The sequence below is a fragment of the Nicotiana attenuata genome, unplaced genomic scaffold (genome assembly GCF_001879085.1).
Source record: "Nicotiana attenuata strain UT unplaced genomic scaffold, NIATTr2, whole genome shotgun sequence".
NCBI lineage: Eukaryota > Viridiplantae > Streptophyta > Magnoliopsida > Solanales > Solanaceae > Nicotiana > Nicotiana attenuata.
The window spans coordinates 163,535-235,623 of record NW_017671671.1 but is presented as its reverse complement, the minus strand read 5'-3'; the positions used below and the strand labels follow the sequence as shown (position 1 = coordinate 235,623).

Below are 72,089 nucleotides of genomic sequence, written 5' to 3'. Positions count from 1 at the left end.
TTGGGGGCGGATTATTCAATTTTCTTAACGGATAATCCGTTAACCCGTTAAGAATATATATATATATATATATATATATATATATATATATCTCATATCGTTAATTCGTTGTTGCTGATGTCAGTATTGTAATGCTTATTCACTAGTAGAGCGTCTTAACTTCTTTCTTGAGGAATATTAGTGATGAAAGTTAAAAATAAAAAAAAATAAAAAAAAAAAGGCATATATATTATATGTGATTGTGAGGTGTAATCAAGATGATGATAGAGTAACTGAATTATCCTGAGCTGAGAGTTTGGAGAATTCATATTGACGGCTATTTTAATACTTAAAATTGGAAAGCTGCTACTCTAATTTCTCCTTTTTCTTTTCTCAATTTTCTATTTTGAGTCACCGGTCAGCAAACAATTAATGCACGCAATATAGATTGAATTAGGCCGATAAATCTCCTGATAACCGCCCGATAAGAGCTAAACCGATACCAATCCGCCCGATATCTTATCGGGTGGCTAGCGGATTAATACATTTAAAAGCCGATAACCGATAAGCCAAACCGTTAAGAGTAAATAACCACCCAATTCGCCCGATAAGCAGCCCTAATGCCTGGAGAGTTTGGTCTTAAGCTCCAATTAAATCCTTGAAGTAGCCTAGCAAGTAACATGGTATATATACTAAATTGCTGATTAGGTTTGAATGCGAGCTCACCAAGTGATCTAGTCCTCAACACCAATGGAAAGGGGAACAAAACTGAAGAGGAATCCAAATGAAATAATCCTTCGATCTCTTTTTTACAGTATGTTTTTTACACTTAACTACAAAATAAAATCTGTTCATGAACCACACTGAATCAAAAGCACCATAAGGTTTAAGGGGCTCAGATTAATTAATTGACAAAAGGTACTAAGTATCAAAACAAAGTTAATTTCTCTATACAATTGACTATTAAATTAGTGTATATCTATGATGATAAAAATGACAAAATTCCATGAAGCATAAGTTTCTTCAAAGCTTCAACAGCCAATTAAAATTGTTGGAGTCCTCCCATCAAATTGAGAAAAGAAAAACAAGTAGTATATTCCTCTCGTTAATTGTCCTCTACAAAAACTTTGAATATATAATCGCGAAATCGCCTGGAGTATGCCATTGGATCAACTGCTGAGATTGAGTTTGGGTCACATTGGATAGACTTATATGCATGTTCAAGCTTTTTGGTAATGTCATAGTCTTGAAGTATGTCTATTATTCCAAAATATAATGTCACTTCATATAACTCTCCTGTTGGTTCTCCTATTAGCTGAAAGTCCAAATCATTTTTCCTGTTTGTCCTTTCAACTCTTGCAGGCATGTTTACTCCCAAACTTGTGCTTGTCAACCTGCATAAAATATGATATCCACTCAACTAGAAAAAACTATTCAAATCTTAATGCGACGATACAATTATTAGATGGTGTACTGTTGGGTGTCGACTTCATATTGGTAGCTAAAAAGAGACCTTCTTGCTTGGCGAAAGCGGATAATATCACACTATTAAGAGTATATTTGGACTGGTTGAGAAAGAATTCAACTTATATACATTAATGGTGTAAATAATTATACGCCATTATTGTATTTTAACATGTTATGGCAGATGAAAAACTTACCCTGCAGCATTAAGAAGTAATAGATCCACATCTGATCGAGAAAACCGATGAACTGGTTCAATTTCTGAGCTGCCATTTTCTGCAACATGAAAAAGTTCATACTTTCTTGTTTTTTACAACAATGTTTGAGCCTTAATTATGAGGAAAGTTAACAGTTAACAGGTAAAAGAAATGAGTTGCCCAAAAGTGAAGAAGATTTACTAAAAGCTAGAAGATAATTTCTGCCATGATTGATAAATGTAAATGCTAGTGTTGTGAGATTAGCACCTACCAATAGGTGTTTTACAACCAGAAGGAGTTTGATATCCAGTACCAGTAGCATTTCCTTCTCTAAAATGAACACCAACTAAAAGACTGTAGTCCATCACTCTTTCCTGTTCCAACAGCTCACAATCCCTATCAACTTGCCTGCAAATTCAAAGTAATATTATAGCCATAGACGGATTCAGGATTTAAACTTAATTCTGTGAAATTATTGTATATGCCAAAAAGCGACGGTTCAATGAACACATAATCAGAATTATAAGCCCACCCCTGATAAGAGTTCTTTCTCGCAACACCAAAATAATATTTATAGTTAAAAGACCAGATATTGGTATTGATATCAAAGTTGAATAGTAGAGAGTTAACCTGAGGAAACAAATTTTACCTCCTGAATTCTTCAAACCATGATTTTTGTAGCCTGAATATGAAGTTCAGATCAAGATCTTTAAGAGTAGTTGTTGTATCAATTTCTGATTCTGGTTTATCTGTTATTCTGCCAAAAGTTGATCCTTTCAAGTCGAACCGTCTATGAATAGTGTAATTGGTGCAGAAAAGATTGCCAATGATCACGAACCGGACCTAAACCAGTGAACAGATTGGAAGTTTTTAGTGGTGAATAATTTCTAGCAACTAAATATAGTGTACTTTTCAATGTATTATTATGCGAGTACCTTCTTTTGAGCTGGTCCATTTAGCTTCAGGCAATGCAGGCCATAGTACTTAGTCACAAGGGTGTTCTCAAAAGAACGAAAATGATTGTAATAAGCGTTGAGCATCCTTATAAGTACCTAATGAGCACTCGTTGACAGGAAAAATCAGAAGAGCAATCACGTGGTTTTCATAATCAAGAAATACTGATTCTCGGATCATGTGTATGAGAGAAGAAAATAGCCACATATATAAACAGCAGAACCAACTAACTCTAAATTCTAAATTCGCTACTGATGGCAAGTACCTCAACTTTGAACCTTATTTCATTGCAATTAAGCGCATATATTATGGAGGATGTTAGAGATCTCACCTTTACTTCTGCCTTTTTCATTGTCTTGATCATGTATCTATCGTCATTTGTCAAGTAAAAAAAGCTTCCACTTTTTCCTGGAGAGCTTAGCTCTCTGAGAGGGCCACAAATGGACAGCATATACTCCGTTGCATCCACCTTAAATAACATCCTTAAAGCCCTGGACAATATATTGGTCGAAAATGCTTATTGTCTCTTTGCAGATAAAAGTCTCCTAACTCTGGTTCAATCACAGTATACAAAGAAATGAAGTTGTCAATATTGCATGCTGAGGAAGTATTACCTGAAAACTTTTGGGCAATAATCTTTCCATCTGAAATCACAAGACTGATGACGCGGCGTATGCTTGGATCCTTCAGGCGGAAATCTTGTCCAGTACTTCTCTTTTGGATCAAAAGCTGATGGCTCCAGATCAAGTGTTGGAACAGGACCAAGCTTTTGTATTGTATGCCTATATGGTTATTCACATTACAAGGTATCATACACAAACAAAACATACTCTTCTCAGCCTAAATGCGCAAGATGACAGACACTTATTACAGGTTTTCAGAAAGGATTTAATTTATATACACGGACAAGTATAGAACATTGTAATTTGGCCTATTATAGCATGTCTCTTACCATTTATTCCAAGCTACTGATAAATGTTTATCATATAGAGTTAACTGCAAGTGCCGTTTAAGTGATCTAATTGTGCAAATATGTCTTACATCGTTAGTGCATAGAACCAAAACTATAGGCAAAAGGTACTAAAAGGGTTCATGTCTTGTAATATTTGCAAGTTAATACCTTGAAATAACTGCTAAATTGACATAGTAAAAGGGTAGCCCGGTGCACGAAGCTCCCGCTATGCGCGGGGTTCGGGGAAGTGCCAGACCACAATGATTTATTGTACGCAGCCTTACCCTGCATTTCTGCAAGAGGCTGTTTCCACAGCTTGAACCTGTGACGTCCTGGTCACACTGCAGCAACTTTACCAGTTACGCCAAGGCTCCCTTTCATGTATAAATTGACATAGTAAACTGTCTTTGTTTACATCAGTTTCTCTAGGCTTTTCATCTATAAAAGATAGGAGTTCAAGGAATGAAAATGTAGCAGGAATTAGAACTCCATATGAAGTAAATTTAGCTACCTGATTCCCAACTGCAAATTGAGCATAAGTTCATAATTTTTATGCCCTTTAGAAATGGTGACTCCTTGCCTTTTAACAACCTTAGGAATTCTAATAGGACTACCTCCTTTATATCCTTCAGCTTCTTGCAAACTAACCATGGCTTCAATATCTGAACAAGAATTACTTGTAGTAGTAGTTGTTCCTATTCCATCTGATAACTCCATTCTACCAAATTCCTTATCTACTGCTGCATCTATCGACATCCTCCTCGCCCTACTACCGTTGTTGTCCCCAGGCTTCGATGATATCCTAACCGCGAGTTTTTTCTGTGAAGGCAATATTGAAACCTTCTCATTTGGAGAAATTGTACATCCCATCAAATCAACATTGAAAACTTGTTGAGGATCCCATTCAAAATTCCCTCTTTCTAATAAAGATTCAGATGGATAAAATGTACCATTTAATTCATCTGGATCTCTACTCCAATTACCAACATAATAACTCCCATCACCCCATCTAAATGTCCCTTTCCCCTTAGGCAATCCATCTTCCCAATTTCCTTCATATAAATTCCCATTACTCCAATACAATTTCCCATTCCCACAAATTGTACCATTTTCCCATTCACCAATATAATAATTCCCATTTTTCCATGTATATTTCCCATTTCCTTGTTGTAATCCTCTACACCATTCCCCATCATAACAATCACCATTTGCATATTCTTTAACACCATGTCCATGTCTCAAATCCATTAACCAACAACCTCTAAATGTATCTCCATTTGGTGCTGTATATGTTCCATTTCCATCCATATAACCATTCTTGAAATTACCTTCATACATTGCACCAGATGGCCAACTAAATATACCTTTTCCCATCATTTTGCCTCTATACCACTCTCCTACGTACATACATCCATCTGTCCACCAATATTTTCCTTGTCCCTGAGGTACATTATCGAGCCAATATCCAGTATAATAATCTCCATTTGGAAGAAATTTTTCTGAATGATATAATTCTCCATTAGCATGTCCTTCGTTAGTATTTTCTTCTTCTTTTTCTTTATTATTGAGCTCTTCATCTACCTGAGTTGGTCCATACGTGCCGAAAATTGTGTGTGCTCGTTTTCTGGCTACCAATTGTGTTTTCCTTACGGTTGCTTCCAATGCCTTCATTATATAATTCTTCTTCTTCTTTCGGGATCAAAGTGATGAATATTTTCTCAACATGGATTTCATCATTGCTCAATATTTTTAATTGGATACTAGTGAAAAGGAGAGCAGATTTTGTCTTTTTTTGTCGAAATATATAATGAATCAAATTAAACTAGCTATGGTTCGAACATGCAGGGACATGCAGAGAGATAGAAATTAGATCACTCTGTTTTACTTTTCTTGATCCATTGTGTATCTCTGTCTCTCTCCTCCTTACGTGTGATGTAATGAAGGGGACAACCAACAGAAACCAAGAACATAATACGTATTACTTGTCCAATTTTTTCCAATATTTTAAAAAAAATACTACAATAATTTTTATTTTATTTTTGGTTTTGAAAAATGCGAAGGAAATAAACTGAAGTCCTCTCAAATATATACATACGGACGTAAATATGAGAAAGGGAAGCAAGCAATTATCGGATGAATTCTTTATTTTCATTTTTTTCACAATTCGAAATTAAAGCATTATCCAACCATAACATTTTTCTGTATATTAATTTGGGTCAAGAAACTAAAAAGGGCAAGTCACCAATTGGCTGGTTGGCTAAAAATAATTACAAACGCTAGCCAAATATTCAAAAAATATGTTATATATATATATATATATATATATATATATATATATATATATATATATATATATATATATATATATATATATTATCCGATATTAGTTCTGGGAGTGCTATACTTTATAGTTTTCCCCAGTAAAAGAAGAAAAATTTTCATAAAGCACTATCTTTTAGTGGTAATTAGCGATCTATAGATACCATTTGCTGTATTACGGATTGTAGATACGTTTTTTGTTGTTATAAGATGTATTAGATGTATTTAAGCTACTGTATTCATGAATACAATAGTAAAAATAGGCGTGAATCGGTGAAGTCCAGCTAATCAGTTGTTGTATTCGAGTGTATTCGACTGTATTCATGGCGTGAAACATGGGATTAGAGCTGTACAGATTACTGTATTCGACTGTATTCACGGCGTGAAACAGGGGATTACATTATTTTTAAACGGGAAAGTGTATTTCAATTAACATAATAGACTCCTAATATAACTCAACAAACTCAATTATAACACACAAAATTTGTATTTTCGGTTATAAAAAAAAGTTCTCAACCGAAAAATACCCTAAAAATATAGCTATCTTCGGCGAAATTATATAATACATCTGAATACATAAATTATATTAATTAAAAAAAAATATGAAATTCATGGCATATAGCGAGACATTAAATAAAATAAAATACATAGAATACAGCGGGATACATTGAAATACAATGAAAAAAAAGATAGTGAATACAATGAAATACATGAAAATCATTGAAATATATTAACAGAAAATCAAGTTGCTCAGCCCCAAACTCTGTCGCCTTTGTTCAAGAACAAACCCTAATTCCGCCTTGTAGCCAATTAGTCCTTCCATCTTCAAAGATCTTGCACGCTCAAGCCTGGAGGAAGTGACTGCTTCAACTTGTCGGCCTTCTCAAAGTCGGACACACAGAGTGTGTAGAGGTACTTGGAGCAGTGAACCTTGAATTTGACCATATCCTTATTCTTCTTGATCTTGACAGATCGTGCATCTTTCCTTCTTGCTGTGAGAAGGAAATCCTTGATTTCGTGGATTTGCTTCGACATGATTGAGTCTTCGGGTTAGGGTTTGTTGTTGCTGTGTTGCTGGTCGCTGGATTTTGAAGGATTGATTAAAGTGAATCAAACAGAAGATGCCGTTAGAAGGAGTAGGAGAGCAGAAATTTTAATGGGACGGGGGAAGAGAATGGCATGTAACAAAGTAGAGAGAGAAAGAAAATAGTGTAGCTAAATAGCGTATTTAGTGGCTTAGGGGTAGGAGGTAACCAAAATTAGATATTTTGCTATCAACATTAAAAGGTATCTATAGAATATAATTTTTTAAATGGTATTTATTTAAAATAATTAAGGTGTTAACCTTTGCCATAAGAGGTAAAAATTCCGTAAAAGAATCCTGGCCCATTTTGTTTCCTTTGGGTGGTTGAAAGGGTCCCCGTTTGTACGCCGCCCGCTATTTAATGCCAAAATTTCACGGTATAGCCAGTTTTCGGACTGGTCAATCAAAAATAGCTAGAGTTTACCAAGTCAATGAAAAATAGCAACCGTTCTGCTGCAATAGAGACCGGTCCAGCATAATATACTGGAGTTTCGGTGCACTTGTGTATGAACTCCAGCATATTATGCTGGACCGGTATACTTTGCTGGCTCCAGTATAATATACTGGAGACTGGAGCACTGGTGCTCCAAACTCCAGTATATTATGCTGGACCATTATACATGTTGGAACTCCAGTATATTATGCTGGAACTCCATCATATTATGCTGGAGTTCCAACATACTATTCTGGAACTCCAGTATAATATGCTGGAGTTCAAGTATACTTATGCTGGAACTCCAGCATAATATACTGGAGTATTTTCCGGGTTTTGAACAGTGTTTTCGCTCAGATTTATCTTCACATAAAAAGTGGCTAAATTTTGATTACTTTTGAAATTGGGCTATTTTTGAACGACCAGTTGTAAATCTGGCTATTTTTAAAAATCACCCCTAGTTAATCTATACCCAATTTTGGAATTTTTGACCAATATTGTCCCTTATCTTTGAGGGTAGGTTTATTTTGGTCCCTCAAATATAACTCTAAGCATATTAGTCCCTTAAGTATGCTAAAGTGGAGCACCTTTAATCTGACTGACTGAATGTGTTCAAAAACTAACGGTGTTAACCAACTTTGATTCATGAAGCAAATCTTCAGCTCTAAAGCAAAAAAGATTCCTCTCCTTTTATTGGATAACGCAAGTTATCACTTCTATTCCTCATTTTTAGATAATGTCTTCTAAAATTTTGACCTTGAAAATATCCCCTTCTGTGCAAGTTTTTAATGAGAAAATGACACTGTATAGCCGTTGTAAAAATAATAGCCGAAATAATGTATAAAAATTGTATATTATTTTGCATATATATACATTTTGTATGTTAATATACAAAATTATACAAATTTTATATGCTTTTTCGGCTACCAGATGTAAATAGTTTCTGGCGCAGGCTAAAAGTGATAATACAATCTGGTTATTCGTTTGCTTCAATAATATACCTATAAGTGATCTTGGCAACTCTGTTTTTTTTCACATTTTAACTATTCTTTTTGGAAAAATCAACCGAAATTTTTAAAAGTGAAAGTTTCAACGTTAAAATCTTAAATCAGCTATGTACTATTTGTGGGTGTTGGTTTATAAAATATTTTCGATAAGTAATTAAAAAGACGGTGAGTGCCGAAACCAACCACGTAATTGATCTTGGACAGATTCTGTCAGTGAGACTAAAGGTGCTCCACTTTAGCATACTTAAGGGACTAAATATACTCAGGGTTATATTTGAGGGACTAAAATAGACCTATCCTTAAAGATATGGGACAATATTGACCAAAAACTCACATTTTGCCAAAATATTTAATCTGTACCCAATATTAGAGAACTTTAGACAAAATTTTCACGCTTATTCTTCTACTTCTCCTCCTCCTCTTCTTCTTCCTCCATGTATACCAACTTTCAACAATTGTCTTCAAGTTTCATGTTATGCGTTGGTTTTTTCTTTTTTCTTTCTCTTTTATTCATTTTTGGGGCAGATCTGCTTCTCTCGATTCTGTCTTCCTTCTTTTTTCCCCATTTTGCTTTCTTCTTTCTTTTTTATTCCTTTTTTGGGCGAATCTGCTTCTCTCAATTCTGTCTTCCTTCTTTCTCTTTTTTCCCCATTTTGCACAGATCAATGTAAAGCTAGTTTTTTGATCTTTTAATTAGTGCAGAAATTATGGTTGTTGCATTTTTTATGAGAAATTTTAGATTATCAAAATTGAGTATCTGTTTGATTACAAATAGTAAATTCATCCACTAGAAAAACGAAAGGCAGCACGAATTGCAAATTTAGATTTGATGATTTAAATCATTTGATTGAAATCCTTGGACTGCATTCCTTCTTGAGTTCAAATTTATTATGTCTGAAGTTTGCATTACAAACCAAAGAACTTGCAATTTTATGCGGCTGAAAAATATAAGAAAAAGTGTGTAGACTTGCAATTTTTTTGTACAAAATGAGTATAAGTTTAACGGTGACCAAGGGTATAAATGCAAATGCCCCGTTGAAAGGAGCGTTGTTTAAACCGCAAAAACAGCTAATATTTGATTACATTTTATGCGGCTGAAAAATATAAGAAAAAGCATCTTGCCGCCCAAGTAATTATATTTGGGCTAAATTTGGATTATTAAAGTAAAAAATCTTGTAGGATTCTTTTATGGTAAGTAGGATTATATTTTTTGGTTGGGAAAAGGTTACTTGAATTATTTATTTCGTTATTTAATTTGGAATTCTTGTGTCGTCCACACACATATAATTTATAAACGATGAGGCGAAATTTGGAAGATCAATGGCAAGAAGTCTTTCCTGTTGGCAAAGTGGGATCATATAGACATGGTTTACCAATATAAGTGGAATTTCTCGAATCTCGAAGCTGCATTTGAACAAGGCGGAGAATTGCAGGGAAATAAAGTCTATCTTTTTTGGTTGTACTCAGGTTCAATCCGATTTGGTTGTACTCAGGTTCAAACCGAATCGGAGAACCGCACCAAACCGAAAAATCAAATCAAACCGATTAAAAAATTTGATTAGGTTTGGTATTGCGAAAAAAAAAATCTAACCAAACCGACATACAAATATATAATTTATATATATATTTTTAATACTTTATATAAATATATAGTTTTTATATTTTTTTAATACTTTATATTGAATTTTCTTTAAAGAATGTAGAAATATTTGGGATCCTCTCATGTGTTAGCCTTGAAAGCGTACATTAATGAAAAATTATTGTTAGACGGCTAAGAAAATAACTATCATGTAATACTAAAAAAAATCTCCCATTAGAATATTTAATAGATCATATGTTTGTCAATTTTTTCGATATTTACTAAACATATATTCACTTATCAAAACTTTATTTATAACTTTAACAAAGTAAGATTCCAATAATACTCATATAACAAAACTGATAACCCGAAAAACCCGACAAAACCGAACCAATCCGAAACGATATAGTTGGTTTGGCTTGGTTTGGTTTTGATAAAAACTGAACCAACCCGGTCCATGTACACACCTAATTATACTGAACCACAGTGCACAATTGGTTTATTTTCAGGGCCAATCAAAAGTCACGTATATACCCGTTGTATCTCAAGTGAAGAGTACTATGGGAAGGCTCACAAAATTTTCTGAATGATATATGTATGGAGAAATATCATGGTATAGCCAGTTTTCACACTGGTCAATGAAAAATAGCCAGCGTTTATCAAGTCAATGAAAAATAGCCACTATTTTGCTACAACAGGGACCGGTCCAGTATAATATACGGGAGTTCTGGTGCATTTGTGTACGAACTCCAGCATATTATGCTGGACCGATATACTTTGCTAACTCCTGTAAAATTTGCGGGAGACTAGAGCACTTATACTGGACAATTATACTTGCTGGAACTCCCGTAAAATTTGCGGGAGTTCCAGCATAATTATGCTTGAACTCCCGTAAAATTTGCGGGAGTTCCAGCATAGTTATCCTGGAACTCCCGTAAAATTTACGGGAGTTCAAGCATACTTATGCTGGAACTCCCGTAAAATTTGCGGGCGTATTTTTTCGGATTTTGAACAGTGTTTTCGCTCAGATTTAAAGTGACTAAATTTCGATGACTTTTGAAACTTGGCTATTTTCAACGACCAGTGGTAAATCTGGCTATTTTTGAATTTCTCCCTATATGTACACTAGTGTAATAGCCCGCGCTTCGCGCGGTTAAAAGAAAAGAAATATAATTAAATATTAATGTCATAATTTATTTTAAAAAGCTTAATTTATACTAAACAAACTTTTTATGATTCTAGCTTTTTTTGTGATTTTACTAACATCCAAAATAGAAATTTAAGATTAAAAAATTGTTAGTAATAAATACTCATATATATACTAAATATTAAACAATTTATTTGTGCGCGCAAGCTGGCCCACAAACAGCTATCAAAAATATTTATGAAACAGTCCATTTAAATTAGTAAATGTGAACTTACTAACCAAAAAAAGAATAAAATAACAAAAATAGTGGAAAAACAAAACAAAAAAAGATTAAACCTGTCATTGTTGGGATAAAAATTCTGCACTTTCTTTTTTCCTCACATTAAATTCTAAGCTTACCAAATTAATTAATTTTTAGGAACTAAATTTGAAAAGAAGCCACGTGGAGAAGAAAATGCAAAACCTGGCAAAGAAAAACAAATAGGAAGTCAATCAGTAAAAAAATAAAAATAAAAATGCTCGACACTGATGTTTGGTTATCTTTACAAGATTATTGTATCCATTCAAAAAATAATAGCATTATTTTTCCAACTATTGAAGGTTAATGGGGTTGGAATTTGAATGCTTAATCATTTAGTTTCCAGCCATTTAAGGTAATTACAACTTATTAATATGTAATTAATGTAAAAGAAACATAGTATCAAATGTATTTACCTTTAATTTAAACAAAATGCAAAACTAAATATCAATAAATATAAAAAAGAGGAGGGAAATACATGATCAATGATGGGAAATGAAAAAAACAAATTAATCATAATAAAGAAGAAATCCGTCGTAGTACAAAGAGGAAAAAGTGAGAACATGAAAAGAGAGTGAGTTGGTTCAGGTGTTTAATAACATTAGAGAAAGTATAAAATACAATTACTATTTATATTTACAAAAAGAAAAGTATACAGAATGAGCTATACAAAAAAAATACAATATTAATGGTAGCATATCAAGAAACCTAATGAATCAAAGAATGATCTCTAAAACAACCACACCTCAATGTCTATAATTAACTGGAGTACCTCTATGAATTTTTTGTTCAAAATAACAGCCTTTGCAAGAAAAGAGATGAGAAACAAAGAAAAGGAAGAATCTTTTACCTTACCAACAGTCAACTCTAAACAATCGCGGCATATCTGCAATTAGTTTTTCCTAATTCAAATCTTTAGGCTGCTTAGACCAAAGTGTAAGCATTTCTCTTAAATTCGGTTATGAAAGACGAAAAGGTGTAAATTCTCTTCAAAATTTGAACAGAAGCAGACTAAAAAACTTTTCTTTAATTTGCTGTGAAGAGTCGGTAGCAATGAAACTGTTACATAGGTTTAAATTTTCTAATCCCATAACTGCGGCATATCATCAACGGATGTGTTGTAGGAAATGAAACGTCCCGAAATTGAAAGCATGCATGTGTTTTTTCATATTCAATTTTGTTGAATGTATTCCCCTTTAATTGAAATTTAAGGCCTAGCATAACTGTTTTCTTAATGAGAAAGAAGAGGAGAGGACGTGACTTTTGATTTTGAACAAAGTGACTTATGGATACTTAAAATAGAAAATAAATAGGGTAAAAAAGGATTAAATCCAAAAAATTGACAAAACAGATAATTAAGTTTCTTGGCCGTATAGAAATGCTACATCACCTTGCCAAGTCTCAGCTTTATATATTTATATAGATAAAGATATAGATTTATATTATATGGTGGCCAGGAAATAACATGTAACGCCAAGCAACCTATTATATTCCCGTGAAAGGATTCTTTATTGTTCATTATTTCTACAAGTTCAAAGGGAAATAGCGGGGTGAGGGAGTATATTATTTGCCATTTTCAGAGATCAAGTTACTTGGAAAAACCTAATGGTATCTTAAGTATTCACACCTTCCTCTATTAAAGATTAATAAAATGGCAAAGGGCCAAGTATATCCATGTACTGTGAAAAAAGGTTTAAATATATCCTTCGTTATACTTTCGGTCCAAATACACCCATGCTGTATTATATATTATTGATTTAAATATACCCCTTTTCTGTTAAGTTTGTCCAAGGTTACTAACATTTGATGAGGTGGATGCCACATGGCATGCCACCTCAGTGCCCATATTCCGTTAAATAGAAGGGATGGGTAAAATGGGTTAGGAGCGTTGAGGTGGCATGCAATATGGCATCCACCTCATCAAATGTCAGTATCATGTAGGATTGGATGTCCACATTGGACAAACTTAATGAAATAGGGTATATTTGAACCAATATATTACAGCATCAGTATAGTTAGACTGAAAGTATAACGAGAGATATATTTAAACATTTTCTCATAGTATAGACGTATTTTGCCCTTTGCCGTTAATAAAATTGTTCCGGCAGGGGCATGTGGTGGAGGGGGGAGGAACTTAAGATTCACTAATGCAGGGTATGCTACTTACTTCTTTTTGTGGTAAATAAACACTTTTATTACCAAACTTGAGAAATTACATGCAACATAATTAAACTAAATCATAATTTATTCTATATTAAAAGTACGAAGGCTTTTAGCATTGGTCTTTTTTGTTCTTTAAAAGTAGATTTTATAATGGACAAAATCGTAATTAAGTTATTTTCCTAATATTTAGACTTTTAAATCAACTAAAAATTTCTTATTAAATTTACCTTATTTGAACTAATATGTAGGACTTTAAATAAACTTTATCATATACTAATCCTTTTCTTATTTGAACAAATATCTAAATTCAACAATAAATACAATACGTACATATTTGATGGCCCGTAAAACTACAATGAAACAACGAAGCACGCATGTAGCAATGGATGACATGGTCCGCGTGAATATTGTTACTTTTCTTTTTGGGACTCCAAAAGAGGTGAACAAGAGTGTACTACATAGAGATCACTATGTAAACTCTAATAAAATTTACTTTACATTATTAATTCATTGCCCAATCTGTAGAGGTAGGCTATGCCGGTATGTAAAAGACTTAAAAGATCTCTTCTCATGTTCTATCGTATTATTCTCCCTTTATAATATATTTTTTTCTTATTAGATGGGTAATTATATACATTAAATATTTATAACCATAAATTAGTCTTTATTTATTTAATGTCAATATTATCAGCGTATTTTTTAGATTTGTTTACACACGGTTTGTTTTAGCAATCACATGTTAAAAGTGCAATTAGAACAAATCTTGAAAAGACTTTGCAAGGACATGAAAATGTAACGACCTGGCCGGTCGTTTCATGAGTTACCGCCTCGTTTTTCCCATTTCTTCTTCTTTATGCTTTGTTCATCTGTGTAATATGGTATCGGGTTGGTCGGTTCGAATTCGAAATGATTTTTGGAAAGGTTTGAGACACTTAGTCTCTTAAGTTGGTCCTTTAGTTGGAGAAGTCAACCGGAAGTTGACTTGTGAGAATACGATCTCGAAATTTGGTTTTTATGATTCGGATCGCTTCGGGAGGTGATTTGGACTTAGGAGCGTGATCGGAATATGTTTTGGAGGTCCGGAGTAGATTTAGGCTTGAATTGGCGAAAATGGATTTTTGGCGTTTTCCGGTTGATAGTGGAAATTTTGATATCGGGGTCGGAATGGAATTCCGGGAGTTGCAGTAGGTCTGTTGTGTCATGTGGGATGTGTGTGCAAAATTTCAGGTCATTCGGACGAGGTTTGATAAACTTTTTGATCGAAAGCGGAATTCGAAAGTTTTTGGGGTTCTTAGGCTTGAATGCGTGGTTGATTCGATGTTTCAATGTTGTTTTAGGTGTTTCAGAGATTGGTATAAGTTTGGAAGGTGGTATATGACTTGCTCGTACTTTTGGTTGAGGTCCCGGGGGCCTCAGGGTGATTTCGGGTGGTTGACGGGAGGTTTGGAGTTGGAATTAGGAGCTGAAGTGCTGAAGCTCCTGTCATAACCGCACTTGCGGCTTGGGGACCGCAGGTGCGGGGCCGCAGAAGCGAAAAAAAGGATCGTAGATGCGGCCAAGGGAAATAAATGATTGGAGCCGCAGATGCGGAATTTTAGGCACACCTGCGATGGCGCAGGTGCGGGATTTTGATCGCTGGTGCGGTCCTTGGGTGGACAAGTGGAATCCGCAGGTGCGCACCTAGGACCGCAGGTGCGTGTCCGCAGGTGCAAGATTTCGACCGTAGAAGCGGTTTAGCTGGGGCAGAACATATAAATTTGGCCCTTCGCGATTTTTGAGTGGTTTTTCACCATTTTCATTCGAGAAAGAGCTTGGGAGAGCAAATTGAAGAGGGAATTCAAGAAGGTTTCGTGGAGGTAAGGTTTTTGGACCCTAAACTTATTTTTATGGTGATTTTTAACTGATTAAACTTGAAATCTATGGAATTTAGTAGCAAAAATTGGGGGTTTAGGGCTTGGGAATTGGAGACCTAATTTAGGGATTTGAGGGGTCGTTTGTGGTTGGATTTTGGTATATTTGGTATGTACGAACTCGTGGGAGGATGAGGATTCTATTGATGTAATTTTTATCGGATTCCGAGATGTGGGCCTGGGGGTCGGATTTGGCCAATTTCGGGATTTGTGATGTAATTTGATTAATTTCGTATGGGTTTCACTCTTTTGGCGTATATTGATAGTTATAAAATTTCGGTTAGATTCGAGGCATTTGGAGGCCGAATCAAGAGGAAAGGGCGTCGCAGGCTAGAGTTTGGTTTGGCTTGAGGTAAGTGACGCTTCCAATCTTGGTTCTGAGGGTTCGACACCCCGAACTACGTGTTCTATGATTATTATAAAGGTGACGCAATGCCAAGTGACGGGCGCCTGGGCGTGCACCGTGAGAAAACGCGACCTGGATCATTCCAGATCACCGCTTAGTGGTTCTTTCTTATCTATATCTGTGTTGTAATTATGTGATTTAGTTGATGAGCTATGAATCATGCTGATTATCATGTTAAGGCTTCACGCCAATATTATTGAGACCCCAGAGGTCGTTTCTTACTATCATATCATTTGTTTTGTTAATATTCTGAACTCAGTCCTATTCATGCATATTATATCATGTCTCAGTCTCGGTTATTGCTATTTGACACCTCATATTATTGTTCGGGCTAGTATCATGACATTTTGAGGCCGTGTATGTAAGACTGGTGAGTTATGACTGAGTGAGGACGAGAGCCTGATATTGAGTGGCAGTATAGGGTCGGGCTGCACGCCGCAGCGAGATTTTGAACAAGCCTTTGTTGGCTTTGTTATTGCGCTTGGGCTAATGAGAGAAGCCCCTCCGGAGTCTTTACACCCCCAGTGAGCGCAGTTGATGATATTGAGGGATGGATCTTCCCTGGACATGGATCTTGTCCGAAGTATTATACCAGGAGATGGATCTTCTCCGTGAGGCTGGATTGGCATGTGTCCTCGGTACTAGATGACTATGGTAAGTGATATACATTTTGGGATGGATCTTCCCTGGGTCGGATGGCCATATACGGTACCGAGTGGTTGAGCACTTGTGAGTGGAGGTTCATGGAACATTGATCATGCTAGTTGTGCATTGGTATATATAAAAATCTCTGAGTTTTGAACTTCGTACTGTTCAGTTGCATTTAAATACTGTCGAGCTTTACTTGAACTGTAAGCATGTCTACTTTTCTATTCAGTTATATGTTATTACCTGCTGAGGTTTGGTTCGTCACTACCTGTTAGTCCATAGGTTGGACTTGCTACTTACTGAGTTGGTGTACTCACGTTACCCCCTGCACCTTGTGTGCAGATCCAGGCATTTTGGGTCACGGTAGCGGCTACTGATCATATCGTTGTGGATTGTTCCTTGGAGATTGCAAGGTAGCTGCTTGGCGACCGCAGTTCCGCCTTCTCCCTCCCTATCTTCCTCTTAGCATAATTATTAGATATCCTCACACTATGTATGTGAGCACCTAATTTTTGCCCTACATAAAAATAACTTCTAAAAATAGACCAAAAATAATTTTAACTAATTTTTAGGAGTTTTTCTTTATTTAGTCGCATTTCATGCATGATTAATGTTTTTAAAATCATAGAAAAATCATAAAATTTGTCACGTTTTAATTTCATGTCATCTTAGGTTCAATTTACATGTAGTAATTAATTTTATTAAGCAAAAAAATCACAAAAAATGATTATTTTTACATATTTAGATTTTAACCTTTAAAATTAGCATTTTTTTAGTTTTAAGTTAATTAGTTATTTTAATGTTAAAAATAGATAAAGAATTTTAATTTTTACAAAAATAGATTAATTTAGGATTTTAATTAATTAAAGAAAAGAAAAAGGAAAAAACAAAAAAAAGAAAAATAGGAAGAATATATTTTGGTCTTGTTACTTTTAAAATTGGGCCAATTCCTAAAATGGCCCAACTAATATTTAAGACCCAAATCCCTTCAAGCCCAAGATTGTCCAAAGCCCACCCACCTAAAACCCTCACTAAATAATCCATTCCCCTTTCATTTTTAGAGATAGACATTAGAAGACCTAAAAATCGGAGACCCTACCCTTAAAGAAAGAGAAAAAAAACGGCGCATCTGAGATTGGCTCTTCTTCTCCATTTTTTTCACTCTCAAACTGCATACACTTTCATTTTCTGCATTTTTAGGGAATGAACACTCATCCTCACTAATTTTTCACTCAACACACACTGATTCACCTATTCATTCACTCTCATCGACTCACTCATAGAACACAGTTCTGAATATTCTCTTACCCTGAAAACACTCTAAAAGTTCAAACATAGATCCAAAACCAAAGAAAAGAGCGAATGGAATTCTGGAGAAAACAAAAGCAAATCAAAGGTGTAGTTTATTTGATGATGGATTTTGAGGTGATCTCTGCCATTTTTCTGGGTTTCGAGCTACTATTCATCTAGTTTGGGGGCTGCTTCTGTTTGTTCATCACTGCTGAAATATATTCTCCTATTTTCTGACCTTTAGCTGGTCTTTTAATTGTTGTTTCTGCAATCAGGTATGTGAAACTCCCATGCAACTCTTCTTAGAATATAAAAATGAGAGTTTGAATCACTGCATATAGACCATGCTTAAATTCTATATCATGGTCTGTTGTTTCACTCATTTGGTGTTGCTCACGGCCAATCTGATGCACAAGGAAAGTCCAGTGGCTTTTCTCCTTGTAAATCACAGGGATTCATTGGAGAAATGGACAATGCACATCCAGGAGCATGTTGAATAAGGAATAGTGTTCGAACGGGAGTTGTAAGAAGCAATAACATACATATTTGGTTCATTAGTTATAGCTGAAATCAAAACTCATTAGCTGTAGTTAGTTAGCAATAGTGAATTTTGAAATGTTTGAAGTTTAAGTCTCAAGACAAAAGATGATTGGATTTTGGCATTTTATTTAATAACAAACTACTCCCTCCATTCCAGTTTACGTGAACTTATTTCCTTTTTGGTCCGTTCCAAAAAGAATGAACCCTTTCTAAATTTGGAAACAATTTAGCTTAAACTTACAATTCTACCCTTAATGAGAAGCTTTTATAACCACACAAACACTCTGGGCCCCTTTTTAACTTGTTTAGGACCACAAATTCTAAAAGTCTTTATTTTTTCTTAAACTTCGTTCCCAGTCAAACAGGTTCACATAAATTGGAACGGAGGGAGTAGTAAATTTAGAAATTAACATTGTTGTAATATTTGAGCTTGTTAATTCTGTTGAGGTCTATCCTGCAGAGGTACTCAAATTGGATCAGTGATCGATTTCTAGGTTTCGTCGTAAACCTAATTGGTTATTTCCAATTACGTAAATCAATAGTTAGATATAGGCATGTTTGATTTTGTAATGTTAAAGTGGTTACTCTTTGAGATTTTGGTTTCTACAAAACTTATTGGGCCTGGCAAACATTCAGGCCCATATCTGTATGGTTCAATTACATCGTGTCTTTGAGTTCCGATGGCAGAACTCATCTAACAGGCCGTGTTGGGCCCAAACCTTCATGGGCAGGGCCATTTCTAATTCATCCATTCCATAATTGTCTTTACAAACCTAGGCTAGCAGTACTGCTATAGGGACTTAATAAATTAGCAGCTCTAATAATGATAGGGAATTTGCATCAGAAAATATTTCCCCTCCCCCTAAATATTTGTTGAGCTTGTAGTTTCTCGTTAGTTAGTTAAAGTCACAATGATCATGGGCCGTTTGTGATTATCGTGAGGGTTCTGTGAATGAAATCGAGTGGTACTGATCACGCCAAACTATGCCTTGTAAAAGGACACGCGGACGTTGCAAATATAGTCTGGGTATTTAGGCCCAGAGTCGAACCCACAAGGAATTAACCTATCAATTACTTTCTTTGGATGTACTCAATTCTATGGAATCAACTTCCCCAAACTTTATAAATCACAGTTGATGGTATTACTAATAGTTAAGACTGAAAGTAAATAGACAGCTGAAAACCAAATATGCTTGATGTGTAAACAATTGGAATAAGATCTAAGGTAATGGTTTCCCCCGTTGTTGATTTCCTTGGTTGTATATGTCTTATAACTGTGACTTAGTTATCTCTATCAATCATGAACTCTCCAGCTACCATAAATCTTTCTCAAGCAATTATGATAATTTACTAGACGCACTCTCTCAAGCTACGCTAGCTAGATTCTCAATACAGTTCACTTAGATTGCACCCGAGGTATCGTTATCTCTAAAGCAACCTCTAAACCCTCGGTTATGACTCTCGTCTATACTCCGGGAGTGATGTTGTTCAAACAGCTACCTAAATATGCACTCTCTCTCAAGCAGATACATACTAAATAGGGACGGATAATTGAGGGCCCTTTCAATTAACCACAATCAAAACGTAAATGAACAAATAGAGATTAACACCAATGCACAACTATATTAATATAACAACCAAGTTATCCCCAACGGGTTTCACCAAAATCTTAGATTAAAGGATTTAGCTACCCATAACAACATACGATAAAACTACTAAATTATTCATAATGGAAGAATTGCAAGAAAAAGAGAAGAAATAAAGAACTATGATGGTTTGGGTGATCTCTCACACTTGTTCTTCTTCCCAAAGTAATCTCAAAACTAAGACTAAACTATTTTGGGCGAGTTTCTATAGCTTATAAGGGTTTTACAAAAGTTTCCCCGAATTGACACTTTGGCCCCCAATTTTCAGATACGTGAACAGTTCACCGCGGCCGCGGTGTGGGCCGCGGTGTGGACCGCGGTCGACCGCGGTGAACACTGCCTGGGCCTATTTTTGTGCTGTCTCCGCTGTCCACCGCGGTCGCGGTGGACTTGTGTCCAGTCATTTTTCTTTTGCTTTTGTGTTCGGGTACTTCTCGAGCGGGTGTTTTCTTCACATTATTGCCTCCAAATGCTTCATATTGCTTCCTCACCTATGCTATTCCCTGCGAACCAAATAACACTATTTAAAGCATTTTGTTGGCAATTTACCTTATAAAACAACAACAAATCATAAGCAATTAAGGTGTAAATATCAACTATATAGCCTACTATCAACACCCCACACTTAGATTATTGCTAGTCCTCGAGCAATTCACCACACTCCATCAAAATTCCTTCCCTAAGCTTTTCCCTCAACGACTCACACCATGAACATTTTACAAAAGTTACACTTAGTAGTGAGCAAACTTTACCTCAAGAATCAAATCTTTCGTACCCTGTAACATTTTCACTTACTCAAACCACTCTACACAAGAGTCAAGACGTACCTTTCCTCTGTGAATCACATGCCCTCACATCACATAAGAGAGTAGTTTCATATATAATGATAGTGATAACAATAAGGAACTAAAATAGACAGAATTCGCTCACTCTCAAAAAGAACATTCACATGCCACAAAGATGCACCATAGGCTTGCCCGTAGTGTAGTACTCGACTAATCGAGCCCTACCCAGTCTAAGATCAATAGGACTTTATTTGGTTGTAATGTAGGCTAAGGGACGGGTAGGATACATTTAGATATAAGAGTGACTACACCTCCCTAAGAACTTTAATACATATAATTTAACATTCAAACTCCATACTTCTGTCAAACCAAAATTCCACCTTCACATCAATGTAAATTACCCATTCTTCTTTAAGCACACTTACGTCAAGAGCCACCACTTATCAAGGAAATATTATATATATTATATATTATTTTTTTCAATTCAAGTGGCTCTTCCTTTTTCAAAACAGTGCACCTTTCTCCTTATTCAATTAATTCCACTCAAAAGCCAAACCAACCATCCCACACTTTAACTTTTACAAAGTTCATACAATTCAAGTGCTCATGAGAGGTGAAAAGGTTCAAATAGATGGTTAATTCAAACAAATGGGTAAGGCTTGTAATGTGGTTGCCAAAGAAAAAGGCTTATAGGCTCAAAGGGGTTAAATACGATACATAACAATTAGGTGGGTAGAATATACATATCTGGCTCAACAAAGAAATGCCTACATCACTTCTAAAACTGAATGAAGCTACTATTTCGCTTTGCAAACACACAGGGCAAGTTCTAGGCATCAATTGTACAACATGGAATACAGTAACACTCATACACACATGGCACGTGACTCACTCCGGATTAGTTTATCAAGACATTCTCTTTTGAGTGTTCAAGTTAGGTACAAACATACACTTTTTAAGGCACTTAAATAAGATTCATTCCTTGAAGCTAAGCGCTACACTCTAGCGTCTATCGTGTTCAGGTGTAAAAACGCTAAGGGTTTTTCTTCTTCGATTTTAAGCTCGTCGCCCATTAATCCTAACCTAAAAAAAACAAAAAAATCTACCTATACCCGGTTCAAGCTAAACCCTTGGAAAAGAACCGTGGCCCAAAGAAAAACCAAGGGGGAGTTACTACACTACCTAAAAAAAATAAAAAAAATCTTTTTGGTATTTTCTCTAGACTAACTTCCCTCAAGAAAATTTTCTAAAGGATCCGTCGTGAGGAAGAGTCTCTATATTCCATTTTTTTCTCGACTTAGTACCTCAAGAACCCCGTCGAAAGAGATCCATCATCGAGACAAGTCACTTACTATTTCTACTTACCTAATGAACTACTATTCTATATCAAAACAATCAAAGCAAACAGTTAATTGTTACAATTACAACATACAATGAAGTATCCCCCACCCCACACTTAAAATAAAGACATGTCCCCATGGCTTCAAAATGTAAAGAACAGTGAGGTAAGGAACTTCCCTGAGGCTCACTCTTGGTCAGAAACTGTGTCTGGGTTCACGTTGCACACACGACCCAGCGCTCGCAACCTGCCGAAGAATTTCTTTTCTGATTTCACTTGCCTGTCAGCCACTACCTCAACACGGGCACTCAAATCATTGACTGAAGTACTCAAATCATCGATTGAAGTACGCAACACAGCCATCTCCTGTGCTAAATCTGCCATGCTAGTGCTCCGGCGTGGCTGTGATGGTCCGGGCTCGTCCCTTCTCGGAGGAGCTGTGATCTCAGCAGCTGCCTTAGCATCATCATTAGACTCATCAGCAGAGTCATCACTATCTGGCACTGGCTCCCTTCCCTCAAGTCCAATTTTCTTTGCCCTGAATGGGGCCTTCAGAGGTAACTTCCCATCAACTCGAAGATTCTTAGGGACCTTAGCAAGGCGGCACAGTCGGGTGACTAGCGAAGGGAAGTAGTGGCCCTTGATCAGCTCAGGCGATCTAATGAACATTTCATCATGGAGGACGCGGGCGACATCAAACCCTTGGTGAGTCATAAAACAGTAGATCATAGCGGCCCGTGGCCCATTCACATCAGTGGTATTGCTGGATGGTAGCAGATGGGTGTTGATGATAGTGAGCCAACACTTTGCCTCCCAAGTAAGAGACTGTGAGTGTAGAGTCTTAAACTGAGCTACCCATTTGGGCATTCTGCCAGGTATACAGATTACCGCCTGAAGTCTGTCCCAGTCAACCGTCGGGTGATGAGACATGATGTAGTGATCGTCACCCATGAATGTGGGGAGGCGATACGCTCTGCGGATGGCCTCTATAGAAGCATTAACCGGGGTGTTGCGCACAGTCACAACCCCATCCTCGTTTTCTGGCAGATTTGCATAAAATTCTCGCACTAGTTGAATATTGGCCTCCTCGGGAACCTCAAAGAAGATGTCCAGCTGACACTTCCTTAGCTCATTAAACATAGTGGAGCACTCTTGGACCAATGTCGTCCGATCGATATGGACCTCATGGAGTAATTTCTTTGCAGCTTTCTGATTGTACCTTGTCTCCGCTGATTTAGAGACGAACCGAGTGCTATCGAACTTAGTTGCACTGGCTTGGCCCCTAGCTCGTGAGGAGCCTCCTGGACCACTAGCAGAGGGCCCGGTGTTTCTTCTCTTACGAGATGAACTCATAGTACCTGTCAAAACAGAGAAACGCTTATTAGGACGGTCCCAAAATGTGTGACAATGGGTGGTTACTCAGACTTCACCACAACCATGTCACTACATCACCTTATATCTCTATTGAGGCAATTTCCCAAACACATTGTGGGCAAGGCAATTATCTTCACATTCATGGCCCATGGGAATCAAGAAAACTTCCCCAAATCAATTATTTACTACACCAACACACCCCACACTTGCTCTAAACAATCACCCACCAACAACACCATTCCAAACATTCAATACACAGCCCCTTCACCAAACATATGCTAAAAAAAATGAAGTTACACTACAAAACAAGAAGAAAAGTTAACAAAACAAAATCCTAGCACTAATACTACATTATAACAACATTAAACTAGCCTACAATACCATAGATAGGAAGAAGAGAGAAGTGGGGTTCGGAATTCATACCTTTGCGGAAGAGGGATGGTGGGTCTTGTGAAGGGAGAGGGAGAAGATGAGAGAATGGAGGGGAAGAGTTGAAGATGGGGGAGAGTTAGGGTTGTAGAGAGAGAGGGAGATTAGGGAATTGAGGGGGAGGGTTCGGATGTTTTGTGGGTGAAAAGGTGGGGGGGGGGGGGTTAAAAAAACTGAAAGAAGAAGAAAAGAAAAAAAGGAAGAAAACGAAAAAAATATATAAAAAAAAATACTATACCTGGTACCCCCGCGGTCGACCGCGGTTCACCGCAGCCGTGGAGGTATTTAACCTGCGAGACAGTGTGTCCCGCGGTTAACCGCAGTCCGTGCCGCGGTGAACTGTATAACCCTCAAGTGATTTCCGCGGTAATCGCCGCGGTCGCGGGGGATTTTTCTCGTCGAGGCAGTGTCTCCCGCGGTTGACCGCGGTCCACGCTGCGGTCGCGGGACTGGCAGCATCCTTCACTTTTTTTTTTATAAGTTACAAGAACATACTTACAACATCATTCGTGGGTTGCCTCCCACACAGCGCCCGATTTAACGTCACGGCACGACGCGAGTAGTTGAGCTATCACTCTTCATTCGCGTATTGGGGTTCTTTCAAATTGATCTCCACTGTATCCCCTTTTTCTTCAGCTACTCCGAGGTAATGTTTCAACCTTTGCCCATTTACTGAGAACTTGTTTGTCCCATCTTCTGATTCGATCTCAACTGCTCCACTTGCGAACATTTGCACCACTCTAAATGGTCCTGACCATCGGGACTTTAACTTACCCGAAAACAATCTCAACGTCGAATTATACAGTAATACCTTGTCACCGGGTTTGAAGTCTCTGTCCACAATGTGTTTGTCATGCAGCTTCTTCATCCTTTCCTTGTATAGCCTCATGCTTTCAAAGGCTTGATATCTAAATTCTTCCAACTCATGTAACTCTGTAAGTCGATTTTGTCCAGCTGCATCAGGATCCATGTTCAATTGCTTTAGTGCCCACCACGCTCGATGTTCTAGCTCTACAGGCAGATGACAGGCCTTCCCAAATACCAACTTGTATGGTGACATACCTATTGGTGTTTTGAATGTGGTTCTATAGGCCCAGAGTGTGTCATCAAGCTTCTTTGCCCAATCAGTTCGTGTGGCATTCACAGTCTTGGTTAATACACTCTTTATCTCCCTGTTGGACACTTCAACCTGCCCACTGGTTTGCGGATGGTAAGGGGTGGCCACTTTGTGGCGTACATCATATTTTGCAAGTAGTTTCTCGAAGGCTGTATTGCAGAAGTGAGTGCCTCCGTCACTGATGATCGCTCTTGGTGTCCCAAACTGGGTGAATATGTTCTTTTTCAGAAATCCTACCACCACTCTTCAATCATTAGTGGGCAACGCTGCAGCCTCTACCCATTTAGACACGTAATCCACAGCAACAAGGATGTACTTATTGCGAAATGAGCTGACAAACGGACCCATAAAGTCAATCCCCCAAACATCAAACACCTCTACCTCTTGAATTGGGTTCATAGGCATCTCATGGCGACGGGAATTGTTCCCAGTCCGCTGGCATTCATTGCAGCCCTTTACCCAGAGGTGCGCATCTCTAAACACAGTCGGCCAAAAGAATCCGACTTCTAGCACTTTCGCAGCTGTCCTGACCCCTCCAAAATGTCCTCCATATGCTGATGCGTGACAAGCCTGCAAAACAGAAGATTGTTCTATCTCGGGGACACACCTCCGGATAATATTATCAACACATATTCTAAACAAATAAGGCTCGTCCCAATAATATATGCGGCAATCACGATAAAACTTTTTCTTTTGGACAGATGAAAGGTCGTAGGGGACTATACCGCAGGCCAGGTAGTTCGCAAAGTCTGCATACCATGGCGCTTCCTCAAGACTAGCTGCGAGCAGTTGCTCGTCTGGAAAGGTTTCCAGAATCTCTTCGACCTCGACTGATTTTTCAGATCCTTCAAGTCGTGATAGATTGTCACGACCCAAACCGAAGGGCCGCGACGGGCACCCGGTGCCTTACTCAACCGAGTACCAACGTAACATATCTTTCTTATCATACTATCATGGGTAAATGAGCTAGAAAACCCTTCATGAGATAACAAGAATAAAACATAAGGGAATACTCAACATATGATGACCGAACATGATATACAAACTTATACATGTGACATACGGGCCTATAAGGCCGACATGACCATTTGTAAACTCAAGACATAGGCCGACAAGGCCATACAAGTATCCATACACCTGACATCTGTCTACAAGCCTCTAAGAGTACATAAAATCATAAAGGTCGGGACAGGGCCCCGCTATACCAATCAATACATATCCAAAGCATACTGACCAAATAGGCAACTCCGGAGCAAGTGGAGTGCACCAACACCTTCACTGAGCTGATAGCCTACTAGGAGGAATATCAACCTGTCTATCGGGACCTGCGGGCATGAAACGCAGCGTCCCCAGGCAAAAGGGACGTCAGTACGAATAAAGTACCGTGTATGTAAGGCAGGAAAGCATAAACAAGATCAGTAACGTAAAGAGAGATAGAGGAGATACAACCTGTAACATCTGAGTGCCTCTGGGGGCTACTGACATGAAATGCATAATACATATATATACATAAGCTTTTAAAAACATACGCCTCTGTGGGCATCATCATCATCATATCATACCCGGCCTCAAAGAGGACTCGGTAAAAACATACCCGGCCATCATAAGGCTCGGTAGAATCGTACCCAGCCACGTGGAGCTCGGTAAACCCAACTGATCAGTGGTTGCACAATAGGTGCCATACCCGGCCGACTATAGCGCGGCTCGGTAGAGTAAAGTAGATACATATATAATGCATGCTGGACTCATGGAGTCACGTTCTAAACCTTTTGGAGTGACATAAGGTCATTGCACCATCGATTAACATTATGGACATCATACCATCAATATGAACTTCACTAGGACTCAAGGATCATATATACTTTCTTGGAATAACTTTGTAAGGAAAGAATAACATGGACAACCTTAGTTGCTAGGAGTAGATTCATTATGAAATAGCGTATCGTTTATGTCCGTTTCAGTTTAGATCATGCCAAAAGAATGAAGGAAGAGCCTTACCATACCTTGTATATACTGCCCCAATCTCAAGCTATGCAATTTTCACGACTCCTTAGTCTACAATAAGAGAAACGATACTGTAGTTATCATTCAAGCGTCATAACTATTATGTATCGACCACAACCTATTTTACGATGAAACGGACAGCACCTCCCCTATATATATGACTTCACACAATTCCAAACAATCACCAAACAGCCCAAAAAACATCAATAATAATCATATTGAGCCTCCCAAAACAGTCCACGCACAACCTAATCACTTCATACATACGACGGCCACCGTAGTCGTGTCAAACGATCCGGAAATGTTACGAAGAACTACCAGCCCACAACCCTACATCTATATGGTGTTTTTCCACATCCTTCCTCCTCCAAAACTCCACAAAACAGTAGTAGAAGATACAACCCAATACCAACACGAAACAGCCCAAAAACAACGCACAACAAGTCGAATAATTCGAACTCACGGCTTCCAATCACCGTCCCGTGAGTTCTAGCTATTAGGAAATGAATTTATCAACATTCGTTCATATTTAAAAGCTTAAATACAGAAATAAGGCATTTTCTTAACTATTAAATACCTTCCAAAACTCCAACTACAAAGAAAAAGAGAGGCAATATAGCGATACTCACGTCGTGGGGATCGTTCTAGTGTTATTGCTTCGTGATTTTGTGCCTCGGATGATAATCTTGTTGGATAACCTTGTGGACAGCTTAAGGGTGAGGTTAGGGGTCTTATTTGGTCGAGCTCTCTGGAATTATGAAGAAAGAGACGACATAGGAAGATAAATATCCATTTTGGTTGAAAAGTCAAAAGGTGCTACTTGGCACCATCTCATTGGCCCTTTTTCAAATACCTATATCTTTTTATCCGGATATCGTATGAACGAACGGTTAAGAGTGTTGGAAACTAGATTCCAAGACCTTCAATTTGATATATAATATGTCCCAAAAAGACCTCATATAACACACGAAATCTATTGCTCAAAAAGCTTTAGTGACACACCTACTTGCCAACTATACAGTCTGTGCAGTCTTGCAAAACTGCAAATATCTCTCTACCCCGATGTCGTATCGAAGAACGGTTTAATGCATTGGAAACTAGACTCGTAGATCTTCAATTTGATATGTAGATCATCCATTGATTCCAAGTATATTGGGAGAAAAATGCATCTATATTTGACCTAAATGTCAGCAAATTATAAATGGAACTTGTGATGACCTTTTCCAACTTTTGTTCCACAACTCGCTTGACTTCAAAACATAACACCAACTATCGTACGACTAAAATAACTCATAATATAATCTCGTTATAATGTTAATAACCCTAGTATCACCCCAAAAGTACATGGTAAAATATTCCAACTTGTCGACTTTCGACGAAACTTATTTTCTTCAATTCGTTTAGCTTCTAAGCCTTCAAACCCTCTTGCTACTTGGTACTAATGATCTTAAATATTTGTAACCTCCACATTAACATGATGAACTAACTTTGTAAACTTTTAAAAGATGATTCCCTTTCTGAGCTCACATTAATTGACTTATGACGTACTCTTACATACGATAACACGGGGTGTAACATAGATGATCAGTGACTTGATTTTCTGTGCCCTTACGGTCACGAATTTCGAGGTCAAATTCTTGCAACAGCAGCACCCAACGAATCAGGCGCGGCTTAGACTCCTTCTTCTCAATTAGGTACCTGAGAGCTTCTTGGTCAGTGTATACAATTACCTTGGAACCAATCAGATATGATCAGAACTTGTCAAAAGCAAACACCACCGCTAACTTCTCCTTCTCCATCACAGTGTAGTTGAGCTGTGCACCGCTTAGCGTTCTGCTTGCGTAGTAAATCGGGTGCATCAGCTTATCCTTTCGCTGCCCCAAGACTGCTCCTATGGCGAAGTCGCTTGCGTCACACATGAGCTCAAATGGTTGCTCCCAGTTGGGGGCAACAATGATGGGTGCAGTTACCAACCTTTTTTCCAGTTCCTGAAATGGCAACCTGCAATCATTAGAAAACACAAAGGGCTGATCCTTTTCAAGGAGTTTGCATAATGGGTTAGCAATTTTGGAAAAATCTTTTATGAAACGCCGGTAGAACCCGGCGTGTCCAAGAAAACTTCTCACTGCCTTGACTGAAGTGGGCGGTGGTAGCTTCTCAATCACGTCAACCTTAGCATGGTCAACCTCAATTCCTTTACTGGACACTCGATGTCCCAGGACTATCCCTTCTTGTACCATAAAATGGAACTTCTCCCAGTTTAGCACTAAGTTTGTCTCCACATATCTTTTGAGCACTCTGCTTAAGTTGTGAAGACATTCTTCGAATGAATCTCCCACCACGGAGAAATCATCTATAAAGACCTCCATAATATCCTCCACCATATCTGTGAAGATGGCTAACATGCACCGTTGAAAAGTCGCTGGTGCATTGCAAAGCCCAAAAGGCATTCCAAAAGGCAAAGATGCCATACGGATAGGTGAAGGATGTTTTCTCTCTATCCTCGGGGGCTATTGATATCTGATTGTACCCCGAGTATCCATCTAAGAAACAAAAATGTGATCTCCCGACCAGCCTGTCCAACATTTGGTCAATGAAAGGCAAGGGAAAGTGGTCCTTTCGGGTGGCGGTGTTCAATTTCCGATAATCCATGCAAATTCGCCACCCTGTGACTGTACGAGTTGAGATCAACTCATTGTTCTCATTTTTCACAACAGTCATTCCCCCCTTTTTAGGCACACATTGGACAGGGCTGACCCAATTGCTATCAGAGATGGGGAAGATGATTCCCGCATCTAACCATTTGATCACCTCCTTCTTTACTACCTCTTTCATGTTTGGGTTCAGCCTTTGTTGATGTTCTCTGGAAGGTTTGTGCCCTTCTTCCAAGAGAATCTTATGCATACAGAAGGCTGGGATGATACCCTTTATGTATGCCATGGTCCAGCCAATGGCAGTCTTACTTTCCCGCAGTACCTGTAAGAGCTGTTCTACCTGCACATCTAGAAAACCGGATGATATAATAACAGGCAAAGTAGAGTCAGGGCCTAAGAAAACATACCTGAGGTGAGCTGGGAGTGGCTTCAGCTCCAGCTTGGGTGGTTCCTCTATTGATGGCTTTGCTGGAGGTGTAGCCCTTTTTCTAACTCAAGGGACTCGAACTGAGGTTCCCTTTTCCAGAATCCTTGGCCTTCAAGTGCCATGAACCATTCAGCTAACCCTTCACCATCCATCTCTTCTAAATTTGTCAAACATGCCTCTAATGGATCTTTAACAGTCAGAGTCACATCATCTTCTTGCAGGATCACATCTACTGCCTCCACTAGAGAGCAATTAGCATATTCACTGGGTCTCCTCATAGATTGCTGAACATTGAATATGACTTCTTCATCATTCAGTCGCATTTTTAATTCCCTAGTCTCACAATCGATCAATGTCTTCCAGTGGCCAAAAATGGTGTACCCAAAATGAGAGGTATCTCCTCATCTACCTGACAATCCAGAATAACAAAGTCTGCAGGGAACACAAACTTCCCCACTTGCACCAATACATCATCAAGAATACTTGTTGGCCTTTTTACCGTGCGGTCAGCCAGCTGTAGCAACATTGAGGTCGGTCTAGCTCTGCCAATTCCCAACTTGGTGTACACTGCCAGCGGCATCAGATTTATGTTGGCTCCCAAATCACATAATGCCTTTACAAAGGCATAACTCCCAATTGTGCATGGGATGGTGAAGCTACCTGGATCAGACATCTTTTGAGCCATCGGTCTTGTTACTACTGCGCTGCAGGTCTGTGTCAAAGTCAAAGTGGACAGATCCTGAAAATAAAACTTCTGTGACATTAGATCTTTCATCATCTTGGCATAGCCGGCCATCTTCCTCAGAGCATCCATCAAAGGAATATTCAACTGAATTTGCCGCAGCATCTCCATGAATTTCTTGTATTGGTCTGTCTTCTTTTGTTTTACCAGTCTCTGAGGGAAAGGTGCAGGTATCGCCCTTTGTGCATTGCTTGCTGGCTTCTCTCTGTTGGAATTTTCTGGCACAAGAGGTACCACCTGTTCTGCATCTTGCTCATTCATCTTTTCTTTGCCTTTTTCCTCCTGACTCTGCTCAACCACCACCTCAGTAAGCTCTGTTGGATCCTCCACCTCTAATGGCGCTGGAGTGACTGTCGTATTCTCCTTACTGGCTTGTATAATCTCTTGTTCTCTGTCTAAATCTCTTCCATTTCGGAGACTTACTGCCATCAGCTAATTCGGGTTTTGCTCCTTGGGGTTTATGTTTGTGTCTGCAGGCAAAGTTCCTTGAGGGCGGTTGTTTAGAGCAATGGACAACTGCCCCAGCTGCGTTTCAATTTTCTTTATGGCTGAGTCATGCACTGACAACTTTTCCTGCACTTTGTTATTTGTCCCAATGAGTTGCTGAAGCATACCCCTGATTTCCATCATGTTGTTGTCTTGCTGCTGAGGAGGTGGTTGATATGTTAATTGTTGCTGATTTTGCTGTTGATAGCCCTGTGGTCTCTGATATGGTACTGGCACTAGTTGGTTTTGAGGGTGCATACCCCCAGGCTGTTGAGTGTTAGGCCTGTACTGCTGATTTTGCTGCGGTCTCCATTGCTGTGCTCCTTGCCTCTGACCCCCCATAGTTGTTGACATAATTCATATCTTCCCTTGCCCCTTGATTTTCACCCTCTCCGCTCCATGAACACACATAAGACTGATTAATACAAGGTGTACACAGTCCTCCATTTGTTGTATCAACAATGTGCACCTGTTTTGTGCCCATCTCATCAATCTTCTTTGTCAATATGCTCATCTGGGTCATGAGTGTGGCCCTATTCTCTGCATGTGAATTGTTTGGGTCAAGAGGAACTGAGTGCACTATGGGTGACAGTGTTGTAGCTCTAGTGATCCACCCCGAATTTTGTGACATCTTGTCAAGAATGATTTTGCACTCGGTGAATGTCTTACTCAATAATGCACCTCTAGCTGAAGCATCCACATTTGCTTTTAAATTGTCAGCTAGCCCCATGTAGAATCTCTGGCCGAGCATCTGGTTTGGAATGCCATAGTGAGGACACTTCACTAGCATCCCTTTAAATCTTTCCCAAGTTTCTTGCAAGGACTCAGTTGGCTGCTGCTTAAACTGCAATATTTCATCAATCTGTCTTGCAGTCTTGTTTGGTGGATAGAACTTGTTCAGGAACTGCTTGACTAATTCCTCCCGGGTGGCAATGGAATTGATAGGGAGCGAATTTAACCAAGTCTGAGCTTCCCGGTCACAGAGAATGGGAACAGTAGCAGCTTGATAGCTTCCGGGGTCACATTTGGCTGCCTTTGGGTCACACAAATTGATAGAAAAATTTTTAGGTGCTGCTGAGGGTCTTCAATGTGCGATCCGGAGAACAATCCTTTATTCTGCAGTAGATGCAACATGTTGTTGGTTATCTGGAAGGTCTCCGCTTGAATTGCGGGCACAACTATGGCAGTGGCTAAGTTATCAGCTGTGGGTTGTGCCTAGTCATAAAGTGCAGCTTCGGGCACAAGAGGTGCCACTACTCTTACATTGGGGTTCGCTGGCAGATCCCCAACGTTTCCAATGATGTTTTTTGCGTCACCCGTGTCAAATTCGAGCTGCTGTGATTGTTGTGATTGTTGGAGCCTCTTGTTAGCACGGTTCAATGCCCTGAATGTTTTCTCGGGGTCTGAAAGTCCTTCTAGTAGTTCTCCAGTCCTCGAGGAACTTCTAGGAATACACCTGATTTTCACAAGAGTTCAAACGTTAGAATTTCAATGAACAGATTGGGTATAGAGAAAACTGACTACACTAAGAATTTTTGTACTTCTTTCAATTGTAATTGATAACACCATTAAATTCCCCGGCAACGGCGCCAAAATTTGATCACGCCAAACTATGCCTTGTAAAAGGACACGCGGACGTTGCAAATATAGTCTGGGTATTTAGGCCCAGAGTCGAACCCATAGGGAATTAACCTACCAATTACTTTCTTTGGATGTACTCAATTCTATGGAATCAACTTTCCCAAACTTTATAAATCACAGTTGATGGTATTACTAATAGTTAAGACTGAAAGTAAATAGACAGCTGAAAACTAAATATGCTTGATGTGTAAACAATTGGAATAAGATCTAAGGTAATGGTTTCCCCCGTTGTTGATTTCCTTGGTTGTATATGTCTTATAACTGACTTAGTTATCTCTATCAATCATGAACTCTCCAGCTACCATAAATCTTTCTCAAGCAATTATGATAATTTACTAGACGCACTCTCTCAAGCTACGCTAGCTAGATTCTCAATACAGTTCACTTAGATTGCACCGGAGGTATCGTTATCTCTAAACCAACCTCTAAACCCTCGGTTATGACTCTCGTCTATACTCCGGGAGTGATGTTTCAAACAGCTACCTAAATATGCACTCTCTCTCAAGCAGATACATACTAAATAGGGACGGATAATTGAGGGCCTTTTTAATTAACCACAATCAAAACGTAGATGAACAAATAGAGATTAAAACCAATCCGCAACTATATTAATATAACAACCAAGTTATCCCCAACGGGTTTCACCAAACCCTAGATTAAAGGATTTAGCTACCCATAACAACATACGATAAAACTACTAAATTATTCATAATGGAAGAATTGCAAGAAAAAGAGAAGAAATAAAGAACTATGATGGTTTGGGTGATCTCTCACACTTGTTCTTCTTCCCAAAGTAATCTCAAAACTAAGACTAAACTATTTTGGGCGAGTTTCTAAAGCTTATAAGGGTTTTACAAAAGTTTCCCCGAATTGACACTTTGGCCCCCAATTTTCAGATACGTGAACAGTTCACCGCGGCCGCGGTGTGGGCCGCGGTGTGGACCGCGGTCGACCGCGGTGAACACTGCCTGGGCCTATTTTTGTGCTGTCTCCGCTGTCCACCGCGGTCGCGGTGGACTTGTGTCCAGTCATTTTTCTTTTGCTTTTGTGTTCGGGTACTTCTCGAGCGGGTGTTTTCTTCACATTATTGCCTCCAAATGCTTCATATTGCTTCCTCACCTATGCTATTCCCTGCGAAACCAAATAACACTATTTAAAGTATTTTGTTGGAAATTTACCTTATAAAACAACAACAAATCATAAGCAATTAAGGTGTAAATATCAACTATATAGCCTACTATCAGGTACCTTTCCTTGGCCAAGGAAAAGGAGACCAATTCTCCTGAATCTACCAAAAAACAGAAACATTTTAGCTTAATTGCTTTGTTTTCGAATAATGTACTGAGTGCCTTTCTCGCCAATTCATCTGGCTTCAATAACTCAAATGCGTTAGTTGCTTTAGGCGTGATTAATAAATAAATAAATCATCATGGCCATGGGTATGATTCCCGTGGCATGGTCACGATACGTAATCCCCAATTCGGGCGTGCATTTCATGCGACTCGACCATAACAACTTTGAACTTTAATAAAAATAAACATGTCGCAAATTGCGGGTGCATTTCATGTAGCGTGATTTGCGGTGTGTTCCAAAACGGCAAGTGTACGACAATCGTAACTTGTTCAAGAAATAATTCCATAAATCCTAAAAAGCGGTTAAAATAATTAAAAAGCGGTGATAAAGTTAAAAATGCACAATAGGTTTAAAATATGTAGTAGATCAGATAATTAGGCCAATATTATTAGTTAAAGCGATCGTGCTCGAACCACGGAATCCGGGAATGCCTAACACCTTCTCCCCGCTTAAAAGAATTCCTTATCTAGAATTTCTGGTCGCAGACTTTAAAATAAAGTCTATTTCCTCGATTTGGGATTAAAAAAAAATAAACCAGTGACTTGGAACACAAACTAAACTATTCCAAGTGGCGACTCTAAATAAATAAATTAATCTCATTTCGATTAATGTCACTTTAATTGGAAAAACTCCCTTATATCCCTTTCGGGTGGTAAAAAGGAGGTGTGACAGCTCTGGCGACTCTGCTGGGGAAAAGAACCCAGAACTTCTGGTTCAGGGTTCAGAATTCGAGCTTAGAATAACTGTTATACTTGGCTTTTATCTATTATCTGATTTTTGCGTGTTTGAGCCTAATGTGCTAAATGAGCTTTTTACCGCTTTGATATTGATTGAACTGTATATAAAAACTGTTACGAAACCCTTCTCCCTGAGTCTTCTAAATAATCTGGGAATTGTGCACTTCGTGTGACTTCTTTTCTGTTAGAGTCATATCCCAATTTTAGAACGAGGTTCGGACAAGTTGCAAAGCCTGTGAAACTTCTGTATTCCCGGTGCGCTGCTCCCCTCGGCTCGAGTTGTCCGCTCGGGTAAGCCAGGTTTAGAACAATACACCCAGGTTTTAAACCTAGAATAACCTAGCCTCATGCTGGATCCCTAGTAGGTACGTTTGTTTGCATCACGTGCATCCGACTTTGGGGACTCAACACAGGGGTTGGGTCCGCTAGGACAGGTGTACCCAAATTAAAAAGACCATCCTGATGCATCTACATGCTATTTGCGCATCTGTTTGTTTCGGCTTGCATGTTGACCGGCTACTAGAATAGGGAAAGAAAATTAAAAAAAATCAAAAAACAAGAGTGAGAGGTAGGTATTTGAAAAATTCCGAAACTTTGCCGAAATTCTGGGAAAAAAAGGGAAAAGGAAAAAGACAAGGTCATTTCAAAATGAGCCCAAAATCTTCAAGTGCCATGTTTCCCCGTTCCGTCAAAATTGACCGAAATTCTCACCGGATGTGAGATACGTAAGCAAACCTCATCGGTTCCGGCCCTACTTTAAAAAATCCAAAATATTTTCCTTTAATTCCTTCTTTAGAAGTATTTCCTTAGAAAATTCAAAAAAAAAAAGGAGATTTTTAAACTCAAAAAATAAATAGTTTCCTTTTCATACGGGAAAAAAGAAGTAAAAATAAAAATCAATCAAAAATCAAAATTCAAAATACGGGTTTCCTTCATTTTGAAGTATTTTTTCCAAAAAATCCAAAAAAAAAAATCAGAAACAAAAATCCAAAAATACTCTTTTTTTCTTTAGAAGTCTTTCTTTTGTAAATGTCCATAAAAAATTGAGAAATAAAAGTCCAAAAATATTTTTGCTTTCCTTTAAAAGTACTTTCGTAAATTAGAACAGAAAAAAAAGAAGAGAAACTCAAAAATCCGAAATATTTTCTTATAAGTCCTTGTTTAAAAGTCTTTCTTTCAAAAAAATAATAATATTTTGAAAAATTGAAGTCCAAAAATATTTTCGCTTTTTTTTTAGAAGTACTTTTGTAAATAAAATAAATAAATAAAAAAAACTCAGAAATCCCAAAAATTTTCTTAAAAGTCCCTCTTTCGAAACTTAAGAGGCAACATCCAAAATCCAAAAAAATATTTTTTTTTCTTCTTTAGAAAAAGAGAAAACAAATGAAAATTCAAACAAAAGCATTTTCCTTTTACTTTTGAAATGTTCAAATCAAAAGAAAAGGAATTCTTAGAAGTCTTTCTTTCAAAAAATAAAAGAAAAATCAAAATCAAAAATCCAAAAAATATTTCCTTTCTTCTTTGAAAGCATTTCTTTATAAAATTCCAAAAAAAAAAAAATTGTTTTACTTTTCTCAAAGCTTTCATGGTCTGAATTTTACAAAAAGTAAACAAACAAAAAAAAGAAGTGTTAGCTCATTTACCTTGTTCCTGATCTTCCCGAACATCGCAAGATCTGATTCATGCGGCGTCATGATACGTAGGCAATCCTCATCGGATTCGATCATAGCTATAAAATTAACTGAGTGAAAAAAAAATTGAATAAAGAAGAAAGAAAAAAAATTGAGTGAAAAAGAAAGAAAAGTGAAAAAAAAGAGCGACATAAAATAAAAGAGTGACAAAAACAAAACAAAAAAATAAAAAGAAAAATGAAAAAGAGAGTGCCAATATAGAAGAGCGACAGAAACAAAACAAAAATCAAGAGTGATTAGAGAGAAGCAAAAATGAAGAAAAGAGGTGCAGATTGAAAAAAAAAAGGGTTAATTAAGGCCGGGATGAAACACGCAACTCGTTGAAACACATAGTAGAAACGTTTAATTGTCTAGGTGCATTGCATCCCAATATGCGATTTCCTATCTGTTAAACGTCTCAAAACTAACAAGGTTGTTGGGTGTGCAAATTAGCCATGTTCTGTTCAGGTGGTTGGTTTTGTTGGTAATCTGCCTTCCCATCCTTACTTCACAAGATCCAAAGGAAAGATTTCTATGTCCCTATGGCCTCTGAAAGCCATCTCCAAATCACCGATCCTGAGGATAGCCCAGCACCGGCTATTCCACAACTAGAATCAGCAGCTGCTGAAGAGAATAGGATGTTGCGTCTCCGCATATTGAAAATGTGGGATGCCTGGTCTAATGGTAGGGAACCGCCAAGTGCAATCCCTGGGTTCCCTGAGTTGATCCCCAGGTCAGGTGAGGTTACCAATACCCCTGTGCCCAACCCGCTCATCCCATGCGGGCACCCTCCAATGCCGTTCAATGTTCCGGAATGCCTTCTGTGGTTCGCCCCCAGGCGTCAATTTCATGGGCACCTCCAATATTGTTCTCTACAGCACCAGTCTGCACCAGAGCACAACCAACTTTACCACGACCGTATGTTGAGAGTCCAATGTTCACCTTTCAGGATCCACATCTTCAGTCAGAAATAGCATATGTGACCCCATACTCTTTCACTCAACCTCCGCAATATGATCACTCGGTGGAGCAAGAAAAAGGTTGTTAAAAATCCTGAGCAAGAGGAAATGGCTCGGAAGATGAAGAGCCTGGAACAAATCCTGAAAAACATGCAAGGTCTGAGTGTCCAAAAGAGTGTCTCATACTTTGACCTCTGTATGTTTCCCCATGTCCACTTGCCGGCTGGCTTCAAGATGCCAAATTTTGAAAAGTACGACGGGTACGGAGACCCGGTCGCTCACCTGAAACGATACTGTAACCAGTTGAGAGGCGCTGGTGGAAAAGAGGAGCTACTAATGGCCTATTTTGGGGAAAGCCTCACCGGAGTCGCTTCTGAGTGGTATACGGATCAAGAAATTACCCATTGGCACGTGTGGGACAATATGGCCTGAGATTTTGTCAGCCAGTTCCAGTATAATGTGGACATCGCTCCCGACAGAAACTCTTTGTCCAATTTGAAAAAGAAAACCGCGGCAAGCTTCCGCGAATATGCTGTCAAATGGCGTGAGAAAGCTACCAGGGTAAAGCCTCCAATGGACGAAATTGAAATGGTCACGGTCTTTCTACAGGCCCAAGAGGCGGACTACTTCCAGAAAATGATGTCCGCTATGGGAAAGCCGTTTGCTGAGGGGAGATGGTAGAAAGTGGGCTAAAAACAGGTCGAATCTTGACTCATGCCGCTTTTAAAGCCACATAACCAGATGTTCAAAATGGTTCAGAGGGTTTGATAAATGGAAGCAGGAGAGCAGAAAGAGCCATGATGGCTTCCAGCTCGATGGGGGCCCGCAGGTCATTCAGCCAATCATATATGCTTCCTGAGGTCCCTCAACATTATTATCCCCTTCAAGATGCCGCTTATGCCGTGGCACCGCCTCCTTATGCGGTAATGAACGTGCAACCTTACACGCGACCACAATATTATCCACAAAATCGAGCTCCACCTCCCAGAAATTCCCATCCTTACCAAACTCCATATAATCCTCAACCAAATGATCCCTAATACAATCCTCGCCCAAGAGAGCCTTTCAGAAAGAATCAGTCCACCCCTATTGGTGAATCGTATTCAAGCTTGTTCCAAAAGCTAATCAGGCTAGATCTATTACAGCTAGTGGCCCCGAACCGGCCGAACCCCGAGTCCCCAATGCACCGAGCTAATGCTAGATGTGAATACCACTCTAGAGCAGTGGGACACAGTACAGAGGACTGTTGGACCCTCGAAAGGGCAGTTGAAGATTTGATTGAAGCTGAGAGAATTGTTTTTAAGGATGAAGAAGCTCTTGATGTGATGAACAATCTGTTGTCTGCCCACAACAACGGGCCAATAGTCGGAATGATTTGTGAAGATGAGGAATTTGATCCAGCACTGAAGGCCATTGCAGGCATTGCCGAGACAGAAGAAAAGCTGAAAGACGGTCGCCAAGCCTGAAAGTTCCCCATCAGACGGGAGTCTCGGTAGTCAATCTTGCTATCCTTTCTGCGTCCGGATTATCTTAGGGTGTGATCCGGATGTTTTAATTTATTGTCTTACTTTCCGATATAAAGCCTTCTATCTTCAAAAAATTGAAAAACAAAATTAAAAAATCAAAAAATCAAAAAATCAAATGAAATTAATATATTTCATTGTCCAGGAATGTCTCTTTTCTTAATCTTGTCATTTCTCTTATTCTCTTTTTAGTTCTGTTAAATGCAGATTTCAATGACATGACGTGCTTGAGGACTTCATGCCCAGATCCTAAAATACTGTTAGATTTCGAAATAATGAATCAAGAATTAGATTGCAATGAAGATAAGTTTAAGGAAATAAAACAAAGAGTTGGAACAGCTAAAGGAAAATTGGCTCCAGATTGGAAAGATCCATACATGGAAACAAGGGTACTGCCAAAGAGAGCGTTGTACCTAGAAAACATCGAGGGCAATGTCCGAAACAACTGCCAATGCAAATGCAGCCAAAAGGTACTACGTTGGATCCTCTATATAACATATATGTTCTCCGGTTGGGGTGAAGAAGGCTTTTATTCTCGCTACTCAAACACTATCAACCCTTTGCAAACCCTTTAAGCCGGTTACTTTTTTTTGATTACCCTCTTTGGAACCTGAAAGTGCTACTGAAAAGAAATTGAAAAAAATGAAATAAAAAAATGAAAAGAGAAGAAAAAGCAAAATACAAAAAAGGGGAAGAAAAACAAAGAAAATGAAATGAAAAAAAAGGAGAGGAAAAAGGAAAGGAAAAAGATAGAGAAAACAAAACAAAAGAAAAACAAAAACAAAAGTTTCCCTAAACTACGTTTGACTTGATTCCGAAAGGATACGTAGGCAGCCTCTCTATGGGGTTCAGTCACACCAAAACAAAAATCCACATTCCCCCAAAAGTGAAACTGGGGCAGATGTTATAATGGTTCGGCGATGATCTCGCCTGAATGGTTCCAAAATTGTAATTCAGTCCAAATTACTTTTATCCAAATCCTTTCAAGTCCTTCCGATCAATCGGTGAGAATGTTCAAGGATCGGAGAATACAATTACTTAGATCTGACACAACAAAATGAGAGAAATAAAATGAGAGAGTCTTATCGGTGAAAACCCACACGGGCACCGTGAGGCGACAGTAAGCAAAGAAACTAAAATGAGAGAGTCTTGTTAGTGAAAACTCGCAAAGGGCACTATAAGGCGATGGTGAGAAGAGAAATGAGAGTGGTCAGCTCGTGAAAACCCGCAAAGGGCACCACCTATGGAAAAAGAAGATCTTCAGTCACTGATATTGACACAGTCCTGGGCAAGGTTTCTCGGTTTCGGGGCAAAAGTTGTGATGAATTTCTGAGAGTCGGACGGTTTGGACGGATCAGGAATCCAGTCCAAAAGGTGTCATGTTCATTGAAGTCCGCATGTACTCCCGATAAGTCCTTCTTTCCTTTCCACGAAAGGGACACTTCTTGTTTTAAACTCATTCTCCATTTCGTTGTTTGTTTTCTTTGAATCCCTTTCGGTTTAACTCTATTTCGAAACTAAGACAAAGAAAGGATGGTAATACTGATTTACAGGGCTTTCGTCTGACACGAGTTAATGTGCAAAAAGACACCCAGCCTCGTCAGGGGCATCAAGTTGATCTCGACTAGCCATGGCGGCCGATGCTTCGAAATCAAAACTCTTGGAAGGAGAAAGTCAAATTGAAGTGCCTATAAAGGTAAATGAAGTTGAAAAGGTTAAGTCCCACGTGGCTAACCATCTTGGCAAAGATTTGAGAAGCCAAAGGATCCCAAATGCTCTAAAACTAAAGTTGGAAGAAAGAAGCCGGAAATGAAAGGCCTATGAAGGCGAAATAAAGTTGAAAAAGGTTAAGTCCTACGCGATTAGCCGTTGAAGCAAAGTTTGAGGATCCAAAAGTTCCCTAATGCTTTGAAGTTAAAAAAAAAGAAAAACAACAAGTCAGAAAAGAAAGGCCTACAGAGGCAAAATAAAGTCGAAAAGGGTGAGTCCCGCCGACCAATCGTCATGGCAAAGTCTAGAAAAGCCAGAGTTCCAGGATCAGAAATGCAATCGGTATTCAAGAAACAACCAGTTGCAGATGAAAGGGGCCGAGATCAAATGGTTGAAATAATCAAGGCCACAAAGCCAACCACCGTTTCAAACTGACAAATTGTTCTTTGTTTGAAAAACAGGAAAGAGGTGCAATCCAAAAGCAACCTTGCAAGAAGCAGGTGCAACCAAAAAGAAACTGCGCAAGGGCTAGAAACAACTTTGCAGCAACAACCCAAAAGGGAAGTCTCCTCCAAAATTCTTTCCCGCATTTACTCATTCTATGAAATTAAAAAAAAGAGAAAAAAATGATGATGAAAATGGAAAAAAAAAAAAGAAGAAGAAAAGTTCAAAATCATGGTAGTATAGGGTCTCCAATCCCTAGCTGCGTCTTTTCCAACATAGGGTCCCATTCCCTAGTCGATGCCAGCATAACCTGGTAATCTTTCCAACATAGGGTTCCACCCCCTAGTTGATCCTGGCATAACCCGAGGACCTTTCCGGCATAACCCGATGACTTTTCCGGCATAACCCGTTTTCGACATAACCCGATGACTTTCCCGGCATAACCCGAGGACCTTTCCGGCAAAACCCGAGGACATTCCCGGCATAACCCGAGGACCTTTCCAGCATAACCCGATAACTTTCCCAACATAACCCGAGGACATTTCCCATATACCTTGATGACTTTCCCGGCATAACCCGAGGACCTTTCCGGCATAACCCGATGACTTTCCCGGCATAATCCGAGGACCTTTCCGGCATAACCCGATGACTTCCCCGGCATAACTCGATGACCTTTTTGGCAAAACCCGATGGCTTCCCCGGCATAACCCGAGGACCTTTCCGGCATAACCCGATGACTTCCCTGGCATAACCCGAGGACCTTTCCGGCATAACCCCGATGTACGGCATACTCCGATGACTTCCCCGGCATAACCCGAGGACCTTTCCGGCATAACCCGATGACTTCCCCGGCATAACCCGAGGACCTTTCCGGCATAACTCGATGACTTCCCTGGCATAACCCGAAGACCTTTCCGACATAACCCGATGACTTCCCCGGCATAACTCAAGGACCTTTCCGGCATAACCCGAAGGCTTCCCTGGCATAACCTGAGGACCTTTCCGACATGACCCGATGACTTTCCCGGCATAACCCAAGGACCTTTCCGGCATAACCAATTGACTTTCCCAGCATAACCCGAGAACTTTTCCGGCATAACCCGATGATTTTTCCAGCATAACATGGGAATTTTTTCCAACATAGGGTCCCATTCCCTAGCTGATGCCAGCATAACCTGGTAATTTTTTCCAACATAGGGTCCTACTCCCTAGCTTTTCCAGCATAACCTGGTAATCTTTTCCGGTACAGGGTCCAATTCCTTAGTTGATACCAGCATAATCTGGTAATCTTTCCAACTTTATTACCTCCGATCCCATTTGATTTCCTTTTAGATATAGGGCTCCACTCCTTAATCTCTTTTCTCCCAAGGATACACAATCCTGATTTTATTGCTTTCAATAACGAAGTAGTTTAGATTTTGTTACAATAACTCACAAAATTTTCCTAGTGAAAACTGGGGCAGAAAATTTCGTTCGTTTGTTTGTTTTGGTGCCTGAGCAGGTTTTTACCATGAGGCATGTCACGATACGGATTTCCTACCCTCGAGGGTCGTGATGGCGCCTACTAATAGGAGCTAGGCAAGCCAACTTAATTAACAAATTCATTAAACACATGTTCCTTTTTAACAATTAACGACATTAAATAAAGGTGACGGAATTAAAATCATAGGCGAAAGACTTAAATGTAGATAGATGATCGATAATACAGAAGTTCCAACACATATATCTCTACCCCGGGACTGGAGTCACATACTCACGAATATCTAAGGAGTACTACATACAAAGTCTGAAATAAACATAATCTGTTTATCTCGGGTACAATGAGAGGACAGCCAAATATAAAGATAGAAGGGAGACGCCAGGCCTGCGGACGCCTGCAAGCTACCTCGGGTCTCTCTGGACTGAAGGTTCGCCCTCGAGCTAATGCTGCTGCTGCTGCTCAATACCTGGACCTGTGCAAAAATGCACAGAGTGTAGCATCAGCACAACCGACCCCATGTGCTGGTAAGTGCCTAGCCTAACCCCGGCGAAGTAGTGACGAGGCTAGACTGGACCTCACATAAACCTGTGCAATTAATAATATACAGCAGAAATCGAAGTACAAGGCAACTAACAGTATGGGAGGGGAAACATGTTGTGGGGAGATAACAATATTAATAGTAAATCCCATGTAATCAATCCAGGTGCAATTTATAATTTTCGACGATCAAGAAAACTAATACCAACACTAAGCACATTTGTATCACTAACTGTTGCGGCGCGCAACCCGGCCCTATTATATCTCAACACTGTTGCGGCGTGCAACCCGATCCACAATTATTATTGTTGCGGCGTGCAACCCGATCCACAATTATCACTGTTGCGGCGTGCAACCCGATCCACAATTATCACTGTTGCGGCGTGCAACCCGATCCTCATATAACATTGTTGCGGCGCGCAACCCGATCCGTAATGTATACCTTTCAATCTTGCCCAAGCAACAGTCACAAATAAAGGCAAGGGAGTAAACAAGTATTTGGAAGGAAATCCCAACAAGGGTACACAAACAACCAATAACAACCATGCAAGAGTAAATCGTTATTTCTCTTTTTCTTTCATTTTCATATCCTAGTTCTCATTAGCACTCGTGTCAAGCTCCAAGGCATTTCTCATTTCATATGCTCTCACCATTTGTATTTCAGACCGAGCCAATGCTCCACGAAGTTCCACAATCACAATATCTTTCACAAGGTGTTTACAACGCATAGAAGCCATCAATTAAGCATGGAAGGCATAACAATATCCAAACAATCCACATATAAGGACTCACGGTCATGCTAGACCCCAATGTATAGGAACTCGTCACCATGCCTATACATCGTACTCGATCATTTAGCAATTAGCAAACAAGACTCGGCTCCTATTCCCTCAAGCTAGGGTTAAACCAAACACTTACCTCAACTTCCACGGCCAATACAATCCTCCACAATCGCTTTCCCTCTCGAATTCGGCTCCAACTCAACCAAATCTATGCAACAAGGACTTCATGATATCAATATGTGCTAAACAAATCAAACCCAATGATTAACTATAACTTTTTCATCAGTTTACCCCGAAAGGTCAAAAATGCCCCCGGGCCCACATGGTCAAAACCCGAGGTTCGAACCAAAAACCCGATTGCCCATTCCCCCATGAACTCAAATATGTAAGTTATTTTGGAATCGGACCTCGAATTGAGGTCCAAAACCCCCAATTTTAGAAAACATAGGTTCTACCCTAAATTCCCAATTTCCCCATTAAAATCGTTTTTTTTTAAGTTGAAATTATGTTTAAGGATGTTAAGGAGTATAGAAAATCAGTTAGAAATCACTTACCAATCGTTTTGAAGAAGTAGAATCGTTTGGAAAATCGCCTCTTATGTTTTGGGTTTTGAAAAAGTGAAAAATGACTGAAAATCCCGACTTTATATACTGTACTGAAGACCCGGCGCGGACCGCACAAACATGCCCCGCGGCCGCGCCGAGGAAGAGTGGGGAAACCACTCTCTGAACATACCCAGCGCGGACAGCACTGTTTTGGAGCGCGACCGCGATGGAGGAATGAACCCAAATCCCACTCTCTGAATCTCCCAGCGCGGACCGCGCTGATTAGTCACGCGGCCGCGCTGGTCGACTTGAACCACTGGCCCTCTGAACCTAGCCACGCGGACCGCGCAAGAACGCACCGCGGCCGCGCGGCTTCCAGCGCGGACCGCGCTGAAATGATCGCGGCCGCGCTGGGGACCTGCAACACCTGAACCTGCAACCATCTGATATTTCTAGCCTAAGACCTCCCGGGACCTACTCAAACTCACCCGAGCCCTCGGGGCTCCAAACCGAACATACATATAAACTCAAAAACATCCTACGGACTCATCCGTGCGATCAAATCGCCCAAACAACATCATAATCATCAAATTAGGCCCCAAGACCCAGGATTTCCTTCCAATTTTCATAAACCATCAAGTTTAGAGTTTTTAGTCCAAAATACGTCAAACGACGTCCAAATTCAACCAAACTTTACAGAAAGTACTTAAGCCGTATATAAGACTTGTACCGGGCGTCGGAACCAAAATACGAGCCCGATACCATAGTCTTTTAATCAAATTTCATATCAAATTTCCTTAATTATTTCCAAAAAAACAATTTCACACAAAAATTCATTTCCCGGGCTTGGGACCTCGGAATTTGATTCCGGGCATACACCCAAGTCCCATATTTTTCTACGGACCCTCTGGGACCGTCAAATCACGGGTCCGGGTCCATTTGCCCAAAACGTTGACCGAAGTCAAACTTAATCAATTAAATACCAAGATTTAACCATTTTTCTCACAGATTTCATATTTAAACTTTTCCGGCTACGTGTACCGGACTGCGCACATAACTCGAGGCAACCCCAAATGATGTTTCCAGGGCCTCATAAGTACAGAGGGAGTAGGAATACAGGTGATGACTCTTTGGGTCGTCACAAGGCACAAGTTTCGAGGCGACCAAAAGAAGAAGTCTCGATTCAAATAAAATAAAAGAAAAACAAGAAAAGAAGTGAACTCTAAGTGTAGAAGCGGAGAAAAGATGAGGACTGCTCAAGATATGATTGAAGTCACAAACTTTGCATGTCCCGCCTTGATCCGAAAAGCTGAAGAAGAATGAACCAGCGGTTGCAGCTAACGAGCATCAAGATTCAAATCAGAGTCTACAAGAAGAACCAGCCAAGACTCAAGATCAAGCTTTAGAGGGTTTATAGATAGGAATCTTGTAACTCATAGTTGATAGGCTTAGCTAGTTTAGCTTTTCATCTTTCATTTTGGTGTAATAAGGAGCTCAGCAAGCAGAAACAGCAGCAACAGCAGTGAAATCACAGTTTCTCGGTAGCCCCAGCTACCAAAACTTCCAGAACTATACTGACCTGATTCCTTTATAGCCAAGGATATGTAGGCAACCTCCGAAGCAAGGTTCGGTTAGACTTTTTCAAAAAAATGCACCAAATGGAGTTTCAAGTGGGCAAAAGTTGCTCGTGGTTGCTCACTTTATCTTTGTCCGAAAACTCTTCATGTTTCCGAGCAAAGAGGGGCAGCTGTGAGCACCTAATTTTTGCCCTACATGAAAATAACTCCTAAAAATAGACCAAAAATAATTTTAATTGTTTTTTTGGAGTTTTTCTTTAACATGCATGATAAATGTTTTTAAAATCATAGAAAAATCATAAAATTTATCACGTTTTAATTTCATGCCATCTTAGGTTCAATTTTCATGTAGGAGTTAATTTTATTAAGCAAAATAAAATCACAAAAAATGGTTATTTTTACATATTTAGATTTTAGCCTTTAAAATTAGCATTTTTCTTTAGTTTTCAGTTAATTAGTTATTTTAATGTTAAAAATAGATAAAGAATTTTAATTTATACAAAAATAGATTGATTTAGGATTTTAATTAATTAAAGAAAAGAAAAAGGAAAAAAACAAAGAAAAGGAAAATAGGAAGAATATATTTTGGTCTTGTTTCTTTTAAAATTGGGCCAATTCCTAAAATGGCCCAATTAATTCTTAAGACCCAAATCCTTTCAAACCCAAGATTGTCCAAAGCCCACCCACCTAAAATCCTCACTAAATAATCCCTTCCCCTTTTATTTTTAGAGATAGACATTAGAAGACCTAAAAATTGGAGACCCTACCCTTAGAGAAAGAGAAAAAACGGCGCATCTGAGATTGGCTCTTCTTCTCCATTCTTTTTTCTTCTCCATTTTTTTAACTGTCAAACTGCATACACTTTCATTTTCTGCATTTTCAGGGAATGAACACTCATCCTCACTGATTTTTCACTCAACACACACTAATTCACCTGTTCATTCACTCTCATCGACTCACTCATAGAACGCAATTCTAAATCATTCTCTTACCTTGAAAACATTCTAAAAGTTCAAACATATATCCAAAACCAAAGAAAAGAGCGAGTGGAATTCTGGAGAAAAAACAAAAGCAAATAAAAGCTGTAGTTTATTGATGATGGATTTTGAGGTGATCTCTACCATTTTTCTGGGTTTCGAGCTACTATTCATCTAGTTTGGGGGCTGCTTCTGTTTGTTCATCACTGCTGAAACTCATTCTCCTATTTTCCGACCTTTAGCTGGTCTTTTAATTGTTGTTTCTACAATCAGGTATGTGAAACTCCCATGTAACTCTTCTTAGAATATAAAAATGAGAGTTTGAATCACTGAATATATGACCATGCTTAAATTCTATGTGTTCTTGGTGGTTTGATTACCATATCTGCTTACAGCTTCCTTCTATGTTCACTAGTGATCTTGTTTGTTCATCTTAGATTAAAAGTATAAACTAGGACTGATATGGTATCTATTGAGGAGTAATTTATATTTCAAAATTTGACAATCCATATTAAACAATGATTCTGTAGTAATAACTGATCATGGTCTGTTGTTTCACTCATTTGGTATTGCTCACGGCCAATCTGATGCACAAGGAAAGTCCAGTGGCTTTTCTCCTTGTAAATCATAGGGATTGATTGGATAAATGGACAATACACATCCCAGGAGCATGTTGAATAAGGATTAGTGTTCGAACGGGAGTTGTAAGAAGCAATAACATACATATTTGGTTCATTGGTTATAGCTGAAATCAAAACCCATTAGTTGTAGTTAGTTAGCAATAGTGGATTTTGAAATGTTTGAAGTTTAAGTCTCAAGACAAACGATGATTGGATTTCGGGTAATTTAGAAATTAACATTGTTGTAATATTTGAGCTTGTTATAGTTAGATATAGGCATATTTGATTTTGTAATATTAAAGTGGTTACTCATTGAGATTTGGTTTGTACAAAACTTATTGGGCCTGGCAAACATTTAGGACCATATCTGTAGGGTTCAATTACATCGAGCCTTTGAGTTCCGATGGCAGAACTCATCTAACAGGCCGTGTTGGGCCCAAGCCTTCATGGGCAGGGCCATTTCTAATTCATCCATTCCATAACTGTCTTTACAAACCTAGGCCAGCAGTAATGCTATAGGGACTTAATAAATTAGCAGCTCTAACAATGATAGGGAATTTGAATTAGAAAATTTTTCCCCTCCCCTTAAATATTTGTTGAGCTTGTAGTTTCTCGTTAGTTAGTTAAAGTCACAATGATCATGGGTCGTTTGTGATTATCGTGAGGGTTCTGTGAATGAAATCGAGTGGTACCTTTCCTTGGCCAAGAAAAAGGAGACCAATTCACCTGAATCTACCAAAAACAGAAACATTTTAGCTTAATTGCTTTGTTTTCGAATAATGTACTGAATGCCTTTCTCGCCAATTCATCTGGCTTCAATAACTCAAATTCATTAGTTGCTTTAGGCGAGATTAATAAATAAATAAATCATCGTGGCCATGGGTATGGTTCCCATGGCATGGTCACGATACGTAATCCCCAATTCGGGTGTGCATTTCATGCGACTCGACCATAACAACTTTGAACTTTAATAAAAATAAACATGTCGCAAAATGAGGGTGCATTTCATGTAGCGTGATTTGCGGTGTTTTCTAAAACGACAAGTGTACGTGTAACGACCCGGCCGGTCATTTTAAGAATTAATGCCCCGATCCCCCATTAACTACATTCCTCGTGTTTGTTTCTGCTTTTGTTTCTGCTATTGTGAGTTGTCGGGAAGATTTATTTGGAGTTTCCAAGAGTTTTGGGACACTTAGTCCCTAAGAGAGTTTAAGTTTTAAAATTTGGATCGTAGTCTGATCAGTGTGAAGACGACCTCGGAATGGAATTCTGTTGGTCCCGTTAGCTTTATTGGGTCATTTCAAGTTTAGGAGCGTGTCCGGATTGTGTTTTGGAGGTCCGTAGCTTATTTAGGCTTGAAATGCCGAAAGTCGAATTTTTGAAGTTTCCGGTTGATAGGTGAGATTTTGATATAGGGGTCAGAATGGAATTCCGTAAATTGCAGTAGGTTCGTTGGGTCATATGTGATGTGTGTGCAAACTTTCAGGTCATTCGGGCAAGGTTTGATAGACTTTCTGATCGAAAGCGGAATTTGGAAGTTTTTGGAATTCTTAGGCTTGAATTCAATGATGAATTGGTGTTTTGATGTTGTTTTGAGCGTTCCGAAGGTTGGAACAAGTTTGAATGATGTTTTAGGATTGGTTGGCATGTTTGGTTGAGGTCCTGGGGGCCTTGGGTGAGTTTCGGGTGCTTAACGGAAGTTGAATTTGACTTAGGAAAATTTGATGTTGACTGAACCTATCATAACCGCACCTGCGAAAATGGGGCCGCAGGTGCGGCACCGCAGAAGCGGGTTAGGGACGCAGAAGCGGAATTGGCTAGGCCCCAGGAAACCGCAGGTGCGGCTGGGTGACCGCAAATGCGGGACCGCAGATGCGGCTAAAAGATCGCAGATGCGGACCCAGCCAGTTAAGTAATTTACGCACCTGCGATGCCTTTTCCCTAGGTGCGGTCAGTGGATCGCAGATGCGGGAATAGCTGGGTAGAAATAGGAAATTTCAAGGGTTTGAAATCAAAACTTGGAAAAAAAGATTTGGAGCTCGGTTGAGGGCGATTTTGGGAGGATTTTGATGAGGAAATCAGTGGGTAACGGTTCCTAATCCCTTTCTAGTTGTATTCCTATAATCAAATCTTACTTTTATCATTTAATTTCGGATTTGGGATAAAAAATTGAGGAAAAGTGGAGAAAAGTTCTTAGGCCTAATTTTGGGGTTTTGATCTAGATTTTGATGTCGGATTGGAATAATTTTGGTATGAATAAACTCGCGAGAGTATGAGGATTCTGAATTTGTAAATTTTACCCGATCCCGAGACGTGGGCCGGGGAGGGGAGGGGGAGGGGGGAGGGGGGCATTTTGGTCATTTTTCCTATTTTGGCGTATTAGCTTAGAATTAATTAGTTAAATTAGTTACTTGAAGTGTTATTTATATTATGCAATCACTTTGAATAGATTTGGGCCATTTGGAGTCGGATACTCGTGGCAAGAACGTGGTATAGACTTGATTGAGCTAATTCGAGGTAAGTGGCTTATCTAACCTTGTGGAGGGGGGGGGGGGACATTCCCCCTTAGGATTTGGTATTGTTGATATATGAAATGCCTTGTACGTGAGGTGACGAGTGCGTACATGTGCTAATTGTTGAAAATCTGGTTTTCATTAAATAACTAAAATTGTGCATTTTTCCCCTGTTTATACTACTTGAAATTTAAGCCTACTGTTAGCTTAGGAAAGCATGTCTAAATGATTCAATTGTTTTACTTGCTCAAACTGTTTTATCTGAATTCTATGCAGCATGCTAGGTTATAAATACCTGTTTACCTTGGTATGAAATTGGATTGAATTGAATATTCTTCGTGTTGTTACTGTGTGTTTACTTTGGGACTGCGGCCGACTTCCCGGTAGATCCCCCTTGCCTGTTTATTTGGGACTACGGATTGATATTCCGATAGATCCCCCTGCACAGTTATATGGAACTACGGGACTGCACCCGATAGATTCCCCCAGTACTGGTATTTATATTTGGGACTACGGATCGGGATTTCCGGTAGATCCCCGCGCACTATGAGTTGGACTACGAGACGACACCCGGGAGATCCACTAGATATTTACATTTGGGGCTACAGGACGATATCCTGGTAGACCCCCGGTTGCTATCTCTGTGTTGAGCAGTATTCTTTCTGTGATATTTCCTCTGTTGTAATTGTTCGTATCCTCATCATTATACTGTGTTACTTCAAACTGTTTCGTTCTTGAATGAAATTGTGGATCCTTTCCTTGATATGGTTGTCTTTTTATTTTGGGACTACGGATGAGTATCCCGGGAGATCCTCTGCGTATATATTGATTTTGACTGTAGTGCGGGATACCAAGAGATCCCCAGCACATATATTGAGGATACCACGAGATCCCCAGCACATATATTGAGGATACCAAGAAATCCTCGGGATACCAAGAGAACCCTAGCACACATATTGAGGATACTGAGAGATCCCCGAGTATTTACGTTTGGGACTACGGGACGGGATCCCGGGAGATCCCCTATCGATGTTTCTGTGTACTGAGTGTATATTTGTCTCTGATTTCTTCTCATTTTCTGATATGTTTTGATTATACTGTTGCACCTTACACTGTCTTACCTTGCTATATATTTTTATAACCGGTAGGGCCCTGACCTTCCTCGTCACTACCCGATCGAGGTTAGGCTTGGCACTTACTAGGTACCGCTATGGTGTACTCATGCCCTTTCCTGCATATGTTTTTCGTGTGCAGATCCAGGTACATCGACTCAGCCATATCGTTAGCGAGGCGAGGCGATCTCTAGAGACTTTGATGTATATCGCCCACGTCCGCAGACCGAGGAGTCCCTATCTACTCTCTCTTTTTGTTATAGCGCTTCTGGATTTCTTCTTTTGTTTACACACTATGGAGTTAGGACACTTTGTAGTTATTCCATAGCTTGTGATTACATGAGATTCTGGGTTTTGGGAAATGTAGTTTCAGTTTGAGAGTTTGTATTGTATATGCCGAGCGGCATCTTAAATGTTTCATTATGTTATTCCGCAGCTTTTGACTAGTTTTATTCTGTTTTCTTTTTTTTGCAATTTGTTAGGCTTACCTAGTCGTAGAGACTAGGTGCCGTCACGATAGTTCACGGAGGGCGAACTTGTCACGACCGATTTTCCATAATAGGTCATGATGGCGCCTAACACCGTTGTCAGGCCAGCCGATGCGGAATGTGATTAAGTTCTCATTTTACTTTAGCCAAAGACAGTTATACTAGATTTTCGAATTTAAAGATAAGACCAGTAAAGATCATAAAGTGCTAAAATAGCGATACAACCCCAAAATAAATGTCTACTACTGTGTGTGCCAGAACCTGGTGTCACAAGCTACGGGCGACTAGTAGAATATACACAAAAGAATAATACGCTATCCTACTGTCTGAATTAGGATAGAAAGAAACAAAAAGTACAAGGAAGGACTTCTTGGCTGCGGATCGGCATGAAAGAGAAGCAGCTCACCGTAGAAGTCCCCAAGCGTGCTCACTGATGCGCACCAGGATGATGTCCAGATCCACCTGCCTCAAATCCTGTACATTTAAGTACAGAAACGTAGTATGAGTACATAAACCACATGTACTCCATAAGTATCCCGTCTAATCTCGAAGAAGTAGAGACGAGAGGTCGACTTGATACTTACTAAGGTCAAGATAATATAATAATAAAGTGAGATATACAACATGAAAAATTTCTAATAACACAAGTCTAAGAGAAGAGTCATATTCATGTTCTTGACATAACTAAACTACCAGTTTTCCCCTTTTCATATTAAACAAGTGATCATGTCATATCTAAATGTATGCATATAAATCATGCACAATCATGCCGAGGTCGACGGCCCGCTCCAACAGAAAGTAAATTGTGCACTGCCGAGGGTCGAGCGGCACGAACCATAGATGCATCTATTCTCACCGAGGCGATCGGCCCGGTCCATAATCATCAAGAAAATATCAGGAAAGCACATAAGGCTCAATTACATACAAGGGAATTCCTACCAAGGCTCAACAAACTCATAAGTTCACTTTTCATTTCCTCAAGTCTCTAGCAAATCATAAATGATCGTATTGGCAATTTAAAACAAGAAATATTCCCCAATTACACATGACGTGGGTCCTAAACTACCCGAACAATTATCATTATAGTAGCTACGCACGGACTCTCGTCACCTAGTACGTACGTAGCCCCCGCATTTAACAACAATTACTCATTTATAATCCTATGGGGACAATTCCCTCTTACAAGGTTAGAAAGGAGACTCACCTCACTCCAAAGTGCACTTCCAATGTCCAAGAACGAGCCCAAGTCCTTAATTCGAAGCCGAACAATCCCAAACTAATCAAATGAAGTAAGAACTAGTAAATAAAGGCTCACAAGGTCGAACTCTAACTATTTAGGCAATTTTCTAACCATTAACACAAGTTTCCTAAATTTCGACCCCGGGCCCACGTGCCCGGATTCCAAGATTTTTCGAAGAAAGTTGTTCTCTATCACCTAAGGATCACAAATATATGATTTCTAGTTCATTACATGGCAAATTTTTATGATAAATTCTTAGTTTTATTGAAACCCTAGGTCTAGCTCAAATTCTTGATTTTTTACTAAATTTTTGGTGTTTAATCTACCTAATATACATGTATTTAAGCTAAGGATGAAGGGAAATTACTTACCTTACCAAGTTATGTGGAAATCCTCTCTTGGAAGAACCCAAATCGCCTAAGTGTAGAGTGAAAAATGAGAGAAATGAGTTTGAGTTCGTATTAAATGAACCCTTCTGCCCCCAGTTATTTTCGCATTTGCGGAAGTATTTCCGCTTCTGCGGAATCCGCTTCTGCGGAATTTGGCCGCTTCTGCGGCTTTTGGGATTTGGGGCTCGACCGCTTCTGCGGTCCGGGGGCCGCATAGGCGGAACCCCTTCTGCGGTCCCTGGGCCGCTTTTGCGGTTTCCCCTGGCCTGCCCCTTCTCCGCTTCTGCGATCTAATGACCGCATCTGCGGTCCTTATGACAGAAGCAACAAGCTTCAGTCATTTTCCAAATTCTAACTTCACTCGAGCCTCGCTCGTTTGACGATCGGGGCTCCCGTGCCCCGCCCGAACATACCGACAAGTCTGAAATCACGAGGCGGACCTACTCGAACCCTCGAAACACTCAAAACAACGCTAAATCGAGGAATCAACTCCAAAACCAAATGAATCAAATCGTTGAACTTCAAGTTCTTAATTCTCCTCCAACGGGTCAAAACGCCCTTAAACTACTCGGATTGACACCAAATTTTACGGGTAAGTCTTAACTGATATGTCGGACTTGTACCAAGTTTCGGAATCAAAATCCGCACCCGATACCTAGGAAAACAATGATTTCTTAGTTTATTTAAACCTTTGAAACTTTAACTTAACAATTTCACATAAAAATTCATTACTCGGGCTAGGGACCTCGGAATTCGATTTCGGGCATACGCGTAGGTCCCATATTTTCCCACGAACCCTCAGAAATTGTCAAATCACAATTCCGGGTCCGTTTCCCCAAAATGTTGACCTAAGTCAAACTTGGCCTTTTTAAAGAAACTTAAAGAAGCAACTAGACTTATTCTTGCTCAAAACTCTTCTAACTTCCGAACCACCCGTCCCCGCAAGTCATAAATTAGCTAAAGCAAGTGCGGGAAGTCTTATTTAAGGGAACGGGGTTCACAAACGCAAAACGACCGGTCGGGTCGTTATATTCTCCACCTCTAAAACAAACGTTCGTCCTCGAACGGACATAGAAAATTACCTGGACAGCTGAATAAGTGGGGATATCTGCTCCGCATGTCCTCCTCGGACTCCCAGGTCGCCTCCTCGACCTGTTGGCCCCTCCACTGGACTCTTACCGCAGAAATCCTCTTGGACCTCAACTGGCAATCATGTCTATCAACAATGGCAACTGGCTCCTCCTCGTAGCCCAAGCTCTCATCTAACTGAATGGTACTGAAATCTAACACATGTGAATGGTCGGCATGATACTTCTGAAGCATCGATACATGGAAGACTGGATGAACTCCTGATAAACTGGGAGGTAAAGCAAGCTCATAGGCAACCTCTCCAACTCGCCTCAACACCTCAAAGGGGCCAATAAACCTTGGGCTTAGCTTGCCCTTCTTCCCAAACCTCATAATGCCCTTCATTGGCGAGACTTTCAAGAGAACCTTCTCGCCAATCGTGAATGATACATCACGTGCCTTCTGATCCGCGTAACTCTTCTGCCTGGACTGAGCTGTGCGGAGCCTCTCCTGAATCAACTTTACCTTATCCAAGGCATCCTGTACCAAATCTGTGCCAAGTAACTTAGCCTCACCGGGCTCAAACCACCCAATAGGAGAACGACAACGCCGACCATACAATGCCTCATACGGGGCCATCTCTATGCTGGACTGATAGCTATTATTGTATGCAAACTCCGCCAAGGGCAAGAACTGATCCCACTGCCCTCCAAAGTCGATCACACATGCTCTAAGCATATCCTCTAAAATCTGAACAGTCCGCTCCGACTGCCCGTCGGTCTGAGGATGGAATGCCGTGCTGAGCTCTACGCGGGTCCCCAACTCACTCTGAACAGCTCTCCAGAAATGGGAAGTGAACTGAGGGCCTCTGTCCGATATGATGGAAACCGGCACACCGTGCAACCTGACTATCTCCCGAATGTAAATCTGAGCATATCTCTCCGCCGTATAAGTAGTCGCCACCGGAATGAAGTGGGCCGACTTGGTCAACCTATCCACAATAACCCACACTGAATCAACCTTCCGCTGAGTCCGCGGCAACCCAACCACGAAATCCATGGTAATGCGCTCCCACTTCCATTCCGGAATGGGCATCTACTGAAGTAGGCCACCTGGCCTCTGGTGCTCATATTTGACCTGCTGGCAATTCAAACATCTAGCAACATACTCCACTATGTCCTTCTTCATCCTCCGCCACCAGTAGTGCTGTCTCAAGTCACGATACATCTTCGTGGCACCCGGATGGATGGAATACCTCGAACTGTGGGCCTCCTCTAGAATCCTCTCTCTCAAACCATCAACATTAGGAACACATACACGGCCCTGTAGCCGTAACACACCATCCTCGCCAATAGAAATCTCCTTGGCACCTCCCTGAAGTACCGTCTCTCTGAGGACCGCCAAATATGGATCATCGAACTGTCGGGCCTTAATCTGCCCCAATAACGAAGACTGAGCAACCACACATGCTAGAACTCGGCTGGGCTCCGAAATGTCCAACCTCACAAGTCTGTTAGCTAAAGACCGGATGTCCAAAGCTAATGGTCTCATCTCGGTAGGAATGAACGCCAAGCTACCCATACTCTCCGCCTTTTTGCTCAAGGCATCCGTGACCACATTGGCCTTACCTGGATGATAAAGAATGGTAATGTCATAATCCTTTAGTAACTCAAGCCACCTGCGCTGCCTCAAATTAAGATCCCTCTGCTTGAACAAATGCTGCAAGCTGCGATGGTCTGTATAAACCTCACATGACACTCCATATAAATAATGCCTCCATATCTTAAGAGCATGAACAATCGCCGCCAACTCTAGATCGTGCACAGGGTAATTCTTCTCATGAACCTTCAGCTGACGTGAAGCATATGCAATAACTCGCCCCTCCTGCATCAATACACATCCCAAGCCAATGCGAGAAGCGTCACAATACACTGTATACATCCCTGAACCGGAAGGCAATACAAGAACTGGTGCCGTAGTCAAAGCCGTCTTGAGCTTCTGGAAGCTCTCCTCACAATCATCGGACCAACAGAACGGGGCACCCTTTTGGGTCAATCTGGTCAGGGGTGATGCAATAGATGAAAAGCCCTGCACAAATCGCCGGTAATAACCTGCTAACCCCAAGAAACTCCTGATCTCGGTCACTGAAGTAGGACGTGGCCAACTCTGAACTGCCTCAATCTTCTTGGGATCCACCTTAATACCCTCCCCTGACACTACATGCCCCAAGAATGCTACTGACTCCAGCCAAAACTCACACTTAGAGAACTTAGCATAAAGCTGCTGCTCTCGCAAGGTCTGAAGCACTACTCTCAAATGCTGCTCGTGCTCCCCCAGGCTACGCGAGTATATCAGGATGAGGCCTGAACACCCTGTTCATCAGATCCATAAATGCTGCTGGAGCATTAGTCAAGCCAAAGGACATCACCAGAAACTCATAGCGGCCATATCTAGTCCTGAATGCGGTCTTCGGAACATCTGAATCCCGAATCTTCAACTGATGATACCGTGACCTCAGGTCGATCTTAGAGAACACCCTAGCACCCTGCAACTGGTCAAACAAATCATCAATACGGGGTAATGGATACTTGTTTTTTATGGTGACTTTGTTTAACTAGCGGTAATCAATGCACATCCGCATAGTCCCATCCTTCTTCTTCACAAATAGCACTGGTGCACCCCAAGGCGATACACTGGACCTAACAAACCCTTTAGCTAACAACTCCTCCAACTGCTCCTTCAGCTCCTTAGGAGCTATACGGTACGGCGGGATAGATATAGGCTGAGTGCCTGGAGCCAAATCAATACAGAAATCAATATCACGATCTGGTGGCATGCCTGGAAGATTGGAAGGAAAAACATCAGCAAACTCTCGGACTACTGGCACTGAATCAATCGTCGGGGAATCTGCGATGGTGTCTCGAACATAAGCTAAGTAGGCCAAACACCCCTTCTCAAACATGCGCTGATCCTTCAGGAAGGAAATGACCCTGCTAGGCGTATCAACTGTGGAACCCTTCCACTCTAATCTCGGCATCACTGGCATCCCTAGAGAAGTAGTCTTGGCATGGCAATCTAGAACGACGTGATGTGGGGATAACCAATCCATGCCCAGGATAACCTCAAAATCGATCATATCGAGCAACAAAAGATCTGCTCTAGTCTCAAGACCACAGAAAGTAACCACACAAGACCGGCAAATCCGGTTCACAACCACAGAATCACCCATAGGAGTGGACACATGAACAGGAACACCCAAAGGCTCCGGAGAAATAGCCAGGAAACGAGCAAACAGATATGATACATATGAATAAGTAGACCTTGGATAAAATAACACCGATGTATTTCTACCACTGACGGAAATAATACCTGTGATGACGGCATCTGAGGCCAATGCATCTGGCCTGGCTGGAAGAGCGTCAAATCTAGCTGGAGCACCGGCTGTCTGGCCCCCAACTGACTGAGTAGTAGCTCGCTGACCTCTCCCTGTCTGGCCTCTACCCCTGGAACGACCTCTACCAGTCTGCTCTCCACCTCTAGGCGGCTGGACCGCTGGTGCTGGAGTCATAGGCTGTTGCCCCTGCTATACTGCCTTGCCACTAAGCCTGGGGCAGTATCTCCTCATGTGGCCTGCGTACCCGCACTCAAAACAACGTGGTGCAGCGGCCTGCTATCCGGATGGCTGACCCTGAATACCAGAAGGCCCACTAGAAGAAGCCTGAGTAGCCGGCGGGCGGTAATAACTCTCCGGCATAGCACTGAAATAAGGNGCTAACCCCCAACGAAAACTACCTGATCTCGGTCACTGAAGTAGCACGTGGCCAACTCTGAACTGCCTCAATCTCTTGGGATCCACCTTAATACCCTCCCCTGACACTATATGCCCCAAGAATGCCACTGACTCCAGCCAAAACTCACACTTAGAGAACTTAGCATAAAGTACGTTTGCGTCTCGCAACGGTACGTCGAAGCACTACTCTCTAAATAGCTGCTCGTCGCTCCCCCACGGCTACGTCGAGTATATACAGGATGTCGTCAATGAAGACGATGACGAAAGAATCAATATATGGCCTGGACACCATTTTCATCAGATCCATAAATGCCGCTGGAGCATTAGTCAAGCCAAAGGACATCACCAGAAACTCATAGTGGCCATATCTAGTCCTGAATGCGGTCTTCGGAACATCTGAATCTCGAATCTTCAACTGATGATACCCTGACCTCAGGTCGATCTTAGAGAACACCCTAGCACCCTGCAGCTGGTCAAACAAATCATCAATACGGGGCAATGGATACTTGTTTTTGATGGTGACTTTGTTCAACTGGCGGTAATCAATGCACATCCGCATAGTCCCATCCTTCTTCTTCACAAATAGCAGTGGTGCACCCCAAGGCGATACACTGGGCCTAACAAACCCTTTAGCTAACAACTCCTCTAACTGCTCCTTCAGCTCCTTCAGCTCCTTAGGAGCCATACGGTACGGCGGGATAGATATAGGCTGAGTGCCTGGAGCCAAATCAATACAAAAATCAATATCACGATCTGGTGGCATGCCTGGAAGATCGAAAGGAAAAACATCGGCGAACTCTCGAACTACTGGCACTGAATCAATCGTCGGGGAATCTGCGACGGTGTCTCGAACATAAGCTAAGTAGGCCAAACACCCCTTCTCAACCATGCGCTGAGCCTTCAGGAAGGAAATGACCCTGCTAGGCGTATCAACTGTGGAACCCTTCCACTCCAATCTCGGTATCGAGCAACAGAAGATCTGCTCTAGTCTCAAGACCATAGAAAGTAACCACACAAGATCGGTAAATCCGGTTCACAACCACAGAATCACCCACAGGAGTGGAAACATGAACAGGAACACCCAAAGGCTCCGGAGAAATAGCCAGGAAACGAGCAAACAGAGATGATACATATGAATAAGTAGACCCTGGATCAAATAACACTGATGCATCTCTACCGCTGACGGAAATAATACCTGTGATGACGGCATCTGAGGCCAATGCATCTGGCCTGGCTGGAAGAGCGTAGAATCTAGCTGGAGCACCGGCTGTCTGGCCCCCAACTGACTGAGTAGTAGCTGGCTGACCTCTCCCCGTCTGGCCTCTACCCCTGGAACGGCCTCTACCAGTCTACTCTCCACCTCTAGGCGGCTGGGCTGCTGGTGCTGGAGTCATGGGCTGCTGCCCCTGCTATATTGCCTTGCCCCTAAGCCTGGGGTAGTATCTCCTCATGTGGCCTGCATCCCCGCACTCAAAACAACGTGGTGGGGCGGCCTGCTATCCGGATGGCTGACCCTGAATACCAGAAGGCCCACTAGAAGAAGCCTGAATAGCCGGCGGGCGATAAGAACTCTCTGGCATGGCGCAGAAATAGGAGCGCGCTGGAGCACCCCGAGCCGGTGGTGGTGCTGGAACTGGGGGCCTACTGGGCTAACCCCTCCCAAAGTGACCTCTGCCCCTAGCTGGGGCGCCTCTGAACTCTCCTGAGAATCTGGCCCTCTTATCCTGCTGCATCTGCTCTCTACCCCTCAAACGGTAACCCTCAATCCTGCGGGCAATCTCAAGTACTAGCTGATATCCAGTGCCCATCTCTACCTCACGAGCCATACCCGACCGGATAGTGGGATGTAATCCCGCAACAAACCTCCGTACTCTCTCTGCCTCTGTGGGGAGTATCATGAGTGCATGGCGATACAGCTCAGAGAACCTCGCCTCGTAGTCGGTCACTGACATATGACCCTGCTCCAGATACTCAAACTGATGACGCAACTCTTCCCTCTCAGAGGGTGGAATGTACCGATCAAGGAACAACTGAGTGAACTGACCCCAAGTGAGGGGAGGAGCGCCTGCTAGCCTGCTAAGTAAATAAGACTGCCACCAACTACGGGCCGTGCCCTCCAGCTCAAAAGTAGTGAAGTCGACTCCATGCGACTCCAATATCCTCATGTTGTGCAGTCTATACCTGCACCTGTCAATGAAATCCTGGGCATCCTCATGACGCTCGCCCCCGAAGACTGGAGGGTGCAACCTGGTCCATCTGTCTAACAACTTCTGCGGATCGCCGTCCATAGCTGGCCTGGGCTGGGGTGCCACTACAGCAACTGGCTGAACCCCCTCCGCGGGTAGTGCACCCGGAGTATGATAAACTGCGGCTGTATGACCTGGAGCTTGTGCGGTACGGGTCTGTGCTCCCCCTCCTGCCTGTGAGGTAGCTGGATCTGCTGGAAATAAACCAGCCTGAGTCATAGTGTCCATGAACCGAAGCATACGGCCCATGACCTCCTGAAATCGCGGCGCAGTCATGAAATCCACCGGAGTCGCCACAGCTGCGGGCGCCTTGCCCTGCTACTCAATAATGGGATCCCTCGCAGGGTCTGCTGGTGGTGCAACTGGAATAGCTCTGGGACGCCTTCATCCCCTACCACGGGCCGGTGCCCTCCCCCGGCCTCTACCTCGGCCTCTAGCAACTGGGGAAGCAGCTCCTCCCGGGTCCGGAACGTTGGCGGTACGAGTCCTCACCATCTGTGAGAGAATAGAAGAGGAAATTTAGTACACTGACCACTGCACGATGGAAAATGAATAAAGAGTAGTCTTTCCTAACACCCTATAGCCTCTCGAAGATGAATACAGACGTCTCCGTCCGATCTACAAGACTCTATTAGGTTTGCCCATAACTTGTGAGACCTACGTAAACCTAGTGCTCTGATACCATGTAGTCACGACCCATTTTTCATAATAGGTCATGATGGCGCCTAACACCGTTGACAGGCCAGCCGATGCGGAATGTGATTAAGTTCTCATTTTACTTTAGCCAAAGACAGTTATACTAGATTTTCGAATTTAAAGATAAGACCAGTAAAGATCATAAAGTGCTAAAATAGCGATACAACCCCAAAATAAATGTCTACTACTGTGTGTGCCAGAACCTGGTGTCACAAGCTACGGGCGACTAGTAGAATATACACAAAAGAATAATACACTATCCTACTGTCTGAATCAGAATAGACAGAAACAAAAAGTACTAGAAAGGACTTCTTCGGCTGCGGATCGGCATGAAAGAGAAGCAGCTCACCGTAGAAGTCCCCAAGCGTGCTCACTGATGCGCACCAGGATGATGTCCAGATCCAGCTGCCTCAAATCCTGTACATTTAAGTACAGAAACGTAGTATGAGTACATAAACCACATGTACTCAGTAAGTATCCCGTCTAATCTCGAAGAAGTAGAGACGAGAGGTCGACTTGATACTTACTAAGGTCAAGATAATATAATAATAAAGTGAGATATACAGCATGAAGAATTTCCAATAACACAAGTTTAAGAGAAGAGTCTTATTCACGTTCTTGACATAATTAAACTACCGGTTTTCCCTTTTTCATATTAAACAAGCAATCACGTCATATCTAACTGTAAGCATATAAATCATGCACAATCATGCCGAGGTCGACGGTCCGCTCCGACAGAAAAATAAATTGTGCACTGCCGAGGGTCGAGCGGCACGAACCATAGATACATCTATTATCACCGAGGCGATCGGCCCGATCCATAATCATCAAGAAAATATCAAGAAAAACACATAAGGCTCAATTACATACAAGGGAATTCCTACCAAGGCTCAACAAACTCATACGTCCACCTCTCATTTCCTCAAGTTTTTAGCAAATCAAAATGATCAATGGCAATTTAAAATAAGAGATATTTCCCAATTAGACATGACGTGGGTCCTAAACTACCCGAACAATTATCAATATAGTAGCTACGCACGGACTCTCGTCACCTAGTACGTACGTAGCCCCCGCATTTAACAACAATTACTCATTGATAATCCTATGGGGACAATTCCCTCTTACGAGGTTAGAAAGGAGACTCACCTCGCTCCAAAGTGCACTTCCAATGTCCAAGAACGAGCCCAAGTCCTTAATTCGAAGCCGGACAATCCCAAACTAATCAAACGAAGTAAGAACTAGTAAATAAAGGCTTACAAGGTTGAATTCTAGCTATTTAAGCAATTTCCTAACCATTTACACAAGTTTCCTAAATTCCGACCCCGGGCCCACGTGCCCGGACTCCGAGATTTTTCGAAGAAAGTTGTTCTCTATCACCTAAGGATCACAAATATATGATTTCTAGTTCAGTACATGGCAAATTATGTGATAAAAACTTAGTTTTCATTAAACCCTAGGTCTAGCTCAAATCCCTTGATTTTACCTAATTTTTAGTGTTAAATCTACCTAATGTTTATGTATTTGAACTAAAAATGAGTGGGGATTACTTACCTTGCAATGTTATGTTGAAACCTCCTCTTTGGAATCACCAAAATCGCCTAAGTGTTGAGAGTAATGTGGAAGAAATGAGTTTGGGTTCGTATTAATGAACCCTTCTGACCCCAGTTATTTTCGCATCTGCGGAAGTATTTCCGCTTCTGCGGAATTTGGCCGCTTCTGCGGCTTTTGGGATTTGGGGCTCGACCGCTTCTGTGGTCTGGGGGCCGCATAGGCGGAATCGCTTCTGCGGTCCCTGGGCCGCTTTTGCGGTTTCCCCTGGCCTGCCCCTTCTCCGCTCTGCAAACTATTGACCACATCTGCGGTCCAAGAACCGCAGATGCGGTTATGACAGAAGCAGCAAGCTTCAGTCATTTTCCAAATTCTAACTTCACTCGAGCCCCGCTCGTTTGACGCTCGAGGCTCCCGTGCCCCGCCCGAACATACCGACAAGTCTGAAATCACGAGGCGGACCTACTCGAACCCTCGAAACACTCAAAACAACGCTAAATCGGGAAATCAACCCCAAAACCAAATGAATCAAATCATTGAACTTCAAGTTCTTAATTCTCCTCCAACGGGTCAAAACGCCCTTAAACTACTCGGATTGACACCAAATTTTACGGGTAAGTCTTAACTGATATTTCGAACTTTTACCAAGTTTCGGAATCGAGATCCGAACACGATACCTAGGAAAACAATGATTTCTTAGTTTATTTAAACCTTTGAAACTTAACAATTTTACATAAAAATTCATTACTCGGGCTAGGGACCTCGGAATTTGATTCTGGGCATACGCCCAGGTCCCATATTTTCCCACGGACCCTCAGAAATTGTCAAATCACGATTCTGGGTCCGTTTTCCCAAAATGTTGACCGAAGTCAAACTTGGCCTTTTTAAAGAAACTTAAAGAAGCAACTAGACTTATTCTTGCTCAAAACTCTTCTAACTTCCGAACCACCCATCCCCGCAAGTCATAAATTAGCATAAGCAAGTGCGGGAAGTCTTATTTAAGGGAACGGGGTTCAAAAATGCAAAACGACCGGTCGGGTCGTTACATTCTCCACCTCTTAAACAAACGTTCGTCCTCGAACGGACATAGAAAAGTACCTGGACTGCTGAATAAGTGGGGATATCTGCTCCGCATGTCCTCCTCGGACTCCCAGGTCGCTTCCTCGACCGGTTGGCCCCCCCACTGGACTCTTACCGCAGAAATCCTCTTGGACCTCAACTGGCGATCCTGTCTATCAACAATGGCAACTGGCTCCTCCTCGTAGCCCAAGCTCTCATCTAACTGAATGGTACTGAAATCCAACACGTGAGAATGGTCGGCATGATACTTTCGAAGCATCGATACATGGAAGACTGGATGAACTCCCGATAAACTGGGAGGTAAAGCAAGCTCATAGGCAACCTCTCCAACTCGCCTCAACACCTCAAAGGGGCCAATAAACCTTTAGCTTAGCTTGCCCTTCTTCCCAAACCTCATAATGCCCTTCATTGGCGAGACTTTCAAGAGAACCTTCTCGCCAATCGTGAATGATACATCACGTGCCTTTTGGTCCGCGTAACTCTTCTGCCTGGACTGAGCTGTGCGGAGCCTCTCCTGAATCAACTTTACCTTATCCAAGGCATCCTGTACCAAATCTGTGCCAAGTAACTTAGCCTCACCGGGCTCAAACCACCCAATAGGAGAACGACAACGCCGACCATACAATGCCTCATACGGGGCCATCTCTATGCTGGACTGATAGCTATTATTGTACGCAAACTCTGCCAAGGGCAAGAACTGATCCCACTGCCCTCCAAAGTCGATCACACATGCTCTAAGCATATCCTCTAAAATCTGAACAGTCCGCTCCGACTGCCCGTCAGTCTGAGGATGGAATGCCGTACTGAGCTCTACGCGAGTCCCCAACTCACTCTGAACAGCTCTCCAGAAATGGGAAGTGAACTGAGGCCCTCTGTCCGATATGATGGAAACCGGCACACCGTGCAACCTGACTATCTCCCGAATGTAAATCTGAGCATATCTCTCCGCCGTATAGGTAGTCGCCACCGGAATGAAGTGGGCCGACTTGATAAACCTATCCACAATAACCCACACTGAATCAACCTTCCGCTGAGTCCGCGGCAACCCAACCACGAAATCCATGGTAATGCGCTCCCACTTCCATTCCGGAATGGGCATCTACTGAAGTAGGCCACCTGGCCTCTGGTGCTCATATTTGACCTGCTGGCAAATTCAAACATCTAGCAACATACTCCACTATGTCCTTCTTCATCCTCCGCCACCAGTAGTGCTGTCTCAAGTCACGGTACATCTTCGTGGCACCCGGATGGATGGAATACCTCGAACTGTGGGCCTCCTCTAGAATACTCTCTCTCAAACCATCAACATTAGGAACACATACACGGCCCTGTAGCCGTAACACACCATCCTCGCCAATAGAGATCTCCTTGGCACCTCCCTGAAGTACCGTCTCTCTGAGGACCGCCAAATGTGGATCATCGAACTGTCGGGCCTTAATCTGCCCCAATAACGAAGACTGAGCAACCACACATGCTACAACTCGGCTGGGCTCCGAGATGTCCAACCTCACAAGTCTGTTAGCTAAAGACCGGATGTCCAAAGCTAATGGTCTCATCTCGGCAGGAATGAACGCCAAGCTACCCATACTCTTCGCCTTTCTGCTCTAGGCATCCGCGACCACATTCGCCTTACCTGGATGATAGAGTATGGTAATGTCATAATCCTTTAGTAACTCAAGCCACCTGCGCTGTCTCAAATTAAGATCTCTCTGCTTGAACAAATGCTGCAAGCTGCGATGGTCGGTGTAAACCTCACATGACACACCATACAAATAATGCCTCCATATCTTGAGAGCATGGACAATCGCTGCCAACTCTAGATCGTGCACAGGGTAATTCTTCTCATGAACCTTCAACTGACGTGAAGCATATGCANAAGATGACGATTATCGAGAATTTTACTCTCTTTCCAAAGGGAAAGTCTCACGTATATTATATCTCCCAGAAGCTAGAGGGCGAGAGTGTTTTCCATCAGAGGGATGGATCTGCACCGCGTCATACACTAGAGAGGTAAACTTGTTGCATCCTTTTTCTCGTACCCTAATTCAACTTCCTCCACAACAGGCCTTATTGGCTTTTGATTGCGACAATACAGATGATGGATATCCATGCATCGACCAAGCTGTGTTATCTGCTAGTCCTTCTCTTACATCGGATTATGTATTAATGGTTTCTTTTTATGGATATAAAGATTGTTTGGCTTTTTGGCGACCTGGAGATCTTAACTGGACTAATATGATAATCGACAGATCTATAGTAATGGGTGGAGTTGCCAGTCTCAAATACTATAAGGGTAAATTTTATGTTGTGTATTACTCTGGTCAAGTTTGGGTTTATGATGTAACAATTGGAGAGTCATATGATTTTTTTCAGCTTGAGGATGATATGTTTAAATGGCTATTAGTTCAGTTCTACCTAGTAGAAGTATCAGGTGTACTATTATTGGTTAGCCGAGGTGCCTCAAAGGATCCAAATGGTGGTGCTGAGACCTTTAAATTTAAAGTATTTGAATTAGATGTAATTGAAGGTGAATTGAAGGAGATTAATAAGTTGGGAGAATCATCAATTTTCGTGGGCCGTAATGGAGCAAGTTCTATTGATGATTGGACTTATATCTATAGTATATTGGAAGGAGGGGGCGGAAGAGATATGGGGGCTTACGATCTTGAAAGTGAAAAAATTGAATCTTTTTATCCTGGATTGTCACTAAGTCCTATTTGCCCGCCAACTTGGGTTGCACCATCGTTCTAGTAATGTGATTGATATTTTCTTTATTGTTTCATTTCAATGTGGTTATTTTCTTATTTCCCAGTTTATTATTTTGAAGCTAAGTTGATCTATTTATTTTTCTTCAATGTAATCTTGGAGATGTATTAATGTTATTTTACTTAATCAATTATAATTATGCTTTTTAGATGATTTTGAGGCTAATAATATAACATTTGCAAATAAAAACCATTTAATTTGATTCCCCTCTTACATTCTAATTTCAGTGTTCTATTTTCACTATGAAAAGAAATCACAAGAAATTTGATTTGAAAAATCGAACTAGCTGTTACCTCTGTTGATTAGAGTTTAAGCTCGTCCAAATACTTTAATACTATTTTCTCCTTTTCTGGTTTTGTTGCATTAGGATTGGTATTTGTTTTTCTTGAAGTTCACAAGCGACTTCATCAAGAAATATAATTTTTATTGGAAAACATATGTTCATCGAGTTATGAAATAACTACATAGATGATTTGCCATAATATAAAGAAGTACAGTGACATACTTGAATTAAATATATCAATCAGATTAATGATTTGAATTAATAAAATAAAATGTGTTACTTCTGTTATACAAAGTAAATCATAAAATTGACATATATATCATGTAGTTTGATCAAGGGTATCATGTAGGGGTGTACATGAACCGGGTTGGTTCAGTTTTATACGGGTTTGGATTGGTTCGGGTTTATCGGGTATTTTGATTTTTTTGTTATGTGAATATTATTTCAATCTTACTTTGTTAAATTTTTTATAAGTAAATATATGTTTAGTAAAAAAATTAAAAAATTGACAAATATATGAGCTATTAAAATATTTTTATGGAAGAATTTTCTTAGTAACGCACATGATAGGTATTTTTTTGTCGACTGACAATAATTTTACGTTGATGTACACTTAGGTTAACCGAATTTAATAATTTAACATAAAAATAAATATGAACCTATATAATGATATGTTCTATTTAATATTAAATTATTGAAATACTTTTTCAAATTCAAAAAAGATATAAGAATCTAATAGATCTTGACATATGAATTGAAAGAACAAAAAGATTGACACATTTCACTAACACTTAATACTAAAATGGTCATACAACCCATTATTTAAGTTAATACATATGGAGCACTTCACATTTAACTAAATATTATATCCCATAAGAGAATCGCAAATATTTCTAGACATTTTTTAACGAAAATTCTATAAAAGTCTTACAAATATATATATATATAAATTACATATTTATATGTAGGTTTGATTCGGATTTTTTTTACCTCAATACCAAATCAAATCAAACCAAATCTAATCGGATTTTTTAATTGGTTTGGTTTGACTTTTCAGTTTTGTGCGGTTTTTCCGGTTCGCTTTGTACAACCTAAGGGTATATATGTGTTACAAGCCAAAACCCTAGAGGAAGTCTCTGGATATTATCCCTTATGCTTTCAAAGAAATTTATTTAAATAAAAAATATTTCGGATTACGCGGAAATAAAACCTAAATCAAACTAGTTTCGTAAAAGTTGATAGAAAAAACTTGTCCCAACTTGGTATTCCAAATTCTTTTAAAGTATTCCAAATTATAGTCAAAATTGGAATATACTAATAAAAACGACCTATATACAGTGGCGGATCCACCCCTTTAAGAAGGGGTGGCATGGCACCCGCTAAAATGATAAAAAATTTATATATCTATGTATAAATTTTCTTAAACTAGGTTAAATATCTAATCCTGCCACCCGCAGCCGTAAACTAGACAAAGGTGCCATGACTGGTAGATCTGTGACGACCCGGCCAGTCGTCTTATGAGTTACCGCCCTGTTTCCCCCATTTTAAGCTTCTTTATGCTTCATTATCCGTGTCATGTGTGTTCGAAGTGCTTTGGAGTGGTTTTGGTAGGAAATGCGACACTTAGTCTCTTTAAGGAAAGCTTAGTTTGGAAAAGTCAACCGAATGTTGACTTATGTGTTAGAGGGCTCGGATGTGATTTTCGGTGGTTCGATTAGCTTCGGGGGATGATTTGTGACTTAGGAGTGTGATCGGAAGTGGTTTTGGAAGTCCGGTGAAGAAATTAGCTTGTTTTGGCGAAGTTAGTATTTTGGCGATTTCCGGTTGATAGGTGAGATTTTGATCCGAGGGTCGGAATGGGATTCTGAGAGTTGCAGTAGCTTCATTAGGTGATTTGGGATGTGTTTGTAAAATTTCAGGTCATTCGGAGGTGATTTGGTTAGGTTTTTGATCGAATGCGTGTTTCGGAAGTTTTTGAAGAACTTAGGCTTGAATTTGATGTAATTTGATGGTTTTGGTGTTGTTTGAGGCGTTTTTGATGATTGGAACAAGTTTGGATGATGTTTAGGATGTGTTGGTGCTTTTGGTTGAGGTCCCGGGGGCCTCGGGGTGATTTCGGATGGCTAACGGGAGGTTTTAAACTTGGAAAATATTGCAGAAAATGCAGCAGCAGGTGCAGGCCTAATTTGGCCTTCGCGTTCGCGAAAGTGGGTCCGCGTTCGCGGAAGGTAAGTTTCTGGTACTTCGTGTTCGCGGTGAGGAGCTCGCATCCGCGTAGAAGGAAGTTGGGGTCCCTGAGTTTTTGTGCTTCGCGTTCGTGTCTAGTGCATCGCGTTCGGGGAGGGTATTTGGAGTGTGCATCGCGTTCGTGTGACGGGTGTCGCGTTTGCGTAGTAGAAGTTTAGAGCTGAAGTTCCCAGAGCTATTGCTCTTCGCGTTCGCGGATGTGGAGCCGCGTTCGCGTAGGGTTAAAGGTCCAGAGCATCGCGTTCGCGGGGCTGGTGCTGCGTTCGTGAAGGGTTAATTTTTGTCAAAGAGAATTTGTGCATCGCGAACACGTGGGTTTGACCGCGTTCGTGAAGAAGGAGTTCCAGAATCTGGGCAGAATGTTTAAAAGCATTTCCTCCGCGAGTCTAAGTCATTTTGTCACGACCCGGATTTCCCACCCTCAGGAGTCGTGATGGCGCCTACTATTAGGAGCTAGGCAAGCCAATTATTAATTACCTCTTTTAGCAAATATCAACAATTTTATAAAAAAAAAAAGAAGTATTTAATGATATAAGCGGAAGTCTCAAATGTAAGTAACTGAAAGAGATGCGGAAATTCCAATACAAGACTCTACCCAAGATTGGTGTCACAATACTCACGAACTTCTAAGATTACTAAATACACTAGACTGAAAGAAGTCATAATCTGTTTGTTTCGGTACAAGGATAACAAACTGAAATAAAGATAGAGGAGACTCCGGGCCTGTGGACGTCAGCAAGGCTACCTCGATGTCTCTGGATTGAAGGATACTCCCGATCTACTGCTACTGTCCAAAAGCTGCTCCAACACCGTGATCTGTGCAAAAGAGCACAGAAGTGTAGCATCAGCACAACCAACCCCATGTGCTGGTAAGTGCCTGGCCTAACCCCGGCGAAGTAGTGACGAGGCTAGGACCGGACTACCAATCAAACCTGTGCAGTTCTATATAAATGTGCAATAGAGTAGAAACACTGAATTTAACCAGTCAAAGAGGGGGGGAGCATGTTGTAGGGCTATAACAGTTCAGACATAGAATCAAATAAATAAGGAATGAAACTGTACAACTACAATATCAACGAGAATAAGAAATCGACAGATGCACGGCACCACCCTTCGTGCTTTTACTCTCGTTCTTACCAAATCAATCATATAAAGTGCACGACATCACCCTTCGTGCTTTACCTCACAAAATGATGGCACGGAATGATCCTTCGTGCATAAACACTCATATCATGGCAGGGAATGATCCTTCGTGCATTAGTAATCATATCATGGCACGGAATGTTCCTTCGTGCATTAGTATTCATATCACAATCGTGCACGGCATTACCCTTCGTGCTTTATCACTCTTCCTAACCCAAACAACAATCACAAACAATGGAGCGAAGGAATAGACAACAAAAATAGGAATCCCGGCAAGGGAACAGTAACAACAATTTCAATATCCCAGCAAGGGAGAAAAGTCATCCAAACAGCAAAACCTCCCGGCAAGGGAATAACCAATAACTCATTAGCTCTCTTTCATTTCTTACTTCATATCTCACTTTAATACTTGAGCCAATGCTCCAAAGAATTCATAACCTCATATACCTTTTCAATTCGTATCACAACCGAGCTAATGCTCCACGAAAATCCAATGCTCATAATGTCTTTCACATGTTCTTTACAATATATAGAAATCCTCAATTAAACATGGAATTCACAACAAAATCATGATAATCACATTTTAAAGACTCGCGGTCATGCTAGACACATTTGTATAGATACTCGTCACCATGCCTATACACCGTACTCGACAATTAGCAAGTAGCAAACAAGACTCAACTCATATTCCCTCAAGCTAAGGTTAGACCAAACAATTACCTCAACTTCCACGGCTAAATCAATCCACAATGACCGCTTTCCCTCTCGAATTCGGCTCCAACTCAATCAAATCTATGAAATAACGACTTCATAATATCAATAATAGCTAAACAAATCAAGCCCAATGCCTAAATATAGATTCCCAACCTTTCTTCCAAAAATTTCAAAAATCGACCCCGGGCCCGCTTGGTCAAAACATGAGGTTCGAACCAAATTCATATCACCCATTCCCCCATGAGCCCGGACATACAATTTGTTTTCAAATTCGACCCCAAAACGAGGTCTAAATCAAGAAAAATTGAAAAGCCCTAATTCTACCCAATTCCCCCAATTCCAATCCTAGATTACATGATTTAAGCCTAGGAATTTGATAAATGATGAAGGAAAATGAAGAAAACAAGTTAAACAATACTTACCCAAGAAGCTTTGGTGAAGAAGTGCTCTAAAAATCGCGTAGGGGCTGTGGAGAAGAAGAGTTCGTGTGCTTTTGGGTGAAAAATCCCGTCACTGTTCTGATTTAAAACTTAAAAATCACTGGGCAAAATTGCCCTATGCGTTCGCGACATGAGGGTCGCGTTCGCGAAGAAGAGAAGCTGGCAAGCATCGCGTTCATGGAAGGTAAGTCGCGAACGCATAGAGGAAAGGGCTGGGGTCCGGGGTTTTGTTCTATGCGAATGCGGGAAGGACCACGCGAACGCGATGAGGGAAATTGTAAGGCTACGCGTTTGCGAGCCGTTGAATGCGAACGCGAAGAGGAAAGTACTGGGGTCCTGAATTTGGCTTACGCGATCGCGATGATAGGGACGCGAACACGAAGGAGGGAGGACTCAGA

The 72,089-nt window shown here is 40.7% G+C and overlaps 2 protein-coding genes, 1 long non-coding RNA gene and 1 pseudogene across 3 annotated transcripts in view; 1 reads left to right on the top strand and 3 right to left on the bottom strand.

Moving 5' to 3' along the window:
- LOC109209610 (phosphatidylinositol 4-phosphate 5-kinase 6-like) overlaps positions 1 to 5,470 on the bottom strand; it is a 12,628-nt gene extending 7,158 nt beyond the window's left edge. The window contains exons 1-8 of the mRNA XM_019372918.1: positions 4,058 to 5,470; positions 3,209 to 3,376; positions 2,926 to 3,085; positions 2,576 to 2,692; positions 2,290 to 2,483; positions 1,912 to 2,048; positions 1,641 to 1,719; positions 1,089 to 1,373 (exon numbers count right to left, since the gene is read on the bottom strand). Coding sequence (XP_019228463.1) covers positions 1,089 to 1,373; positions 1,641 to 1,719; positions 1,912 to 2,048; positions 2,290 to 2,483; positions 2,576 to 2,692; positions 2,926 to 3,085; positions 3,209 to 3,376; positions 4,058 to 5,217 — 2,300 coding nt within the window. The 5' untranslated portion in view covers positions 5,218 to 5,470. The remainder of the gene's footprint in view (positions 1 to 1,088; positions 1,374 to 1,640; positions 1,720 to 1,911; positions 2,049 to 2,289; positions 2,484 to 2,575; positions 2,693 to 2,925; positions 3,086 to 3,208; positions 3,377 to 4,057) is intronic.
- A 1,220-nt stretch (positions 5,471 to 6,690) lies between these two features.
- LOC109209613 lies at positions 6,691 to 6,901 on the bottom strand (annotated as a pseudogene).
- Positions 6,902 to 27,102: 20,201 nt separating this feature from the next.
- Positions 27,103 to 27,882, bottom strand: LOC109209611. Its single transcript, XR_002065393.1, has 2 exons — positions 27,694 to 27,882; positions 27,103 to 27,115 (listed from the first exon to the last, which is right to left on the bottom strand). It is a non-coding gene; the product is annotated as an uncharacterized LOC109209611 (long non-coding RNA).
- A 9,434-nt stretch (positions 27,883 to 37,316) lies between these two features.
- LOC109209609 lies at positions 37,317 to 66,849 on the top strand. Its single transcript, XM_019372917.1, has 2 exons — positions 37,317 to 37,458; positions 65,966 to 66,849. The coding sequence occupies exons 1-2, from the start codon at positions 37,317 to 37,319 to the stop codon at positions 66,847 to 66,849; spliced, it is 1,026 nt and encodes a 341-aa protein (XP_019228462.1).
- The last annotated feature ends 5,240 nt before the right edge of the window (positions 66,850 to 72,089 follow it).